This window comes from Cyanistes caeruleus, chromosome 14, assembly GCF_971803275.1.
Source record: "Cyanistes caeruleus chromosome 14, bCyaCae1.hap1.1, whole genome shotgun sequence".
In the NCBI taxonomy this organism is placed as follows: Eukaryota; Metazoa; Chordata; class Aves; order Passeriformes; family Paridae; genus Cyanistes; species Cyanistes caeruleus.
This window is the reverse complement of record NC_141714.1, coordinates 15520253-15585464: the sequence shown is the minus strand read 5'-3', so window position 1 is coordinate 15585464 and position 65212 is coordinate 15520253. Positions and strand designations below refer to the sequence as shown.

At 49.0% G+C, this 65212-nt stretch overlaps 4 protein-coding genes across 8 annotated transcripts; 1 reads left to right on the top strand and 3 right to left on the bottom strand.

The window, feature by feature from the left end:
- Window positions 1–13771: 13771 nt before the first annotated feature.
- ITM2A (integral membrane protein 2A) lies at window positions 13772–25937 on the top strand. Its single transcript, XM_086850412.1, has 6 exons — window positions 13772–16359; window positions 19880–20011; window positions 20226–20414; window positions 21462–21572; window positions 22658–22808; window positions 24860–25937. The coding sequence occupies exons 1-6, from the start codon at window positions 15643–15645 to the stop codon at window positions 24946–24948; spliced, it is 1389 nt and encodes a 462-aa protein (XP_086706538.1). The 5' UTR covers window positions 13772–15642; the 3' UTR covers window positions 24949–25937.
- An 8639-nt stretch (window positions 25938–34576) lies between these two features.
- Window positions 34577–41940, bottom strand: GPR174 (G protein-coupled receptor 174). 3 transcript variants are annotated; one of them, XM_086850430.1, is made up of 4 exons: window positions 41312–41388; window positions 39874–39949; window positions 37192–37276; window positions 34577–37043 (listed from the first exon to the last, which is right to left on the bottom strand). In XM_086850430.1, exon 4 carries the CDS (start codon window positions 36901–36903, stop codon window positions 35926–35928), a length of 978 nt encoding a protein of 325 aa, XP_086706556.1. In that variant the 5' UTR covers window positions 36904–37043; window positions 37192–37276; window positions 39874–39949; window positions 41312–41388; the 3' UTR covers window positions 34577–35925. The 3 variants fall into 3 exon arrangements, with proteins under 3 accessions (XP_086706556.1, XP_086706555.1, XP_023781708.2); XM_086850429.1 differs by lacking the exon at window positions 41312–41388 and adding an exon at window positions 41700–41940 and having other exon boundaries at window positions 34577–37276; XM_023925940.2 differs by having other exon boundaries at window positions 34577–37276; window positions 41312–41384.
- Window positions 41941–45977: 4037 nt separating this feature from the next.
- LOC147650587 (putative P2Y purinoceptor 10) lies at window positions 45978–51982 on the bottom strand. The gene is made up of 2 exons (XM_086850413.1): window positions 51268–51982; window positions 45978–48160 (listed from the first exon to the last, which is right to left on the bottom strand). The coding sequence occupies exon 2, from the start codon at window positions 48108–48110 to the stop codon at window positions 46995–46997; it is 1116 nt and encodes a 371-aa protein (XP_086706539.1). The 5' UTR covers window positions 48111–48160; window positions 51268–51982; the 3' UTR covers window positions 45978–46994.
- A 3193-nt stretch (window positions 51983–55175) lies between these two features.
- P2RY10 (P2Y receptor family member 10) lies at window positions 55176–63883 on the bottom strand. 3 transcript variants are annotated; one of them, XM_086850428.1, is made up of 3 exons: window positions 63694–63851; window positions 63209–63626; window positions 55176–58137 (listed from the first exon to the last, which is right to left on the bottom strand). In XM_086850428.1, exon 3 carries the CDS (start codon window positions 58133–58135, stop codon window positions 57113–57115), a length of 1023 nt encoding a protein of 340 aa, XP_086706554.1. In that variant the 5' UTR covers window positions 58136–58137; window positions 63209–63626; window positions 63694–63851; the 3' UTR covers window positions 55176–57112. The 3 variants fall into 3 exon arrangements, with proteins under 3 accessions (XP_086706554.1, XP_023781912.2, XP_086706553.1); XM_023926144.2 differs by having other exon boundaries at window positions 63209–63883; XM_086850427.1 differs by lacking the exons at window positions 63209–63626; window positions 63694–63851 and adding an exon at window positions 59962–60299.
- Window positions 63884–65212: the final 1329 nt, after the last annotated feature.

Below are 65212 nucleotides of genomic sequence, written 5' to 3'. Positions count from 1 at the left end.
GTGGGGGAGATGAAATAAACCGGGGAAATGGGGACTGTCCCCTGCCCGAGCAGCCCTGGCCCCCCTGGCAGAGGGGATGGGATTAACAACACACGGATGCATCCAGAGAAAACCCTCCGACCCGGCTCTGGGGTCAGCCGAAACAAAATATTCCATGTTCAGGCAGAGGCAGTCGGAGGAGCCGGGCTTTTCAAAGCACACATTTGAGAGGGATTTGGTTCCTGCTGTGTCCTCCGAGCTGTGTCAGAGCTGCTCCAGCCTCACATCTCCTGGCACGGGATGCAGGAGGAGCTGCTCCGGCCGGGATGCAGCAGCTGGAAAGGAGATGAAAAGGAGGGGAATTGCTGTGACGTGGCCACGGAGAGAGGCTTAGGAACCAAGGGGGAGGGCAAAGAGCAGGAAAAACGCAGCTTCCAAGGACATATATTTGAGGGAAAAGCTCCGCAGCATCTGCTTGGGACATCGGGCATTTCCCTCAGAAAGCCGCTCCTAAATAATCGCCCTCCTCTTTTAATGCAAATTGCATTGTGAATGATTTAAAACTCCAGAAAAGAGAGGCACCTGTGGACACGGCTCCAGCCCCAATCCCAGCCCTGGAAAGGCATCATTCCTGCCCGGCATCTCCTGGGATTGGGTTACCGGGAATAATTCACTTACAGCTCACAAACGATAAATCCTCGCGCAGTTGGTTGAGGAATCCGGGCTAAGGAGAGATGGAAGTGATTGAATCCAAATGGCTCCACAGCCCGGGCCTGCCGCACTCACTAAACACCAAAATTAACAATATTTCAGGGCATGATGAACTGCAGCCCTGGAAAACTGCTCCCCAAGTGCACCTTAAACACAGCAAGAGCTTTTTCAGGGAGGTTTTTAGATAAATGTTGGAAGAAAAGAGAAGTTTTCATCATTTTCCTTCCATTTGGTGGAATTCCTCTAAGTCCTGTCCTTTTCTGCTGAGGTGGCTGGGGCAGGATGGTGGCACCAGAGTGAGCCTGGGGCTGCTCTGGGCACAAATCAGTTTGGCAGAGAAATACAGAGAGGGAGTCTGATCCAAAAAAATCCCCTAAAAGGTGAATTCAGACGCAGCACTAACTCTGAGATACTCTCAGCAGGCACCAGGCAGGACCACGAGTCCCTGACAATCCTTGGATGATCCAAGGTGTCTCCTCCACATCTCCTGGCCAGCAGGAAAGGTGGGAGCTGTCCCATGGCTGGGCTCCTCTCAGCCAGGGTCACACTCCATGAGCTGCTGCTGTCAGGGATTTATGACAGAGCAGAAAGGAGCCAATAAATGCCAATATCTGCCCCTTATCATCAGACATTTGGGCTGGATTTGGAATTTCTGTTTGTCTCCCAGCTGTGCCATTGGGCAGGCACATCCATCCTCTGTTCAGCCTTCCCAGAAATAATCCGGGTTCAGGTCAGCACCAAGACAAGGGGATTTGGGGCTTTGCCTCAGAGGGAGATGAAGATTCAAGGATGAAAACTCAGTGACTGTGGCTCTGCCTTGCAGGAGAATCCATATTTGTCTGACTCATTCATCCATGTCTATGCCCACATTTCAGTCATTCCAGGAGAATCTGTTCCCTCTGCCTGAATAATTTCTTTGGGGACTGATGGAGCTCAGTGAAGCCCCCAAAGGGCCACCAAACCAGATTGCTCCAAATTCTCCAACCTGGCCTTGGTCACTTCCAGGGCTGGGGCAGCCACAGCTTCTCTGGGCACCCTGCCCAACCTCCCAGAGAGAAAATCCTCCCCAGTATCCCATCTCACCCTGCCCTCTGGCAGTGGGAAGCCATTCCCTGTGTCCTGTCCCTGTTTCTGGGTATCAGGTTCAATCCTGGTGTCCTGACACTCGTACTGACAGTCACAGAATGGCTGATGCCACTCTGGGATATTTTCCCTATAAATAATCCACACTAGGGCTCGATGCCAACACGAGGGATTTTCTCTCTGTAAGTCTCTGCCTTGTTCAGCTCCATTCCATCAGCCCCTGGCTCACACCTGGCCAAGCCCCTGAGCACATGGGTGGCTTGAAACATCTGGGAAAAAACCCATCTACTGCAGCAAAATTATAATTTTTAGTTTAAATTCACAGGGCTGCATCTTAAATCAGTGGGACAATCAATCAATGGGATTTTTCCCTTTGTAAAGACTCTGGGGCCAGAATTTAATATACAAAGTCAAGGGGGTTTCTCCTGAAGATGGAGTTTCTAAAAATGAATATTACAGCATTGTTTTCACCCTTATTGACTGTGTCATGCTGTTATTGCCTCCAGTCATTTTTTTTAGGAAACAAATAAACAGCCAGGATTTGTCAGTCTAAGCAAAAACCTATAGTGGCAGCAAACTTAATCTGGTGTTAATTAGGCTTGTGGAAAACTAAATCAAGCATCAGAAACCACAGATTATTTTAGGCTTCCTCTAGCATAAACAGAAAGGCTTGAGGATCCATAACATATTATTTTTGTTGACAGTTTTCCACTTTTCCCCCAATTTATTTCATGGATCTGATAGGCTGCTCCTTGATTGCTTTTAGCTCTGTCTTCTTTTGGCCTCTGCGTGGCAGTTTGTTAATCCTTCCTATTTTTGTGTGTTTAAGCAGGATTACAAACTTCAAATGCATTGTAAAAGGAACCTGTATACAATCTTTCAAAACCACTTAAGTGGGCCAATGACAGAAGTCCCAGCCCTGCAAGGAAATACAGAACATTTCGGAAATCATCCCCGTTGTTTATTTAGGAGCCATTTTTAATTACTCAGCAGGAATGAATGAAAGAACTGGAAAATGGAGAGAGACAGAGGGGTTTGCATTGAGTTACAGCTCGTGGAGAACAAGGGAGGGACGGTCAGGCTTTCAAGTCTGGGGAATTTGGGGGTGTAATTATGTCCTGTGGGTTTATTGACAATTTAAACCGCAAATATATTGCAAAGAGCAGAGGCATCTCTTGCAAGGCTCAATGCAGCATCTTCTGAAACATCAGGAGGAATTTCTCCATGGAAAGGGTGGCCAGGCATTGCAAGGGGCTGCCCATGGGGGTGGTGGAGGTGTCCAAGGAAGGACTGGACGTGGCAGTCTCCTGGTCAGGAGCCACTGGGCTGCTGATTTCTCCAAACATCTTCCCAAACTTCAGCTCCAGAGCGATCCTGGCAGCCCTGGCTGGGATTTCTCACAGGGGCCACTCACAGAAGGCCTATCCTGCCAATGAGTGCTCATTCTTCCCGGAGTTTCTCTTCCCTTAAAAGCCAATATTAGCCTGCCTGAGAAAGAATGGAGTGTTCATTTATTGGGACAAGATGATTTTCAAGCTGATTTGCATTAATTTTGGAAGTAGGAATTTTTTTTGTTCCCGTTTCTTTCCAGGAAAAACTGAAGTCATAGGAGAGTAAGCCATGCCTTGCCTGGTTTTGATCACTTGAAGGACTTAGAAGCAAACCCCTCAAAGTAAATATTTCCTAGGAAGATCATTAAGGGTGCGACCAACATGTAGGGAACAGCAACAGGAAAATGCTGCTTTAAACCTAATCCCAACCCATGCTGCATTCATTAGTGAATGACATTGTAGCTGGAACAGGAAAAAATAAAAAGCCACGGAGCAGAATGATATTCCAATTGTTAAATGGTTTTGGATCACTCCAATTATCCCCCCTCAAACCCTCAAATGGCAATTGTTCTCCAGTGTTTAGCAGAGGGAGAAGTTCTCACACCAGTTCAGGTGGGCACAGGAATGTTGGTGCTCTGCTGATAAGCATCCTGGGAGCTGTTATCAGTGAGATACCCAGCATGGGGATATTACCTGGGAGATGATGCCTTGCTCCCTGTGACACTGAGGAGAAATAATTGTTTTTGTAAAATCATGGAATCGTAGGAGGGTTTGGGTTGGAAGTGACTTCAAAGATCATCTCATTCCACACCTTCCACTATCCCAGGCTGCTCCAAGCCCCGTCCAACCTGGCCCTGGACACTTCCAGAAACAGCCACAGCTTCTCTGGGCCCCCTGTGCCAGGGCTTCCCCACCCCCACAGGGAAGGGATCCTTCCCAATATCCCATCTAACCCTGAGCCTTGTCAGTGTGAGGCTGTTCCCCCTGTCCTGTCATTCCTTGCCCTTGTAGAAAACGTACCAGGATAAAGCTCCCGGCTGGAACAGCCCAACCCAGGAGCTGCTCCCTCTGCCCGGAGCTCCCGGAGAACCCTGGACCCTGGAGCACCCATGGGTGCTATCTCTCCCAACCAGGACACCCTCCTGGAAGCCTGACAGCTCCTGCTTGCTAAAACCAACTTTATTATTAGCAGAAGAAGAAAAAAAAAGCAAAGTTGACGCGCTGGGGGAGCTGCAGGAAGGGAGATAAGGAGCAGCTGCTCCCCTTCCTGCCCGGCCCCCCCAGGACTTTATCTGGCCAGGCCACGCTGCCTGTCCCCTCCAGGGCGAGGGACACGCTCTGGGGACAGAGGATATCAAGGGCTGGAGCGTGTCCAGGGAAGGGAATGGAGCTGGGAAGGGGCTGGAGCACCAGGAGGGGCTGAGGGAGCTGGAAAAGGGGCTGAGCCTGGAGAAAAGGAGGCTCAGGAGGGACCTTGTGGCTCTGCACAAGTCCCTGACAGGAGGGGACAGCCGGGGGGGATCGAACTCTGCTCCCAGGGAACAGGGACAGGAGAGGGAACGGCCTCAGGCTGTGCCAGGAGAGGTTCAAGTTGGACATCAGGGAGAACTTCTTCCCTGGAAGAATGATCAGGCCCTTCCAGAGAGGTGGTGGGGTCAAAAATCAAGTTCAAAAACCAAGCAGATGTGGCCCTTGGTGGGTTTAGTGGTGGGATTTGATCGAAGGTTGGGCTTGATGATCTTGGAGGTCTTTTCCCACCTTAATGAATCTATGATTTTTTAATTACCTTGCTCCTTGTAAACCATCTTTTTAATCAGAATTTCTAACCAGTAAAAAATCACTCTTGGTAGCTTTTTCTCTGCTTTGCACCATTGGTACAATTCAAAATGAAGGAGTTCAAGAAACTCCACGAGAGATTCCAGCCAAAAATTAACACCAAATCCTACAGTTTTACAAGATTTTTTTTAAATACAATTACACCCAAGCACAATCATATTGGACATGGACACTTAGAAATTCAGGAAATTTAGAATATTTCAGAATTACCACAGCTCTGAGTACTGCTCTAGGTTTTCAAGGGTGTTATATTAAACTTCCCCTGTAAATAAGCAAACACATCCATAAGCTTATTAAAAAAGAAGCAGGGAAAATTAAGGAAGTAAAAATATTAAGGAAAAACAAATATTAAGGAAGAACAAATACTAATTTCTCAATCAGTGACTTTGCTTTACTTTGCCACAAGATGGAGCCTTGAGATTAAATCATTTGAGGTTTGATGGGTATTTAAGAACATTCAGATCCATTTGAAGATGGAGGTTGGATTTGCTCAGATGATTATCTGTGTTTTTTTAATGAATCATGACTTTCATCATCTCTAATTAGTCAGATATGAGGAAACTATGAAGACTCTGTCAAAATAGTTGCCACTGGCATAACTCAAAGGAGGAAGATATTGAACAATGCAGCTTTTCTTCTGTAATAAGAATTCATGCTCCCAACCAGGTGATATTACCTGGGAGGGAGGAGATGGAGAAGAAAGGGCACTTTGTGGGGAAGCTGAGGCATGAATGGGGACAAAAGAAGGGTATTTGGGAAGCCATAGCCTTTTTTTCTCCTTTTTCACCTCCTGGTTCACGTTTTCTTCTGCAAAATCCCCCATTTATGTATCCCACAGTTATTTCTGAAGTGCAGTGGATAATGATCCATGTAAACGTTGTGCTGAGTTCCAGGGTTTGATACCAGCAGCTGAATTTGAATCTCCCAGCAAGATCCTCCTCCCTGCCCCTTGCCAACAAGCACTTCCCCAAAATATAAAGCCTGAGTGCACAAATTTCGTCTCTCTTTTGATTTCACTTCCCTTTGGCCTTTTTGTTTCACACAGTACTTTCCTGGTGGGCTGTTTTCATTTTTTTAGTTGAAATTATTCTGGGAAAATTGAGAAAATTAGTAAGGTTTGGATTTTTTGATGAGGGCATTTGAGCTCTAGAGAATTCTCCTCTCGAGAATTCTATGGAAGGGGGTTTACAAGAAAAGAAAAATGCAAATGTGTGTATTTAGGCTTTCCTGCAAGAAGATTTTTTGGCATCCCCATCCCTCTGGCCTTCTGTCTCCTCTGGGTCATGGATCCCAAACAAGCGGTCCTGCTCATGGATCAAGAGTGTCCCTGCTAAATTTCACCCTTGGCATCACATTAAATTAAATATTAGGAGGAAATTCTTCCCTGTGAGTGTGGGGAAGTCCTGGCACGGGCTGCCCAGAGAAGCTGTGGCTGCCCCTGGATCCCTGGAAGTGTCCAAGGCCAGGTTGGACAGGGCTTGGAGCAACCTGGAATAGGGGAAAGTGTCCCTGCCCAGATGGGATAACATGCTCTGTAAGGTCCCCTTGAATCCCAACCAGTCTGGGATTATTTCCAGCTCAGAGGGGAGCAGCGTGAGCAGAGGGAATGAGACTTGGATCAGCACATCCATTGCCAGGGTCAGCCTGACCGTGGATGTCAGCACTCTGGAGCTTCCCACATCCTTCCAGCAGCTGGACTGCTGCTGTCTTTCTGGCCAGAATTTTGTGTGGAATATTCCCCAGTCCCTGCCCATCCCTAGCCAAGAGCACAAGTCCAGGAGCCTGCAGAGGCTGGGAAGGACATGGACAGGCAGGATCGGGCAAGCTTCCTGCAGCCTCTCCAGCCCTCGGCAGCTCCAGGGCTGAGCAATCCCTCTCTTGGGAACCCCACCCTTGGAGAGGTCTTTGCCTTTTCCAGATAAAAGGCCAACACCCTTTCGTGTGTTTTCTTGCACCAGTTCTTTTTTTTAAAAAAACAATAAAATAAAAAAAGTTGTCAATTGTGACTGCTGTGCCCAAACCTTCACTTCCAGGCACGGAAAATGATTTTTCTCCTTCTAATTGAAAATGCCAGTGTTCCTCAGAGAGACAGGAATTCAAGGAGACAGGGATGTGCTCAGTTTAAGGATACAATTCTTGAGAATAAAGAGAGCTGTGGAATTGCCCTCAGACCAGGGCTCCCACATGGCTGCAGTGACTTGCCCAGAATGGATCTCTGAGTCATGGAATTGTGGAATGGTTGCTCAAAACCCCACCCAACCTGGCCTTGGACATTTCCAGGGATGGGGCAGACAGAGCTCTTCTGGCACCCTATGCCAGGGCCTCACCACCCTCACAGGGAAGAATTCTTTCCCAATATCCCATCCAAGGGAGTATCCCTTGTCCCAAGTTCCTCTCCAGCTCTCCCAGAGCTGCTTTAGGCACTGGAAGGGGCTCTGAGCTCTCAGAGGACTCTTAGGAGTAGAATACTTTTAAGGAACACTGGATTTTAAATGATGGCAATACTTCCTTCTGTCTTTAACCAGCACTGCCCTGCATCACTTTCCTTCTCATGCCACTTGTTTCCCTTGTCTCCTCAGCTCATCCCCTGCCTTCCAACTCTTCCTGTCTCGCTGTCCAGACTAATTAAAACCCAGGGAGCCACTTCATTAGGAAAGAACAGAGTAGTGGAAAGACGGATTCCAACATCTCCACGATGGAAACCAGGACTGGGGATGCACCTTGGCCTCTAATGCAGGACTTGAACAGTAACCACCTTAGCTGAGATTAATTTTCAATAAGTCTTGAAAGGAATCAGATCCAGCTGTGCTAATTAAGGTGAAAAAGCAGCTCATCCAAGAAACTGAAGCAGGCAATTCCAAGAATATATCTTCTACACTGTGTACTTGTTATTCCCTGCTGGAATACAGGATATGAATGGAAGAATTTCTAATGCTGCATCAATTTCAGCGGCATCTTTTCCTATCAGAAAACACCACCCAACTCTGCTGAATTCAAGCAGGTGAATTTTAGGAGAACAGTTAAATTTGGATTCAAGGTGGCATCCTCTCCAGGCCTCCAGTGTGACACCGAGTAAGGGGGACACAGGAGGGGAGGTCACATCCTTCACTAATGGGAATATCCACTTGGGAAGAAGGAGGAGAAAATAACCCAGAAATAAGGTCATTGTTCCCCTGGCAGCCCTGGGGGACACTCAAGCAGTGCTGAGACTGAACTCATTTTCCTGCTGAGCCTGACAAGGATGAGGATCCCACTTCTCACGGCCCCAAAGGCAGCAGTGGAAGCAGCTCTAATTTCTTTGGAAATATCAGAAATCCCAAGAAGAGAGTCTGTAAAGTGTCTTTAGGGAAAATGATCCTGTGGGAATTCCCAGCACAAGATTATTGTCACATGGGCCATTCAAGGTTATCAAAGCTGATCTGTAATTCGGTTTTGGTTTATCCAAGCATTACCAGGACATGAAACATTGTGCCAGAACTGCCCAGAACTGTATTTCTGTGGGATGCAATCCTTGGAGAAGTGGAAGTAAACACTTCTTCCTGCCTCTTGGCAAGGCTCTTCCTTTGGGCTGAAGAAACAGCTCCAAGCATGGAAACAACGGACACTTAGATGGCGATTTTAAAGAAATTTCTAAACTGCAGAAAACAGGGATTTGTTTACTTGGCCAAATTGCTTGGAACCCTTCATCCTGTACCCTCAGCTGAGTGGTAGGAGAGCAGCCTGAGGTTAGAAATGGGGCAGTGGGAATGTGATTTCCTCCATTACATTGGAGATTGGAAGGTTCTTAGGGAAGGGAAATGGTGTCAGAGAGCAGTGCCTCCACTGTCCCTCTTCAGGGCTGGCACTGGAGCTGCCATCCTGCTTCTGTGTCCCAAAACTGTTCCCACTCATCCCCAGAGCTGTTGCCAGGAGCTGCAGCATCCCAGCATCCCAGCACAGGGCTGTGGGTGTGAATATTCCCACCAGTCCATGATTTTTACATACAGTTGATTTTTAATTTTTAAATATTAATTATATGAACCAGGGACTCAGAACATTTTATTTAACCACTGTTCCCCAAAGAAGTGGAGGCCAAAGGGTGAATATGGCCTCAGACTATGGCTTGGGAGACAGATTGGACCTCAGGGGGAAATAAAAAACAGTAGGAGGGGAGTGTAGTGCTGATGTAGGTTATCCAGGGAGGTTGGGGACTCTCCATCCCTGGTGTTTTCCAAGATTCAGCTGCACAAAACCAAATCTAACATTGGTGATAGTTCTGCTTTGAGTGGGAGGTTGGGCTGAAAAACAAAAGAATTCTCTTCCAACAAACATTCCCGTGTTTCTGTGATCTTAAATTCAGGCCAATGCATGTCTTTAATGTTAACTTGGGGAGATTTCAATATGCCCCAAATTGCTTTCCTTAAACATTCTTTTGAACTGGGAGCTTTCATACTAAAATACAATAGAAGAAAACCACTGATTTTTGGGGGATTTCTTCATTCCAGTCCTTCAAAACAGAAATGTTGTTCTCTCTGCTGTCTGCTGGAGAGTCAACACATTCAAATACAGCAGCACAGGTCCCATCAAAGCCTTGTAACATCACCAGGTGTCTCCTCACTATGAAGAGATTTTTTTGGAACAGGAAAAGAAAGAACCACAAGTTATTTCCCGTATCATGCTGTGATATCTGTGCTACAAACACAAACAACCTCCTGCACTGAAAGCTGCGCTCTGTAAAAATGGTGTGGGCAGTAGATTTGCTTTTCCTTCAAATCAAGAGGCACCTTCTCCAAAGTAGGACATAAAAATGGGTTTCTTGAGGTCTGTTTCAACACAACATTTCATACATGGATTAAACGTGGTTTTTTAGGGCTGTGCATGTGCGTGTGTGTGTGACCACGTTTGTTCCTGCCTGTGCTGCACAGAGGAAACTCGTGGCTCGGATCAGAGGCTTCCTGCTCTCTGTGTTGAGAAGAGGAAGCACGGGCCAGGCTTGGCAGTGTCACCCCCCCAGCTGGCACCGTCCCCAGCAGCAGACACCACACGCTGCTGAGGCTTTGCCTCCCAGAGCTGGCAGACCTTGGCTCACAGATAAACATCAGCACAGGAGACCACTGCCACCTCTGCTGCTCAACAGAAAACCTGCACAACTTCACAAAAAGCCCCATAAATCTCTTTAACTGACAAGATTTGTACTCTGGCTCTGTTAGCACAGGTGTTTCTGCATGATTGCTATTTTTGACAGGCTTTGCACAGATGAAAAGGGACACCTGTATTTTAAAAAGGAGCAGATGAGGGTGAAGGCAGATTCATTCTCCATCAGTAATTTTTATTTTTAAAGTTTGTACTATTTCTTCAGGTAAATCTGGCTACAAAAACTGTTAACGTGTTCTTACTCACCATCCAAGGCTGATTTCTGTTAGTGTTAATGAAGTTTGAAGAAAAGAAGTCTCTGTAATTGAATTATGTCTTTTTTGCTCACTGGATATTCCCAGTTCCAGTTAGGATGCAGCTCTGGATGATGCCCAGAGCTCTGCTAAAGCCCTTGAAAGATTCACCTGTGACTTTTCACCCTTACTTCAAAACCTATAGTCTCTTAGTGACGCCTATTTACAGCACCTTGTTCATAAGAAAATTCTCCAGCTGGAATGTGGTGTGGCCATAAATCCTTCATTAATGTTATATTAACAGATGGAGCTGCTCCATGTGCAGGTGGTATGCATGGAACACACACGGATGTAAACAGACCAAGGCAGGGCTCTCGTTTCCTTGGCTGTTTCCAGAGCTGCATCTTAGGGTGACAGAGCTGGGGCAGGAGCTGGAGCTCCAGGAATGGTTAAAGGAGCTGAGAAAGGGGCTCAGCCTGGAGAAAAGGAGGCTCAGGGGGGACCTTCTGGCTCTGCACAACTCCCTGACAGGAGGGGACAGCCAGGTGAAAGTTGTGCTCTTCTCCCAGGGAACAAGGGGCAGGACAAGAGGAAACAGCCTCAAGCTGTGTCAGGTTGGACATCAGGAGGAATTTCTCCAAGGAAAGGGTGGTGAGGCATTGGAAGGGGCTGCCCAGAGAGATGGTGGAGTGCCCCTCCCTGGAGGTCTTCAAAGAAACGACTGCACGTAGCACTCAGTGCTATTGTTTATTTGACATGATGGTGTTCGGTCAAAGGTTGATGATCTTGGAGGTCTTTCCAACCTTAACGATCTGTGACTCACTGGAAGACTTAATGGATGTTAAATTGATGATGTGAGCTCCCAGAAATCCTTCCTGAGTCCAGGAGCACCAGCTCTATGGGTACTGCTTCCATTAAGGCAGGAAAGAGCTGTCCCTGTGTGCACGGCCCTATCGACAGGCACAGAGCAAACCCACAGGGAACAAGTCAGACGAGCTTCACCAGCCACTGCAGAGCTCTGCCAGGGCACTGGGGGCCTCTGCCAGCACAGCCCTGTGCATCTGGGAACATCCTCACCTGGCCCAGGGCAGGGATACCATGGAGGTTTGGGCAGGACAGCCAAAAGAGACATTTCCATGTCCGCCCTTATCGTTAAACTGAGCTCAAACACGACCTGGTCACAGCAGGATCAAGCCTGCACTGTTTGAGAAAAGGCTGCCCCTTGCAGCAACATCTGCATGTGTAGGTGTGGGCTCTCCTGATGTGCAGCATTCCAGCAGGACGGCAGAGCCACTGAAGTTCCTGCTCAAGCAGGGATCTGCACACAGGGAGAATGCCGAGGATGAATGGGTGGGTTTTCTTCAGCACTTTCCCATTTAGGGTGTCCAGAAACAAAAAACCCGTTCAAACAAAAGCAAACCCAGTCTGGGGGTCCTCCCCTACAGCAGCCCCTGGAGGAGCTGAGCCTCTGCCAGCCCACCTGGCCAGAGGGAGAACTCCTGGAGTGGGTTTGAGGGAAAGGGTGCCCGAAAGGAAAGAGGGGGAATCCCGGATGCCACCCCTCAGTGCCAAGGCAAACACAAACCTCTGTCCAAAAACGTCTATTTGGCCTGTTCAGTAGAGGACACTCTGAGCTCTGAGTGATTGTTGGGTTTCCTCCAGCAGCAGAGCGTGGCAATGCTGTTACAGACCTGCCAGGACTCTGGGTTCCTGACAGATCTCTGCTTGCCTCACGGCAGTTACACCACACTCGCATTTGGCCCTTCCACCCTTTGGGGCTGCTGATCACCCTGGGCGTGCTGCTCGCTTGGCAGATGTTCCACAAGACTGGAATTTCTTGTGGAATTCTGCTCTGTGAGGCAATGGCTGTGTGGGCAGTGAGGTCTCTTCAACGCTGACCTGACCACATCAACAGGATCTCTGTGTCCTTCAGGCTCCCTCTTCTCATTCCTCCCACAGCTGGACACCGCAGAGAAAAGGGACTCCCGGCTTCTCCCTGCATGGAAATAGGCAACTTTCCATGTAACCAACGTTCCTGTTGTAGTGTTTTGTAACAAGGCATCAGTAGAAGTGAGTAATGTGTGTTTTCCTTGCCACAGATCCTAATCTGACACTGCTGCAGCGGAGAGAAGCCTGCCAGGCAGTAGGGGGAAGACAGCAGAGCAAACAACATTTCCTCTCCAGACACAGATCCTCACTCAAGGGCCCAAATTTAGTGGGAAAAACTTTCCTCCACAAAAGTTTAAACTGGAAGCTTTCAGTTTTGCAGTTTTGTGGTCTGAAATCCAGATGGCTTCAGTATCAGCCTTAGGAACAGGTAGAAAAGTAAAAAAGGTCCCAGGTCACTGATTAGGGAAGGAATTGAGATGGAATACCAGAGATGGAGAGTAAGGGAAAAACAGGAGGAGGTGGTGTGGGAGGAATGCTTTGCAAGAGATTTGGGAAAGGACTGGAGGCAAAAAGCAGAATTTCAGACATCTGGATAAATATAAAATGTCACACTGGGAGAAGGTCTTTTGGAAAGGAGAGAGTTTGTAGATTCTCTTTAATTTTTAACAGCCCTGCATGACATATTTGTTTACTTTAATGGCACTTCTGTCAGTAATTGCACTGCTCATAAAAAACCCAACTGCTGGATATAGTGTATATTTAAAACTGTTAATTATTACTTCTTTAATTACTGTTTCTTTACACCTCAAGTCCAGGTTGGGGCTCTGAGAGTCATCCCTGTGAGCTCTGCAGTACCAGTGAGGGTGGTGAGGCTCAGCTGAGTGAATTTACACTTCAGTGCTGAACTCTGTGCATGGATTTAGGTCTAACAAAACATTACTCAGGTTCAAGGAGCTGTGAGTGACCACTGAAATGCAGAACATGTGCTCACATGTCCTGCCAGCCTGCAGCCTCCTCCTCCCAGCTCTGAGCCAGGACAAGACACATGAGCCAGGATTTTGCACATACACAGCACCCTCTGCTTCAACGTGGGAGAAGACTTCAAAAACTAGGAAAAATAGACCATCCCATTGTTCCCAGAAAGTAAGGAAGGGCTCTCCTGGCATAAAAAAAACCAGAGGAGATAGAATAAATGTGAACACATCTTATGGCTGGAGCTTTAAAAAAGTCTATTAGAAGAGTTAAAAAATTCCTACACGTTAAAAATTAATTCAGGATTGCTCAAAAAGGAGCTTCCAGTGGGATTATCTGCTGAGTCACTGCCTGGTGCAATACAAGGTACAACCTCACCTTCCAAAGCCTGGTATTTAATATTCTTAGACTGTCTGGGCTCCTTATGTCATCACTGCTGCTAAAAGGAAGGCATTGGGGTTTAGTGGCACTTCTAAGAAATACAGTTCTCTGTGAGTAAAGGTAACAGCATCACAGCCACCACAGCATTCCAATTCTCCCTTTCTTTGGACTAATTTCTCCAGTCTCTAAAATAACTTGCTCCATGTATTTGTTTGGTTTTTTTTAACCAGTGTTGCTTTAACTTTACAGACACCAGAAGGATTGAAAAGATAATTAAGCATCAGGGGATAATCTCTTCCCTGCCAAGGTGATAAAGACAATCTCAGAATAAATAGCAGGAAATAAACCCCAGGGTATTTTAATAGTAAAGAAAAGCAGAAATATTGCAGAATTCAAAAGAAGAAGTGAAATGACTTCTTTAGATGACTTGGGATTTCCAGGCCTACCTGCAATCAGTGTATGGCAAAAGTCTGAAAGAAAACTGGGCCAAGAGTAAGGTGAAAAAGCATTTTAGGAGTGAAGTGGGGGAGTTACCCATGGGGTTCTGTGATCTTTATTCAGTCAAACAGCCTGATGATTTCTAGAAGGGGGAAAAAAGTAAATCTGAGTTTTCTTATGTCTTTGCAACCTGGTATTCTACAAAACACCCTCAGATTATTGTAGGAGGAGATGTGTTCGGAAGGAGTTGGTGCTGACTGAACTGAGAATATCAGCTGTGTAAAACTGTATGATGATGCTGGAATTACTTTCTTCCAGACACTGCAGATGTTTTAATAAGTTTTGAACATATTAAGATAAATTATTGTCACATGCACTACAGAAATGCACTTTACAAAAAAAAAAAATCCACAACAAATCTTATGAAAGTTTCAGTTTTGCAAATTTGAGTGCAGACAAATGTAAAACAAAAAACCCACTTCTCTTCTCTAACTTTTTTTGTTTTTTCTCTGAGCACAATATTTCCAGGAGTGTCCATTTCTTGCAACAGAACATGGACAGTGAGGCAGCTGGATGTACAGACACTGGCCTTGATAAAAAGCAGGGGTCTATTTTGTTATATTCTAGCTTGATGTCTGTCTTCTTTTTCAAATAAAGGTTTTGGGTAATTAGAAGAAAAGTCAATTTGTTTAAGCATGAAGTAATTACATTAGATTAAGATACCAAAAATTATTCACAGCATTTATCAACCGCCAGTTTGGAGAGTAGAAATATTGCTTTGACCGTACAGGAAACTTCTTAATCTGCCCTAAATCTGTGTTCCAGGGACTCTTAGAGCAGAGCTTGACTTATTCCCAACATGCTAAAGCTAGGAAATATGAAAATTGATTTTTCACTGGTTTCTTGGTAAAATGAGGTTAAAGTGTTTTCTGGTACTAGACCAAGTCAGGCTAAATAGGCATAAAACAGTTTGTTCTTCTCTTACTGAAGTCAAAGTCAAAATTCTTACAGACATAAAAGGCAGCAATATCAAACCTATGATCTTGAAAGGAAACACAGTGTATTCCATCTGTGGAATAACAGGAACATGCTTTGAATTCTGGAATACACACTGCATGTTGTTTACACTTAGAAGAATTACTTATTGCAATATTTGCATAAGTGCTCAGCTCTGTTTAATTACAGCTGTCTGTGAGGGAGGGTTCCATGGTGTGGGCACCAGATTCAAACCAGATTTCTTTGTAGAGCTGTAAAGTCAAATTCTAGAGAGACGGACACAGATTTCCATCCATATGAAGGAGCAGATTGTTTCAGACAGTCTAATGCACGAAGTGTTTCATTCTCCCTCCTGAGGCACATCCAGAGGGCTGTGCCCAGGTCTGGGTTTCTTGAGGACAAAAAAGCCAAAGAGCTGCTGGAGAGGGTCCAGCAGAGGCCATGAGGATGATGAGGGGTCTGGAGCATCTCTCTGATGAGGAGAGACTGGGGGAGCTGGTCTTGGTTAGTCTGGAGAAGGGAAGACTGCGAGGGGATCTCATCAATCCACACCAATATCCCCAAGGGGTGCCGGAGGATGGTGCCAGGCTCTGTTCGGTGGTGACAGCGACAGAACGAGCAATGGCCATTAACTAAACCACAAGAAGTTCCACCTCAACATGAGGAAGAACTTCTTTCCATGGCGGGGGCAGAGCACTGGGACAGGTGCCCAGGGAGCCCCAGGAGGGGCTGAGGGAGCTGGGAAAGGGGCTCCGCCTGGAGAAAAGGAGGCTCAGGGGGCCCTTCTGGCTCTGCACAAGTCCCTGACAGGAGGGGACAGCCTGAGGTCGGGTTCTTCTCCCAGGGAACAGGGACAGGAGAGGGAACAGCCTCAAGCTGTGCCAGGGTGGGCACAGGTTGGACATCAGCAGGAATTTCTCCACGGAAAGGGGAGTCAGGCCTTGGCTGCCCAGGGAGGAGGTGGACTCCCCATCCCTAGGGGTGTCCAGAGAAGGACTGGAGCTGGCACTCATTGTTCTGGGCTGGTGACAAGGTGGGGATCGGTCACAGGCTGGACTCGAGGGTCTCAGCGGCCTTTTCCATCCTCTCTAATCCCGTCACTCCATGTCGGGACCCGCTTCCTGCGCCTGAGGCGAGCTGCGGGGGGATGGAGCCGTGTGAGGGCGCAGCCGGCAGGGGGAGCTCCCAGCCGGGCCAGGGGGCGGGGCTGGGGGCGTGATCACCGCAGACCCCGCCCCGCCCTCCTCGCTGTCCCCGCTGCCGCTCCGGGACGCGGCAGCAGCGCTGGCGCCATGGTGAAGATCGCCTTCAACTCGCCCTTCGCCCTCAAGGATGAGCCCAAAAAGGAGGCGGCCGAGGCGCTGGTGGCCGATAAGGTGCGGGTGCAGGGGTGTCCCGGCCGGCGGCAGCGGGAGGAGCGGGGCGGTGTGAGGGGGGGCGCGAGGAGACGGAGCCGCCGCCATTTTCTCGCGGCCGGGGGAGGCGGCGGCGGCGGCCGCGGGGCTCTCGCTCGTGTGGCGGCCGCCCCGCCGCGCCCTGCCCGGGGCTGAGGGAACGACTCCCCTCGGCCGTGATGGACCACGGGGCCCCGGTGCCGCGGTGCTGTCTCTCTCCGCTGTCCTGTCGCGGTGCGATGTCCCGTGACACCCCCGGGCCAGCGCCGGCACCGGCTGTTTATGTCGAGCTGGGCCCGTGCCAGCGCCGCGTTTCCTGACGGCGCTTTAAAGCTCGCAGCTCGGCCCTGGGCCGGCCGGGGAAGCGCAGGGAGAGCCCCCCCCGGCGCTGGCAGCGCTCGGCCGGCGCCTCCCAGGCAAACAAAGCGGGCTGAGGCTCGTCCTCCGCTCCCGGCGGCGCTCGGAGCCTCCCGGCAGCTGCGGTGAGGCGTCGGTGTCGCTCTTAAATTAAGAAACCTGCCATAAAGGGTTTTAAATAGAAACCCAGGCGAGCACCCTGTGGTTGGCTTTTCCTTCCCAGCGAGCTGCGCGTCGCTGGTTTGAGTGGAACTTTACCAGTTTGTGGGAAATTTGTTTTGAAGGTGTCTTGCGTTTTAGGCAGATGGAGAAGCTCAGCTTGTAGGTAAATACATCAGCAGCTCTAGACTGGGAAGATGGCATATGCTGAGTTTATTTGCAGTCGGAGAATAAGAAAATTTTAGAAACAACAAAACTTGTGGACTTGGACTCTAGTTCTTTTTTTTTTTTTTCCTTCCCTTCTAAGCTGTAATCAGGAAAGCAGCTTCCCTACCAGCCTACACAGCCTCACCTGAAATAGCCTTCCTTTGGAAGGAGAAGGGATGCAGAGTGATTTTCTTGCTCAGTGCACACTTCTGAGCTGTCAGTTTGATGTGTGCACATTTAATACAGTAGCATTCAATTACAGGATCAAAAGGAGAGAAAGCAGGAAAACAAGGTAGATAAAGGATTTAAAATTTGAAGATGTCATTAGCCTTGCCAATTTCTTGTAGGACAAACTCCTCAGCTACTCCTGGGACAACTGGTTATACATATATTTACTGGCCCTGTACTGTGAAAGCTTTGACTGGAATAGTTCTAATAAACACACCCCTTTTTCTGTTCTCATGAGAGCTGCTTCTCTCAATTTGGAATATTCTGTGTGTTTGCACACACGTATGTGGGATTTTAACAACTTCACTCTGACTTCAGGGCTTGGAGTTGCGTGTAAACATCAAGTTCATAATTTTACTCCAAGACAAACTTGTTGGAGTGGTTGTTAATGTCTTCTTTAGCTGGAATATTTGTGCACCGCAAACAAGCTTAAAGGTTAATGTTGGCTGAAACAGCACAATAAAAGTCCCCTGGAGTATCTGCACAAAACCCTTGAGCTTGCAGAATATTTCCCCTGCAGGTTCTTTGGGGCTGTCAGCAGTGTTAAAACAAGTGATTTTTTCTTGTCTCTTATCCCTCTTTTGCTTTGCTTGTTACAGCTTAGAACTGCATTTTCTTTGTTGTTTTTTGACGACTTTTACCTGTTCCTTTTGTGCAGAGGTTTTGTAACTTGCTCGAGCAAAATCTTGCTATTGTGTTCTCTTAGCAGCTCTGTCAACTCTTCCCTCTCAGGTTCAGCTGCCCACATTGCTGTTTAATATGCTCAAGTACCTTTGCTTTGTTTGAAATAGGTGTAGTGCAAGTGTAGCTAATTAGATGTCGACATCACCCCTGCACTGGGATGGCTGCAGTGCCAAAACTGCTGCAGACTGGTGTGTTCAAGTAGGGACAGGCTGGATGAGTAAGGTGCTCCAAGGTGGAGGTGAAGGTGGGAGAACGTGGAGAGAACAGGATTAATCTCCCTCTTACGGCTGCTAAACCCAGAAAGGTGATTTTCACACAGTGCCATAGAAATGTGGCATCATTCTGACTTGAAACCAGGGTTTGGCTTTGTTTTTGTAGTTTGTTACTTTTTTAACAAATGCTTCACATGCCAATTGTAGCAGCTTGTGTCCTGCTGAACCAACATTTTTGTGTTTGGAGGATGCATGAGTGGAATGTGGGAGTATTGACTTTCACAAAACAGCTTGGGGTTTGTTTCAGCACTTGCATAACTGATGGCTTTGACTTTTATGCTGCTGCATCTTGCTGAGTAGGGAAATATTGCAGCCCTGGTGATAATGCTGCCGCTTGTTGGGAGCACAGGTCACTAAATGTGTTGTGTTCTGCAGGACCCAAATAAAGAAAGGCCTTGGAAGCTGCTGTGCCCAGCCCAGCCACTGATTCTGGGAATACCTCAAAGGAAAAGATCTTTTACTGTGAAATCTCATTTTCTTCCTTCCTGACTGGGACAAAGAGCAGATCTTGAAAGCAAGCTATTAATTCGTGGAGTCAGGAATCATTAAAGGCACATTCTTGACCAAATAGAGGGTTTATCTAAACATTCTGGGTTTGGTGGTTGTTTTTGTGTTTTGTTTTTTCCTTTTAAAGACTCAAGCCCAGCATGTGAGTCCAGGAGAGAATGTCTCTTCTGACTGTTTGGTATTTGACAGCACTTTTGCTGTTCTCTTCACTTGTCTTGCCGCTGGAAGTCTGAGAAGGTGCTGCAGGAACTCTGGAAAGTTAAACTTTTGTTTCAGACACCACCTCTGCCTTTGCATTGAGGATTGCACAACTCACCACCACCTAAGACTAGTTTCCTTTAGGTGCAGTCCTCTTTGTTTGAGAGAACATTGGGTGGGGGAAAACAAGCTGCTGAGCTAAAGAGAGAAGTTTCAGGCTGTTAGAAACAAATCTTCCAGGCATTTGGGTAGGAGAAAAATTATTTTGAGGCTCCAGGGTAGGATGTGCCACAGGGATTTGTTTTTATTTGGCATAATTGGAAGCTGTGTTTAAGCTGACGAGTCATTTTCTTTCATAATGGACTTTGCTTGTGCATATTAAAAGTTCCAAAACCTGGTGACTTGTGTCAGTTGTCTGTTCCCCAGCCAAGAGACAAAGTTGCATCTTGGCTTCTTCTGTTAATCCAGCTTTGGGAGGAAAAGTGATGTTAATGCCTGTGATAACGAGAGGAGGAGGGGAAGAGGCCTGAAGACACTGTGTACCTCTAATGACCTTGATCTACAAATCCTGCTTTTTGTACTACAGTATGGCTGCAGCACAGGCTCTTTTGTTACAGTTACTTAAGTTTCATACATTCAAATAGTTTCTTCACAAAGGTTTATCTAGAAAACATCCTCTAACTCAGTAAATGCTCTCAGTACTGTTTGAAAACTGGTCTTAATCTGATGCAGTAACATTTCATGTGAGCATTTTATTTTATGATGCTGAATTGTAATTCCCACACCTTGAAGAAATAGGAGATGTTGGATCAAGGTGAAACGGTTGGTAACAGTTCACTTTAAATTCAGAGCAGCTGCCCTTTCTCAGTTCTCCCCTTCTTTATTTAAAGGACCCAGAAGTTGCCACACACAGGGGTGAAAACTCATCTGGAAGATGTCTCTTGACTCTGCTAGGCCTGGCGTTCATCTTGGCAGGGGTTGTTGTGGGTGGAGCCTGCATCTACAAGTACTTCATGCCAAAGGTAATCTGAGAGTTCTTTTTTATTGAAACAGCATTAGTTTAAAATAAGTGTAAATGGATTATCACTAGACTGGAAAGATGAAGGGGAAAGAAGGATGATGAGGACGTGACAACCGTGTGTCCTTTGCGTGTGACAGACCTGTGCTCAGTCTCAGCAGACAGAAGTGCAGTGTTAAAGCTGATTTGTGCATTACCTGCCCTTGCTCATGTCCCAGCACAAGGTGTACCGTGGGGAGATGTGCTACTTCGAGAACGAGGGCCGGGAGCGCGCGGTGGAGCCGTACTTCCTGCCCATCGCCGAGGAGGCCGACATCCGTGAGGACGACAACATCGCCATCATCGACGTGCCCGTCCCCAAGTTCTCCGACAGCGACCCCGCCGCCATCGTGCACGACTTCGACAGGGTCAGTGGTGGGGACAGGCACAGCTCCGGGATTGGCTCCGGGGCTCTAAAGCTCGCTGTCAGCGCAGGCTGCTCCTCGGGTTTAAGCGTGGCAGAGCTGACCCTGTGAACTCTGGAACAGTGGGATTAACTCTGTGCTGCTGGTACAGTCACTGTGGGTAGGAACTCTTGAGTTGTTTCCCACAAAAATGCAGCTCAGTGCTGTGTGACTTTATTGTTGCTCATGGGATAGCTGCAAGTGCCACTTGCTGTTGGATCGAGAATCCCATGTAAGTGGAGAACATTATAAATGTGAGTTGAGGGACTGAGGACTCAGCACAATGTCACAGCAAAATGTAGAATTGCAGACAGGTGTGGGCCTCGGAGAATGGCATTGAAAATCACTTGAAGCAGCTGAAACCTAGAGCCTGACACTGCTGTGGTACTTGCATGGAGTTTCTGTGAGGCAAAGAGGAGAGGGTGGCTTTCATTTGACTTTTTTATCAAAGCTGTGTTGATAGTGCTAACATTTATCCTCAGTCAGCTGTAAAAGCTCTTGGAGGTTGGTTGTAAATCCAGCTTTGGCAATGCAGATAGAATAAACAGATAATTCTAGTTGCTGCAGTTCTTGTGCTCAGTGGCAATGCTGATGAGATTTTTCTAGGGACTAACACTTTTCCTGAAGAACTATTTAAAGGGAATCATTGTTTATCAGCAGCTGGATACCTTTTGTTTGCACTGTGCTTAATTAGACCTTTTCAATTATGAGATCATACTCCCAAATACTTCCTCTATGTTAGTACAAACTGTACTCCTTTACAATTATGGCAGGAGCTGCTTTTATATTCAGCTTTCTCTAATCTAGGAAAGTTTTTTAAACTATTGCTGTAACCACTTGGTTTGCCACAGTGGTAACGGTTCAGTTCTTACACTGGGCAGTTCCTGAATGCATCACTTTTGTAGTAGCTGTGAGTGATGACCAGCTTTTTTAGCTTGCCTTGCTCCTGGTGGAATTGTGTTCTCCTAATGAAAGGCCCCCTGACTAATTGAAAACTTGTTTTTAAAACAGCTTTTGACGGCGTATCTCGACCTGCAGCTGGGGAACTGCTACGTGATCCCACTGAACACTTCCATAGTCATGCCTCCAAGGAATCTGATGGATCTCTTCGCTAAGCTGGCGGTATGTGGGAGCTTTGCCTCTGGGTTCTGCTGACAGACTGCCTTTTGCTAAGAGTGCTGGGTGCTGCTTCTGAACTCCAGGCCCTTGCTAGAACAGTCCTCCCTCCATCAAAGTCCGTAATCCCCCGGCTCAGTCACTGCACTGAAGTTAAGGCCAGCTGTCAGTGTATATTATGTTGAGTAGATTCATGCCTAATGCTCTTATTAATACCTGGCTTTATGAGAGCTGAAAGCAACCAGCAGATAAGGTTAAATTTAGCTGTTGGAAAGGAATTTGATAAAGCTCCAAACATCATTGAAAGCCTAAACCTGAGAGTTACTCCCGGCAAGCTCGCTCGCCCCGTGAGGGTTTTGCTGAAAAGAACAATGTGAACTTGTTCCCCAGCTATTGGCACTGCAGTTATGAGATCACCACAAGCATTTGACTCTTCAGTGACTAAAACTGGTGTTTTTCCAAAATGATTTATGGGTCAAGTTGATAGAGCTTGCTGCTGCTTCCAAGCTAAATGCAATACTTGGCTATCACGCATCAAATGGACTTCTAAAAAAAATCATTGGCTCTCTTACACCTGGTTCTACAGGCCACTGGTTAGTTTAGCTTCTTGCATTCTGTTTTTTTAGCTCCATGAAGACAAGCTCTAAGTGTATGTCCCTGCCCCTGTTTTTAGGAGTTGGGGGTAGGGAGCTGTTTCAATAGTGCTGGGAGCATCTGGTGAAGCCTTTTGTAGGTTGCCTTGCCTTTTTTATATTCAAAATACATTACCTCAAACCTGGAGTCTTTCACAATATTTTGTTTCTCTTTTAGCTCCAAACTTTGTGTACAGATAAACCTGACCAGGTTGTATTTACATTTGCTTCATGTGAGGCTTGCAGAGTTGAGGTTAATTGTGCTTTGTTTGGATGTAACTGCAGCTGTTTGAAATGGCCTGTGCCAGTTTTTAACTTCCCTGGTATGTGAGTGGTTGAGCTCAGTGTATCTTGGTATTAAAAATCAGAAAAGCTGAACTCTGCTGCTTGAGAAAGAGTGAAATGTAGTGGTTTGTCATTCGTTTGCAGCAGTCTGTACCCTTGATGTGTCTCTTCCAGACTGGCTCTTACCTGCCCCAGACGTACCTGGTGCGTGAAGAGATGGTGGTTACAGAGGAGATCGATAACGTGTCTGATCTGGGCATCTTCATCTACCAGCTCTGTGTGGGAAAAGAGACCTTCAGGCTGCAGCGCAGAGACCAAATCTTGGGTAAGTTCCCCTCAGGAGAAAGCAATTGTATTGTTTAGATGGGGAAAGGGTAAATACTTAAAACTGGGGAGTTTTTAATCTGGGGAATCTGAGTATTCAGCAGAAGCTGAGGCTACTCTTGGCCCTGCTGGGTATTTCCCCTCCCTTCACGTCTGAATGTGAGCTGTCATTTGAACATGCTGAGAAAGTTTCAGTTACACAGTTACAGGTTACACGCCTAAACCAATTTTAAGTCTGTTTCTGTTCCAATTTTGGATTGAAGTTAGAAGTTAGTTTGACCCCAAAATTCATATAATCCATCAGATAATGCGAGTCTCTGTAGGCGCAGCTTATTCTGTCCTTGTCCTAGCTAAAACTGGGTTACAGGAGCACCAAATAAAAACATTTCCTTCTGCTTTACTTGCTCTGGAAAAAAATTAATTGAACAGTGAGCTCCGGACATCCCAGACTTCCTCTCTGAAAGAGGAAGAACACTTCAGAGGAACTGCTGCTGAGCTGTGGTTCTTTATTGCCTGAGTTCTCCTGCCACCCCCTGACAAAGGACTAAGCTGAGGTGTCTGTGCTCTGACCTACTGGAGCAAGGCCTGGGGGGCAGAAATCTGAGGCTATGGATTTTGTTTCTCTGTAGCTCAAAGCATTTCATATTTGCTGCTCCCACCAAGCACAGTGAGCTAGCCCTTTGTCAGTTAGAGCCTTTCAGAATGCAAATGTTTGGTTTGTCAGGACTCTGTGCTCTGGTTTGGCTGCCAAGCTCTTAGGCAAGAGTTTCTTCAGCCCAGTTGCAGCATCAGGAACCACATCTGCTGCTTGCTGCACACAACATCCTGTTGTGGATAGAAGCAAGGCTCCTCTGGGAGCAGCAGAGGGGTTCTGTGTAGGGCACATGAAGGAACACTAACTGCTGCCCTCATGAGAGGCAGAGGCGTGTGACAGAGCTATTGTGAGCATGATTTTGGGAACAAGGCTAAATTGACAGCTGCTGTGTCTATAGACAGCCCTGTGAAGTGTTTATGATGTTCCCTGAAATCATCCTGCTCTAACATGTTGACATCCTTGCTGAAGAGTAAAAGATTCCTGCAGAGAACTTGCACAAAAGGATTCTGGTAAATGGAAAGTGTTCCCTGGTACAGCTGCTGTGCTGTAACTCTCCTTGTTCGCCTGTGGAGGAGAGAGGGTGGGAAATGTGATCAAACTGAGGAGAAAATTGTTCAGAGACAAGTCTTGCCTTGCCTTCCCCATCTCATTTCTAGCACACAGTGTACGAGCCATGTCACAGAAATGAGACTGCAAGGGATAAACTCATGGAACTTCTCTGGGAAAATATTTTTATTTATTCTCATTTAGCTAGTACTGCCTTGGCTCTCAGCTTTATGTATTTTATGTGTTCATCAGTTAGATCAAGCTGACCTCAGGTGCTGCATCAATTCCCTGGAGCTGTAACTTGGAGGCGTGGGAGAAAGCCAGGTCATGCTGTTAGGTGGGGTCTGGAAACTTCACCTCCATCCTGATGACTTGGAATTGAAGGACAGCCTGGATTTTAGGTGTTTATAAACCAAAGCAGTGCCCTGCTGGGGTTGGGTTAAGAGCTGGTGCTTCTCTTGCTTGATCTGAACAATTCTCTGCTTATTAAACAAACTAAATCCTTCTGAATTATTGCAAATGGAAGTAATTGAGGAAAGCAGTTCTTTGATGGTAGGACTGCTGTGTCCTGTATCTTTCCTGAGCTACAGCTGATACAGGTAAACTGCCTGGGTCAGACCCAGTGCTGGCATGTCCCAAAATAGAGAAAATCACTTTAATAGTGTTAGGAAGAACCAGAGTGAGGTAAATCCTGCCGAGGTGAAGTGCTCTGCAAAGCACACCCTGTGCAAATGCACACTGGGTGAGGGATTTGGGATGCCAAACAACCCCAGAGCAGGTTCTGGTGGCAATTCCTGGCTGGAGAAACACCATGCACTGAATGATTGTGTCTTGCAGTGATGGCAGGCTGGCAGTGCTTGTGCTGGGCTGTGGATCCCTTCACTCAGCCTCTTGTCCTCTCTCATCCCCAGGTGTGCAGAAACGGGCAGCGGAGAACTGTCACTCAATCAGACACTTTGAAAACTCTTTCGTGGTTGAGACAAAGATCTGTCAGCAGTGAGAGGTGACAGATGGGAGGTGACCAGGTCACACCTTCTTGGAGAAGTCAGCATTAGACATCGACTTCTGCAATTAAACAGTGCAGTGATAATCAAAAGCCTTATGCATTTTCTGTGTATTGCTTGTATTTCAGAAAACAAAGTCACCATTTCAGCTTTTGTTGATCCTTGGTATAACTTTTTAGTTGTCTCATGTAAAACTTAAATTTGAGTAAGATTTTTTTAGAAGGCTAATATCAGTTTATCTGTTGAATGTGTTTGATTTAGTGTAATCTGGGAATGGCAGAAAAATATATATATATAAAAATGTTAACCAGTTCCTTGGCTGGAACCAGTTATGTTCACCTTAACTTTCACAGAATGATTAATATTAATAATCTGTGGTTTGCACATCTTGTGTAGTTCTGTAGAATAGCTCTGCACTCCGTATCCTGGCTCAAAAACCTTCCTGATCTGGCTCATTAAAGGTTTATTTTAACGACCATGTGTGCAGCATGTAAAATCTAAGCTCAGTGATCAGAAACCTTTAACACTACCCTGTTTCTTTTTGTGCAATTACTGTATTGAATTCGTATGTATATTTGGAACCTTCCCTGAGCTTATGTTGAGTTCTTCTCCCTTAGTTCAGTTTTGTGGCATTTAGTTGTTAGATTCTGATAGAGTTGCTCTTAAAGCTTGTCAGTATTTTTGGTTATGACTTGGTTTATCCTGTAACTTCCTATTTCCAGGGTCTGTTCTGGTATAGCTCACTTGTGAACGTGACTGTAGTTGTAAACTTAAACTACTTGGGCTTATATAAAACTTTTTAGATCAACTTTTTATGAGCAAGTAGCATTACTGCTGCAGTCAGAGCATTGTTCCCTTTTTTGGAAAGCTGCAGTCTACAGAGAATGAAGAGTTAGTGTCCTGCAGTTGATAAACTTGAGAGTTTTATTAAGGGACTTTATATTGGCATAAATTCTGCAACCCTATAATAAATGTTTCTCTAAAACTTTGGTGTTTGTGTTGTGTTTGGTGCTCAGAGGTGATGGGGGCGATGCTGTGGGCCTGGGGCAGTGTGCATTGCTCTTCTCTTACCCCTCTTACTTCTTTTTGAGCTTGTGAAGCTGAATTCCTCTTCCTGCTGCTGTGGAAATGCTTTGTGGTGCCAGACAAGCTCGAGGAACAGAGGGAAGAACAGAAGCTCCCTCCAAACAGGATCCCCAGGGACAGCTCAGGGGCTGTTCACTGCAAGGGCAGGATGTATTTACAATTCATTTGAATATTGTTGGTGATGAGGCTGGGATTGAAGGTTTGCCTGTCTCAGAGTGTTCGTGGGTGTTAATGAGGGGCTGTACAGAGGTTAATGAGCCCTCAGCTCTGACCCTGAGCTTTGCTGGAAGCTCAGACAGGAGAGTCCTGTCCTCAAAGTGCTGGGGCTCAGAGCTGAAGTGTTGCTGAACCCTTGTGGCTTTCCTGGAAAGTGCCTGGGATTGTGCAGCTGGAAGGAAAAGCAGGATTTCTGCACAGAGAACAGTGGGGAGGGAGAGGTGCCCTCATAGGAGCTGCTCATTGTTCAGGAAACTGCAGGAGAAAGGAGAGCACAGGAATTTTAGCATAAACTAACACAGCTCTTCCCCCAAGGATGTGTCCCACAACCAGAGCTCTGTCTCTAAAATAGGGTGTGTAGGAGAGTATTTCAGTAAATTGAAGTCTATAGTGAAATAAAATGCTGTAGGAAGCTCTAATCCTGTCACTGTGAGCCAGGATCCCTTCACTCACACCTCTTACTGGGAGAAGCAGCTGCACTGGCAGGTTTTTCCTCCAGACTTTGTGTCCTTGGACAAGGGGTGATCTGCTCCTCTGGACTGGCTGGGGAATAACCAGAATGGGTTCTTTTGGAAGCCTTGACCACAAAGACTTGGAGATGTGTTGGTTGTAGAGAGCAAGAAGCACCTGCTTGTAGAATTGAGGTCTGATTTCATGGAAAATAAAACCCAGGAATTGTTTTTTTCCAGCTCCATGTCTAGGCAGTGGATGCTGGACCTGCTTCCACACGGGCTGGAACACTTTCTGTACCTTTGGAATGAAGTGAAGTAATTTCTTTAAGATGTTATTGGATATTCCAGGCAGGGAGCCAGGGACAGGAGGAACAGATTGTTCTCACCTGCTCTGAGGTGAGCAGGGAGCTGGGTTTGGTCCCACGTGTGCTCTTCTGGCCTTGAGGTCTATCCATAAGTATTTTAGGCTGGGGCTGGGTGTCCAAGCCAAAATATTGGTATTTTAAAGTATTCCTGGGATCTTCTAATGTTCTGTTTGGCTTTGAGCAGCTCCTGTGTTCAGCTGGGGTATAGAAACAGGGAGGAACATGAGTTGGAGGCGTCCTTTGGACCAGTAGATGGCACAGGCAGCAAACACTTGGGTGTAAATGGTGTGTAACTGGTAGAAACTTGGTGTATTCACCCAACAGACAGTTTTTCAGCTATTTTACCAAAATGAAACCTAAAAACGGTTTGATCAAAGCTTTATCTAGCTGGTGCTCAGTGTCTTTGCTTAGTTTTTATCTATGGTAAGGAACATTTTTATAATAGAACTCACCTGTGTAAAACCCTGTCAATATCTGAGTAGAACTGTACTGCAGACATGGGTGTGGTGTCCGAGGGGGTGACACTGCCGGGATGCAAATGCAAACTCAATTATTGTAAGAGCTTCATTTACATCTGTGTTTACTGCAAAAGCATCCTGTGGGCACGGGACAATCAGCAGGATCTCTGCAGGGATTTGGGGCAGCTGGCAGGTTCATTTTCTGACCCTAAAAGTTCAAAATTAGATGTAAATTTTAAATGCCTTTATCAATGTGAAGCTGGCAATGCAGTGCTTTGGATATTTCCTCTTCCAGTATTACATGTGAGTTCATTTGGGTTTTTTTTTTTAATCAGAAAAACACATGAGAAAAAAATTATTAAGAACACAGTTGATTTTGGTTCTCAGAGGAGATGATGTTGCCCTTTGCAGAACCTGCTGCTCTGTGTGACTGCTGAGGTGTGGGTGGCTGTGGTGGCAGACTCTTCCATTAGAGTATGTAATGATCTAAATTAGAACTTCAGTCTCCTCCAAGCTTACTGTTCATAAAAATCTATAAAAATTGAATTTCTTTGCATATATAAGTATCTTGAGAGGAAGATCTGGAGAATTAAAAATAGGGATAGTGTGGAGACCTTTGGAAGACACCCACCCTGCGGCCTTAGGGTGGTATGAAAAAGAGCTTTAGCACCTCAGACTTGATAAACTGCTTGTCTAAAGCATGCTTTTCTGGCAATAAGCTCAGCTCTGTGCAGGGCCTGGTGCAGAACAGCTGTGCTTGATGTGGCAGTGAGAGATTGTCACCTCCCACTCCCAGCAGCACTCCCAGGGTTTGTGCTGGGGGACAAAGAGCCTGCTGCAACTCCAGCAAGACTGGGCTGGAGTCCTGTGGGCTTTGTTGGTTCTTGGAAAATCCCCAAAATCCAGCTGTGCTCAGCAGAGTCTGGGGTGAGCGAGGGCTGAAGTCTCAGCACTCAGCACCCTGGACCTGTAGAGAACCCATGTCCCAAAATCTCAGGATATTTGGGTTGGAAGGGACCTTAAAACTCATCCTCTCCCACAGGCTGGGACACCTTCCACTACTCCAGGCTGCTCCAAGCCCCATCCAGCCTGGCCTTGGGCACTTCCAGGAATCCAGGGGCAGCCACAGCTTCTCTGGGCAACCTGTGCCAGGGCAGAATTTCTCCTGTATATCCAAATTTCCCATCTTTCAGTGTGAACCCAATCCCCCTTGTCCTGGTGAGCATTCCCTCTCCAGCTTCCTTGTAGCCCCTTCAGATGCTGGAAGGTCTCTTCTTCCAGAACCTTCTCCGGGCAGAACAGCCCCAGCTCTCACAGCCTGTCTCCACAGGGGAGGTGCTGCAGCCCCTTTACAACTCGGCCTCCTCTGGCCTCATTCCAACATCTCCATGTCCTTCTGATGCTGGGGACACCAGCCCTGGACACAGCAGTGCAGCTGGGGTCACAGCAGAGCTGTGTAGCACCAGATAAATGGGGTGCAGCCCCCAAAACCTCCTCTTTGTGGCTGAATTACACTCCTGGGAGGGCTGAGCTCCAGGTCAGGCTTGGAAGGATTAAAGCTGCTTTGCCTGTCCTAATTCCAGGCCGGGTGGGGGATGGCCCTGCTGCCAGCTGTGGCACAGAGCCCAAATGCCAACACTGATTGAAGCTTCCAGGCTGCCACCAAAATAATTACAATATGGATAATTACAGTAACATTATTGCATTAACATTATTTCTTCATTATGAGTATATATTTGTGATATTACCTAGGCAATAGGATGGGTGTATTTCCTGTCTTGAGAGTAATTAGAGGCTCTCCACCTACCACACCAACTCCCAGGGAAATTATTTCTTACAGTTCAACTATTCTGTTTACTTGAATGTGTTTTCTCTCTTTTTGTGCTGTGACAGCCTTGAGTTCCACCTTAACAGATATAAGAGTGAATTTCCTGTCTGCAGACTCATTCTCGCTGTGGATGGTGGTTTGTGTCTTGCAGAAATGTTTTAAGTTCTCCTGAGCTGTTCATTTTAGGGCTTGTTGATGTTTGGAGCTGTTGTGGGTTAAATCCATGGGTGGACACCTGATTTTGGAATAAGGAACTTCCTTCCCACAGACCTAATCCCTTGTTGGTGTGGAACCCAGTGCTTTTATTCTGGAATGAGAGTGTCAGCATGTGGGATTCATCAGGAATGGATCCATGGATGGAGGAGGTTAAGACGGGATATTAGGAAGAAATCCTTCCCTGTGAGGGTGGGGAGGCCCTGGCACAGGGAGCCCAGGGAAGCTGTGGCTGCCCCTGGATCCCTGGAAATGTCCAAGGCCAGGCTGGATGGAGCTTGGATCACCCTGGGCTAGTGGAAGGTCTCCCTGCCCATGGCAGGGGATGGAATGAGATCCCCTTAAAGATCCCTTCCCACCCAAGCCATGCCATGGTTCTGTGGATAATCCTGTACCTTCCACCTGATGCCCCAAAATCCCCTGGGAGGGAAGGGCTGTGGAGGGTGTGTGGTTCTGTGGGGTGATGATCTCAGTGGTCACTTGGTGATAAGTAATTCACTCCTTCAGATTCTCTGCCCTTGGTGGTCATAGCTGTTGTCATCTCATTTTCTCAGCCCTTTGCACTAATTAATCCTTAATTTTTTTAAAAGAGTGATGTTGAAGCTCCACTTCACCCCACCCTTCCCTTACCAGTGTGCCTTCTCACCCAGCCTGAAGCTGGAAGCAGTCACAGCTTTGCCTCCTCATCTCATGACCAAAAAAACCCCAAACAAGGCGGGAGGCTCAGACTTTCACACACCCCAAGGCCGACAATTCCGTGGTGAGCGGGGCTGCTGCTGCTCCGTGCCCATGAGCAGCCCCGGGGAGGGGGTGCACAGGAAGGGCTCTGTGCTTATCAGATCTGTCTGTGCCTCACCTTGAGCTGCCTCCCTGTGGGGAGGAGCCCTCCTGCTCCCCTTACCTCTCCTGTGCTGTGGCAGGGCACTGCTGGATCCCTGCAGGATGCTCCAAAGCCACAGCTTCTCTTCCCTCCCATCTCCAAGGGATTGCCATGGGGAGGCTGCTCTGGTGCAGGTGGCTGAGCACAGCTCACCCCAGGATTGCTGCCTGCTGGGGCCTTTCTCAGGCCCTGTTCTCCCCGTGGATCGAGACCCTTGATTGAGGGAAAATCAAACCTGTGGCTGGCTGAGGGAAAAGTGAGCTCCAGATCTTCACAGCCTTTAGAATCCCCGAATGGTTTGGGTTGGAAGGAACCTTAAAGCCCAAGTTCCAGACCCCTGCCAGTTCACCTCCCACTAGACCAGGCTCCTAGACCAGAAACACTTTATGTTTCACCAATAAATATCCCATTTGCAGATATACTGGATAACACCTTTATCCTTTTGCAGACCCCTATATCCCAAATATTTGTTGTTTCTCAGTGGAGCTGATGGTTTCCTTCCACAAAACCCTTCATTCTGCTTTCAGTATAATTTGATTTTCTTGGGTTTTTTTGTGTTTTCATTTATATTTTCTTTTTAAAAACCAACCAAAACCCTCTGGTGCTTGAAGGCAAGATGTGTCCTCGCTGCAGAGCTGGGATTACAGCAGAGCATAGTGATGATCTGAACCAGATCTCACCAGGGATTTGAAGTCCCATTAGAGACTCTTGGGCTGGGGCAGACGAGCCCAGAGGGAGAAATTTTGGGTGAAGGAACTCAAGGAGCAGCATGACATCAATGTGGGCAGTGCTGCTGTTCTTTTTGGCTTTGGGATGGTGCTGTTTTAGGATTTTTAGGCTGTTGAGCAGCAGGAACAGGCTGGGCTTTGATGGTTTGTGTTGATTCACTTAAATAAGAAATCTCTCATTCAAACAGAACCTCACAGCTCTCTGAGTTTCAGCTTCTGTTTCACTCAGGTCTCCTGGGAATTTTCTCTGGAGCTGTGCAGATGTTTGCATGACCACAGGAAGTACCCTGTCCTTAAATATCCAGTGTGCTGTGACTGTGGATGGGTCCCAGATAATGGCACTGCTCACAGGACTGGTGATCTGACAGCACATGAGGGAAACGAGTCAGCCAAAACAAGAGCTTGGGTGGGTTAAATTCTTTAAAATACATTTTTTCCCTTGGGACTTGTGGGAATCCAAGTGGGGAGGCAAAGCTGGACATTGTGGGTGGTAAAAGCCATGACCTTCCATGAGCTGGAGCCTCACCAAGATATTCCCTTTTCACAGCCCTGTTGGGCCCCTGGGAAAACGGGAGATGAGTTAAGAGAGTGGTTCCTTCTCACAATTCCTTATGGCACTCAGTCACATCACTGTGTTCATCCTGCCTTTGCTGGTTGCTTGGACTTTTCATTTTCTTCCCTGAATTTGTGGGGGAAAAAAGTAAACTTGAGCAAAAACGGTGTTGAAAATTATTACCTTGATGACTGTAGCTCAACCTCATGGTGAGCATGGAGGTGGACCATAGTGACCTGACCTCCAAGGAACTTCCTTCTCTTCCTCCCTTTAACCTCATGGTGGCTCCTCTGGGTAGCCCAGAGCAAACACTGGCCCTGATGGGGTCAGTGTGACCTGAGAGACAGGAACAGAGCTGGAAGCAGGAACCAGAACCAGGTCTTCACCTCTGAGGCAATGACATTACTACATTTTATCTCTATTATTTTGTGCTCATGGCTTTACATAACCAAACCTTTTTTCTAAATCAGATTTTTTGGCCACAGCTGTAGATCATGTAGATCAAATTCTCAGAGTTTATCACCCCAAAGGCTGCAGCTCCTCTGCCCTGACTTAACTGCCAGCATGAAGCAGGCACTGCCCTGATGGATCTAGCTTATTTTTGGTCATGGTGTTTATCAAAACATCTCTGACAAGATCTTAGCTTTTTATTTTTGTGTTGAATGGGATGGGATCATATTTGGGTCACTCTCTGGAGGTTGTTTTTAGTTATTGAGGTCTGAGGAGCAGAGTCCAGCAGTGCCAGGGGTGCTCTGTGTGTGCATTTACACCCCACGAGCTGGGCCGAGGCTCGTTTTTAACAGCAAAGTGAAAAAGGAAGTAAAAAGTGCAGTAAAATGTGTCAAAGCTGCCTTAACCCCAGCAGGAAAATCTAATGAGTTACAGAGAAATGGGGACTCTGCTCAGGATGTTGAGCAACTGTGTGACAAAACAGCAAATAAAACAGTGCTGGTAAAAGAAAAGATGTGTGAGAGGACAAAAATTCTGCTTAGGTAAGAGAAGCTGTAAATCAGCCCTTTTCATGGCCAGAAGAGATCTCTGGGATTCCATGGATGGCTTGTGGTGATGGCAGAGGATGAGGAGGGCACTGGAAGTGGTGGAGGAGACGTGGCCTGGGGCAGGGGTGGCTGGGGGTGTCACCTGCCCCGAGGCTGGGGCACAAATCCTGCAGGAGGGAGGGACAGCCAAGGGTGTCCTCACGGGAAATGACGTGGAACTAAAGCAGGGAATTCATCAGGGATATTGGGGTGCAGGATGGGATATGGGATGGGATTGGGGATGGGATGGGATGGGATGGGAAGGGAAGGGAAGGGAAGGGAAGGGAAGGGAAGGGAAGGGAAGGGAAGGGAAGGGAAGGGAAGGGAAGGGAAGGGAAGGGAAGGGAAGGGAAGGGAAGGGAAGGGAAGGGAAGGGAAGGGAAGGGAAGGGAAGGGAAGGGAAGGGAAGGGAAGGGAAGGGAAGGGAAGGGAAGGGAAGGGAAGGGAAGGGAGCTGTGCTCCCACTGCTGTGCCAGCTGTCACATGCCAGGGCAGCTCTGACATGCACAAATCCCCAAGGAAGCTGCTGGGTCTCGTGCCCGAGGGGGATGAGAGGCTGTGCAGCTGGGCTGGGAGCACGGGGAATGTGATGGGAGCGGGGCAAGGTGGGAGCAGACCCAGAACTCTGCTTCTCCCTGACCCCACCACCCTCACCCACCTTGTGCCATGTGTGAGTAAGACTCCCAAAACACTCTGTGCTCATTCTGAGCAGCTCAAGCTCCCCAAGCACCCCTCAAACCACCCCTGAGGCTGCACTCTTGCCACAGTGGCTCTCCTTTGGCCCAGCAGGAATTAAAACTGATTCTTTGCCTAAAAGCCACTTCTCATTTCAGCACAGAGCCAGCCTGGTGAGGGCACTGGCAGAGACCTCAGTGCTTGCTGCTCAGTGATAACAATGCCCTGGGGAGGGCAAACAGAGGAAACCCTTCCTGCAAAATAAAGGGGATATTTTGGGGGTTTTTGTTCTCGGTTACATTCTCATTCAGATTCCCATTCCAGTGCTGCACACCAGATTATTCAGATTATTTTAGAGACTCAGAGAATATGCTGAGTTAGAAGGGACTCCTTCCTAAAGATCATTGAGTCCAGCTCATGAATCCTGAGATGCTAAAAATACAGGGGCATGGCAGAAATACCCACAGCATGAAAATCCAACTCCTGGAAATCTAAGGAACATCCTGACTCTGCACTTGTTGGTGGCAGCATCCCCAGGGGCCTGTGAGACCTCAGGGTGTCCCCAGCAGATGCCACCTGGAGCAGAGGTGCCCTGGGGGAGGGCAGGGAGGTGTCCCCTGAATTCATCTTGTGTCACCAACCCTGACCATTGCACCAACCTCCTGCAGAAAAGATAATTAACACTCATTTGAATAAGCCCCGTTGCCGTGGCAGGGGGGAAGATGCTGCTGCACCCACGGGATTTTCTGGGTGGAAAATTTTCAGCTGCTTGAGGTTTCTGTCACTGAACAATTTCTGAACTTCTGACACCGTTTTATGTAACAACCTTTTCTCCCTCAGGAGCTGAAAGTGACTCTGGGGGGGTTGGACAGGGCCACCCTGGTCCCCTCCCATGGTGGCCAGAAAGGACAGGGATGGATTGGATTCCTGCAGCTGGAGGAATTCCCGTTATCCTGGGAAATCTGTCCCTTTGACTTCTGTCCCCAGTGCAAGAAGAAGAGTAAAATAATTTCAGAGAAGCATGTAAAATGTTCTAAAGGCCCTCAAGAAGCATCAAATCCAGGTGCTGCCACATGTTTATGTGTATTGGTGATGCAGGGGGGAGAAAGGGCCAAGAATCAGATTTTAAAACATTTTTAGAAATGATTGTTTTATTATATACAACAGGAAGTATAAAAATAAATATTTTTTTTTGGGTCACTGTGAATGTGCTTTGTGGTTTCCATGAATTATCAGTGCTTGCTCAGCCATCAGGCACTGGCTCAGATTCCTGTAGGGAAGAGGTGGTGGAGTTTTCTTTATTATATGAAAAAGTTTTTGAAAAAAACCCAAACCTCTTGTGTTCTGGCACTCTCTGGGCTTCACGTCATTTTCCTACAATGTGTATGTCCCTTATATAAATTATAAAACAACATTTGCATAAATAAGAAATGATACTGGCACAGTATTTTACATTTCCAATGTTCACAGAAAAGTAACATTTTACAAGAAGGTGCAAATGAAATACCAAAGTCAGGCCCAAAATCTCTGTGGTTTGAATTTAAAGCAAATATTATCAACAAAGCATCCACCTTTGAGCCTTTCTTAAAAATCTCTTGTGGCACCTTTGATTTTGTTTCAGGGAGTTCGCATTACAGAGAACTTTGGGAAGGTTTGGATCCTCTGTTTGAATCCTGCTGCTGTTTGTGGGGAGTGGATGTGATGGCCCTGGGTCAGTTATCAGTGGAAAGGAAATAATTTGCCCCATTTTTGGTGAAAAGAGGATCTGAAAGGCTCGATGGACACCTGGCTTGAATAAATACCCTCCAAGCACAACCACATGGTTCAAAACCCAGGGCATGGCTCTAACCCTTGTCTTTGCATCCAGAAGTGGGAACTGATGGCAGAAAAATAGTGTGTGGGATCTTCACTGGCTGTGATTTGGGGTGATGGCATTTGCTACACCCCCAAATGAGGCTTCATTAATTATTTAAATGGGAAGTCCTTTGGGGCCACCTTCTGCTCCTCACTCCGTGCTCAGCGTGGCTGGAGCAGGCTCTGGGCACTCTGGAGAATCAGTCTCTGCTGAATTGTCTCGTGCTTCAGAAACAGAGAATTTTGTGCCATCCAGTACTTTTTAGGATCAAATTCTTTCTGCACAGCAAGACTCCAGAATCTTTGCTGTTTCTTGTTGACCAGGACATGGTGCCATGTTGTGACAGTGGGGCTGGTGTCACCTCTCCCATGGGTCTGTGACCTCCTGCTGTCCAGCTGAGGAATAGAAATTCTCCTATTTATATTCAGTGAAAATTTGCACCTTAAGTATTAAATCAACACATTCCTGGTCAGGTTTGGGGGGAGGCAGGAGGTTTTGTTTATTCCAAGCCTCACCAAAAGCAGAAGTTTGAATTGTTGTTCTCAGTGTCCTGAGGGAAAAAATTGTGTCAAAGGCCAAAATGTAATGAGTGTTGGAAGTGCTGGCAGCAGTTTGGGAAGGGCAGCTCTAGTATTCCGTGGTGTCCTCACTGAGCACATCCCTGGAGTGCTTCCTGCCGTAGCTGAGGTGCTGGAGCTGGATGCTGTCCTGCAGATCCTGCCTGGAGAGGCGTCTCCTGAACTCATCCGTGGTGAAGTAGTAGATGATGGGATCCACGCAGGAGTTGAGGCTGGCGAGGCACAAAGCCACGGCGTGGAACACCGAGATCTGCATGCAGCCCTCCCGGATCTGCCTGGTTTTCACAAAGAAATCCAGCGGGAAGCTGATGTGATAAGGTGCAAAGCAAATCAGGAACACCAGGGCGCAGGTGAGGATCATCTTTAAAGCCTTTTTCTTCTCGCCCAGGTCCCGGGAAGCAGAGTGCCTCTCTTTTAGTGATAAGATTGTCTTCCAGGAGCAGTACAGGACGATGAGCAGGGGGGTCACGAACCCCACCAACTCCGCTATGGTCATCAGCGTGATGGAGGTGGGGAGGTCGAGTTTCTTGATGGGAAGATCCACAAAACAGGTGTTTTTGTCATCCTGGTGCTGCATCCTGAGGAGTGGGAAAGGCAGGCAGCCCACACAGACCACAACCCAGCCCACGATGCTGATGTAGACATCACAGACACGCCTGCAGTCGCTGAATTTGAAGGGGTGCATGAGGAACAGGTACCTCCTCACGCTGATGCACACCAAGAAGTAGATGCTGGCGTACATGTTGACGTACTTCAGGTAGAAGCAGAGCATGCAGAGACCTCCTCCAAACTCCCAGGTGCCCGTCAGGTAGTAAAAAATCCTCAGGGGCAAGGACAGCACTTGTGATAAGTCAGCAATGGCTAAATTGATCATAAATATCACGGCCCTTTTAGTCTCTTTCATGTAGCCATAGAAGACCCACAAGGCCAGGGTGTTGCCGATGAGCCCGGGGATCAGGATCACCGTGTAGGTGACGGCGTAGTAGGGCTTGAGGTCTGGCTCGCTGCAGTTGGAGCTGTTGCTCATGGTTGTGCTCCGGCTCCGTGCTCAGCCCCGGCATCATAACCCGTCCATCCCGCCTGTCCTGCAGCCAGGGTGGCCTCGGGATCCAAAGGGAACAGCCCAGCCCTGGAATCCGTGTGCGAGGCTCCGGTCACCGGCTCATCCTGGGGAGTTTTGGGGTGGGGGGAGTTAATTCCAGTCCTGCCCTGCTCATGCTCCTGGTCAGAGCTCGCTGGGGTCAGCTGCAGGATGGGCAGGAGGGATCCACACCGGGAAAAGCATTGCCATGTGCCCAGGTGGACAATTCCTCACCAGAGCTGTGTCACTGTCACCTTTTGGGTGGCATTTCAGCCTCTTCTCTCAACGCAGGGGTTCAACACCTGACGGGGCCCCGCAGCTGGAAGACAGAAAGGTTCACTCACTATTTTACTATCTTATTTTATATTTACTATTTTGCACTATTTTATACAATTTCTTACTTACTCGAGACATATCCTTACTTATAACTATAGGAACATAAGTTTATAACTTTTCTATTTAATGTCTGTGTACCTTTATCATTACATTGACCCAATCTCAGGCTGCGTTGTTGGGAGATGGGAGGGAATGGAGCAAGAGTTATGGGAGAGCTGGAAAGAGCTGGAGCATCTCTCCAGCAGAAATCCCTGTGGCTTTGGTGGTGATCAGCTCTTCTGCTGCCCTGTCCAGTGGAGGTGCAGAACCACCAAGGAATAAATAGAAACCATGTTCATTTTCTGCGGCAAACCTGGGGGTGTTGCTCTTCCTGTGTGCCAGGAAACAGTGCTGGGATGCTCTGGTAACCTGCCTCACCTCCCAAAAACTCCTGAGGGAAACACTCCCCTGGCTTCCCAGGAAAGCCCTCAGAGCATTCCCACCCTCCCCAGCTGCAGGTGACAGAAGGAAATCTGCTCCTCGTGTAACCCATGTGCACACAAACCACACAAAATGGGGTGGAAGTACCAGGTCAGTGGTTTTCACCAAACCAGGGTCAACTTTTTAATTTCACCTTAAAAAATAGGGCATGAACCGTCCTTTGCACAACTACCTGCTTTTCATCCAATTTGACTTCCTCACAGCTGCTTTTTCTAAGCCTGTCCTTACCCACCGTGCACATCTGGGGCTGTTGGTAATACCAGAACTGGTTCTAAGGAGGCTGGAGGAGGATTTTATGTAAAACTGCAGGCCAAACAGGTGATGTTATCTGAATGTGTCAGACAAAAACCTCAGCCAGATCTGATAAATCTAGAGGAAATTCAGATCTCTGCCCAAGCCCTCTCAGGTTTGCCTTCAGCTTCCACATGAAGAATTATCCTGCAGGTCTAAGTGGGAGAAGTCTGTAGGTACCAACCCAGATGCCAAAGGCACATTTACTTAATCTAAAATGTTTTAATTCTTTTCATTTAACTTTTTTAAATTTTAAAGGTAAAATTACATCTGCTGCAGTCCCTGCTGTTTTTTTTTCCAGTGCTTAGGTACAAAAGGTACAAAAAACATTTATTAATGATGTTCAACACTTTTTGGTGTAATGGCACCAAAACTTTGAAGTAGATTTGGGTGGAAACAGAAAATCTGTCACAAAAGGAAACGTATTTACTTTTGTATTTTCTCTTGGCAAGGAGACTGAGATGTCTTCCTTCCTTCCTTTTAAAGAGAGAGCATCTAACTCAAGCAGTGGAGTAAAATGACTTGTGAAATGATCCTGTTATGCTTCAGGAGTGAAAATTAATAATACTTTTATTTTAACAGTTTTTCTTATCTATTTAAACTAGCTTGTCTCTCCTCTCCTGTTGGCAGGGGGTCCTGACACCCACACTTGATCATGCTCCTTTTCCTCTGGCTGCATTCCCAGGTGGGAAAACCATCCTTAACTCCACCTCTGGGCCATGGGACACACAGAGGGAAGGACAAACTGCTCCCCCAGCCCTTCCACACATCCATATCTTATTTTTCCTGCTGCCCCCCAGCTCCTGCCCTTCCCCATCACACAGCAACTTTCCAGCCTGGCCCTGGGGCAGGGAGGCACTTGCAGCACTTTCTGCCTCTCCCTGTGGCATGAAGGGGCTCAGCCAGGGCACCCAGGGGCACCCTCGGAGCTGGGGATGGGGTGTAAAAACTCAGCAATGTGAGAAATGGCGTTTTGGAAATCCCAAGCAGCAAAATCACAGAGTTCAGCCCCATGTGCTGTGTAAAAAACCAGCAGGATGCTAAAAAAAATCTCCAGAAAGAGGAAATTTGGGGTTGCATGCTCTGTGCTTGCTTCCCCCTCACTGCAAGGGGGTGGGTGACAGACTCTCCACAGACACAGCCTCCTTCTCCCCTGAACAGCTTTTCCCCCTGATTTTTCCATGGGTACCCCCCAAATCAGCTATGCTGGGGCACTGGATGAAGATTTGTGCCCAATGAAACAGAGCAGCAGGTAAGAGTTGCACATGGCAACTCTTAAATCAGCTTTCGGAGCTGTTAGAGCCCAAAATCAGCTGGTTAGAGCTGGGTACATCCTGGGTAAAGCATTTCCCATGTGCTGGAGGACCCTAACCCTAACCCAGAACCCCTGCAGGGGCTGGGGGTGTGGAGCAGCACCTTGCCCTGCTCACAGGTGGGCTCTGCCCCAAAGCCTCAGCAGAGCTCAGCAGTGTCCAGGCTCCTACCTGAGGCTGCTTAGAGGTGCCCAGTGTGGATCCTCATTAGGAAATCCGGGGGGTTTTAACTCCTAAACCCCTCTGGGTGTGGGGGAGGCTTTGAGAGCAGCTCCTGTGGCTGCTGTTCTTGCTGCTCCCTCTCGGAGCTGGGATCTGCCAGCACCTCCTGCTCCTCCCTGGAGCCAGGTGGATCAGCCTGGATGGATCCTCCACCTGGCCCAGGTGAGCTGGGGGTGCTCAGTCCCTCGTGTTCAGTGTGGGATGTGTTTTAAGAACACCCAAAATCGGTGTCAGGGGCACAGCAGCAGCACCCTGGTGCTCCCTGCTCACTTACCCTCCTGGGGGAGCTGGGCTGGGCTGGGCTGTGCCTGGCACCTCTCGTGTTGTTTTTCCTTCTTCTCCTCCAAAACCTAAAATGAAAGCAGAACATGCACAGGGGAAACATCAAATGGAAATTCAGTTTCCTGTGCGAGTGAAGGCGGGGTGAGGGTGGCTCAGTCCCTCCAGAGGGGTTCTGTGGGGAGGGGAGAGCTGGCCCAGGCTGGCCTGGGCTTCTCCCGGTGCCCACTTGGTTCTCTGGCTCACCTGAAATGCTGCTCTCCTGCTTTGGCAGGGAGTAGAATTTACAAGGTATTAACTGAAAATAGGGATGCTAAAACCAGAAACTGAATGTTATATTGGGTTGGTTTTTTGTTCTTTTAACGAATGACAGAAGAAGAGGCTCCTCTGCCTTGAAGTCGTTTCCTGGTAGATATTTGGGATTTATCTCTGTCAAAGTGATGTTGCCCCTTGCTGTGCTAACTAAATTCCAAGAATATGAAGGGAAAAAAAATAAATTCTCTGGTTTAATGCCATGTGAAATACTCTGCTTTTGCCTTTTAATCCTTTCAAAAGCTCTTGTCCTCCTTTGTTAATATTTATCCTGGTTAAGAAGGGAAAATAACCCAGAGCAGCAGTGCTGTGTGTCAGCCTAATCCCCCACCCTCCTTCTCCCTTCCTGGCACACCCAGATGTCCCTGGGAGATGTTTCTGGCACCAAAGTTGGGAGTTATCCCCCCAAACCATCAGCACACAGCGCCCAGGGATGCACAGCCACGTCCCTGTGCTGTGATGACCCTGTCCTCTTCCTCCCTGGTTCTCGCAGTCAAATGGAAATTGCCCCATGGAAAATCGGTGTGAGGAACAGACCACTTGGGAAAATTCATGGGACAAATAGAGGGAGACAAACCCACGGGAAAACGTGGAGCAGTGGGAATTGGGTCAGTTATCCCCGTGTGGGGAGGATGGGGCTGTGTGACCTCAAAGGCTCCTGACAGACGAGTCCCATCCCAGGTGGTGCTGGGTTTGCAGAGGCTGGAGTTGGGGTTAATCCTTAAATTCAGCTGCTCAGTTAATGACAGCAGAAAACACAGCTTGAAACTTCAAGGCTGGGTGTTCTAACCTCAGCCATCCCCTCCTCTCACTCGGATGCTCAGAGCATCCCATGGGCACACACAGGAGCTCTTCCATAAATTATTATCTCCTTACCCATAGCTGGGCTTCCTCTGATTCTCCCCCCTTCTCCCTGCTCACTTTGGGAGTTCCAGCAGGTCTGTGGTGGAGCCAGGACCCCCCTGGCTGTCCCTGGGCTGTCCCATCCCCTGTCAGCACTCCCGGCAGAGCCGCACTAAATCTATGGCACAACAACCAAAAACACCCAAAAAACCCCAACTGAACCCCCCCTCAGCCTACCCCGAAGGAAAAACCGGCACAGAGAGGAATTCCAGCCCTACCTTTGCTGGCCCTGAGGCTGTCCCGGAGTGTCCCCACGGCGGGTCCCTCCCTCGCTGTGCAAAGCAAAAGCGCAAGTGGCGGGGAGCGGCTGCGCCGTGGGGAGCGGAACGGGCACGGTGGGGTCCCTGCCCCTCATCCTGCCTGCAATCACCCGCTTTCCTTCCCTCGCCCTGCTTCACACCGTGTTTGTTCGGCTGCTGATGGTGTCGGGGTGTTTTGGGAGCAGCCAGCGGTGGGGGTAGGACCCCGCAGCTCCTGGGGACAGGGACGCGCTGGCAGGTGCCACCCGTGTGCCACCTCTGGGACAGGTGTAGAGCTGAGGGAATGAGAGGATTCATGGATTATTTTCCCTCCCCAGCTCGCTGGGAAAGGTTCCTTCCCTCTCACCTGGATGTTCGCGCCCCTGTGCTGCAGTCCCGGTGCTTTGGGGGGGATTCGGGGTCCCCCCGAAGCTGATCGTGGGCAGACTCGGGCTCCCCAAAAGCAGCGAGCTCCATTATTATCCCCTCCAGGGGATTCCCGCAGCTCTCATGGAGCTGACCGGGGTGAGAGCCAAGAGCTCTTCTTTTCCAAAAGTGCCACAAAGTGGTGTCACCTACGGCCACCTCCCTGGGCCATCGTGGTCCCCGGCCATCGGCAGAGGGCAGAGCTGGCTGCGCTTGGAGTTTGAAAAGCAGCACTTCCCTTCTTATCCAGAGGAGGACTCCAGCTCCAGGAACATCAACAAGAATTCTTGTTAAGGGAGCAATGGTTCAGTTGGTTATTTTGAAAAAGTCACTTTGCTAACCATTTTCAGAGAAGTTCTGCAGAGATTTGCAGCTTTTCAATTTGTATTTATTCATTTTTCTTACACATCTTCCCAGGAGAACAGCATACATACATACATACATACATACATACATATATATATATATTATATTATATTACACCTGCTCCCTTAAGGCATCATTGATTTTCTCATATCACCATTCCAGCTTAGGGTTTGTAGCTCTCTCCACACCTTTTTATGGTGGTTTATTAATGGTTATTAATGGTCCTTACAGCCTCGAAGGGCACAGGGTTTGTCACCCCATGCTGGTCAGCCCCTCTCTAAGGCTCTGTGGATCACATCTCCCAAAAATGCAGCTGTGTGCCTGCTCCAGCAGCTGCTCCTGCTGGTCAAAGCTTCCAGCTTTATTCTGGAGCTGTTGATGACTTGATGGGCCTTGATTAAAGTGGGAGCCAGAGCTTTTCAGCAGTGTGGGATCTTCTCTGCAGAGTTGTTCCTGTGGGGCAGGGCTGGGTTTTGGACTGGTGTTTTTGGGCTGGCAGCTGTGGGGGTTTAGTGCTGAAAGGAGGTTCCTTGGTGCTGTGGTCTCACTGAACTCAGCTCATGTCAGTCCTGGGCTGTTTCCCTAATTTCAGCAGGATCTGGGATGTGAAACTTTCCCAGCACCTCCCACCAGTTACCTCTGCCGTGCTCTCATTTATTTCCTCTCCCCAAAACTGTGTGATGTGACATGCAGGGGTCCCCAGGCTCTGCCCCTGCTCCACCAGCGCTTCCCTGTGTGACCCTGGCACCTCCCTGTCCCCCACGAGGGTTGAGGGGGGTGGTTTGGAGGTGATTTTAATAGACAATAAAACAAAGGCCAGTCCCAGGAATCACCAACCCCTGGGTTTGGGGGTGGGCTCCTCTGCTTTCCCCACTCCAGCACGTGATGGGTTCTCTGTTTCACTTCCATTTCCACAGCAGCCAGCCTGGTATGGGAGGGCAGAGCCTGAGCTCGGGGCAGGGAGTGGATGTAGGGTACTGAGGGAGATTTTATTTGAAAACCATCCTGCAGAGCAGCCCCAAATCCTGTTTTGCTGGTGCCTTGCTCTGTGTGTATTGCCACCAGCATCCATCCCATTTCCCATCACTCCAGGAGCATTCCTGGGGTGTGGGGTGGGAACTGAAGGTGCCTTTACCAGCAGCCAAGTGCCAGTCCCAGAGTTCTGCTGTCCCCTGGGAAAATCCTTTCTGGACCCTCCAATCCTGCTGTAGATGAGGCCAACAAAAATCAGGAGGCCTTGGAGCTGGGCATCAAATTGCAAAGCAATTATTTTACAGCATAAAGTCAAATTTTAAAATTGTGTTTTTCTCTTGTATTGATTATATGTATTTCTTTCTTTACTTACATTTGTATCTTAGAAGGATTGGAAGTTCTCAGTTTATCTAAGCTTGTGCTTCATGACCTTGTAGGTTCTCCTCAGAGAGAACCAGCTGAGGTCTTTCTGATCAGCACTGCCTGTCTTTAATAGAAATAATCCCTGGGAAGAGGTTTTCTGTCTGTTCTCCACCGGGCTGGGGCTGTCCCAGGGGAAAGGAGCGTGTCTGAAAGGGGGAGCAGGCGCAGGTCCATGGATGCAGGGCTCGTGTGGAGCCAGGGGTGCAGCCACGCTGCTGACACCAAGCTGGGGGCTAAAAACTGCTGGATTTCCCTCCCCTGTGTGCCTGGAGCAGGGAATTCTCTTCAAAAATCAAAAAAACCCTGCAAAGGGAGCAGGGCTGGGCGATGGCGTGGCAGAGTCTGCCGGGAAGGATGTGCTGGCTGTGCAGGGATGAGGCTTTGGCTGTTCCTTGGAATGCTGAGCACCCTCCCAGTGCTGAACGCTGCCATGGCATCCACACAGAATTCCCAAATCCTCTCCCCTGAGCCCTGAACAGGACCCTGGGGCATGGGAAGGGTGATGGACACACCTGGGGCTGTCACACGGTGCTGTCCCACCACATCCCTTGGGCTTTGCAGGGTGTTGCTGGCTGAGCACATGAATCAGAAAATTGGACTGGGGTCTGATGAAATCATGGCTGTCTGGAAAACTGCTCCCTGGCTTGGAAAACTGCTCCCTGGCCTGGAAAACAGCTCCCTGGCTCGGCTGGGTTTGAAGCAGCAAAATTTGCTTTCAGTGTGTTTGATTTGTGCTGGGGATTGGAGCTGTTGGTGTTTGTTCCTTTGCCAGGGACAGCGCTTCCCCTCTCCAGCACGAGGTGGGTGGGTGGAGAAGCTGCCCCTTGCCAGCAGTGGTGCCAAAAATCAGGAGAGGCTCGATTGTGAGGGCTCCACAGAGGTTTTCCAGAGGCAAAGTCACTTTGGGGCTGGACTGGGAGCATGTGGTCATGGAGGGAGGGTAAAGGTATTTTTAGCAAGGAGAAAAGCAGTTCCCCTCTCCCTCCCTGTGGGGCCCTAAAAAGTGTCGTGCAAGGGACAGCTTGGATACTCCCAAGGAGTGCATAATTTCAGGGATATGTAAGTGAAGGTTTAGATGGGATCTTGGGAAAAAATTGTTCCCTGTGAGGGTGGGGAGGCCCTGGCACAGGTTACCCAGGGAAGCTGTGGCTGCCCCTGGATCCCTGGAATTGTCCAAGGCCAGGTTGGACAGGGCTTGGAGCAGCCTGGGATAGTGGGAGGTGTCCCTGCTCATGGCAGGGGGTGGGATGAGCTTTAAGGTCCCTCCCAACCCAAACCATTCCATGATGATCCTAGGACAGATCAAACAGGAGGCTGGCAGGCATTGGAAGAGCAGGAAGCAGCATTTTGTACTGGAAAAGGATGTTTCTTCAGAGACTGATTTACAGAAAACCCAGCAAAATCCTTGCTAGCCAGGGTGTCCAACCCAGCAAGGGATTTTTCAGCTTTATTTCCCCTGCCTGAGGCAGGCACAGCCTGAGGGAGGGTTGGCTGCTGAGTCTCCATGTGACATTACTGAGAGCTTTACGTTCGCTCTTTCCTGTTCTTTCTTTGGAAGGGGCAAGCTGTGTTGCAGAAATGTCAAGAAAACAAGCTGAAAACAAAGTGGCAAAGTCCCGGTGGGAACTGGAGCTCCTGGGAAACCTGGAGCTGCTGCTGCCGGTGGAGTAAAATTGGAGCCACAATCCAGGGTTTGCTGTTGCTCAGGGGGGCTTATAAATGACCTGTCTGTGGTCATTCAGGGCCACCTGGAGGTCCAGCCCAGCTCCTCGGGGTTGTGCCATTCCCAAAAAGGAACAGGCACAGTCCTGGTGGAGATCCTGCTGGTGTGGTTTTACCTGTCTGTGGAAGCTGCCCGGAGCCAGTCCTGGCATTGGTGAGGTTTCCTTGGGTTTCCTGTTTTGCCTCCACACTCTGCTGGGTTTGGGCCATCTGAAACAGCATTTTTCCAGCACTGAAAGCTCTTTTTTTCTTCCCCCCCCAAGCAAACAAAGAAAACATGGCCTTTTGTTATTTATAATTTTTGCGAGAGGAGGAGGAGATCTGGGACAGAATGAGCCCCAGGGCAGCAGCTTTTCTGCCTGCTCCTGGGATTTTCTGCCTGTCTCTGGCACACTTTAAGTACCAAAGCAAATTCCTCCAGTTTGTCTGGATCTCCTGTCTGGTCTCCCCCATCCAGCCTCAGTACCCATTCCGTGCTTCCCAGAAACGCTGCATGAGGCGGAAATGTGCATCAAATCATGGCAAAAGCTGTTTTCTATCAATCCCTCTCTGCCTAGGTTTACTTAAAAAATTCCCTGAGGGATTTTTGGGAGAAGGAGACCTCAGAATGGCCACTCTTTGAGGCTTCTCTGAGCCCCAGACTGGGGTGCCCTCCCCAAAATGTGTCACTGCTCTGAGAGCAGATGTGGGGCATAATGAGAATATTTCCAAGCATTTAAAATAATACTTCTGAAGCTCAAACACACACTGGGATCATTTTATTTCCTCGGAGTTTGAAGCTTTCAGGGTGTACTTGAGTCAGTTTTGTAAATTCTTTCAGTACCCGGTGAGGGTTGGGATGGTTTGTGGTGTCCAAAGCAAAACTGAAGGTTTGGATGAGATCTTCAAGTGCAACCACACGTGTCAGGAACATGACAAATAACACAAGACTCCCAATGACAACACAAGAGACACCAAAGACAAGTCCCTGTTTCTGCAGCTCACACCAGAGCTCTGTGAGTTAATGTGCCCTGGGAGGTGTCACATCTCCCTCTTTGCTTGTGGCATATCTGTCATAATTTGTCTTCCAAATATTGATCCCCCCAAATCAGCTGAGCGCCTGTGGCTCCCAGGAGCCAGGTGGATCCTTCTGCTCAGCTCTGGGGGCCTTTTCCAGCAGAGTGAGCTGAGCCCAGTTTGATTGAACCCTCCTTTATAACACTGATGTGATATTGGTTAATACTCTTTGCTTGGTTATAGTCTTGCAGTCCAGCTTAGGCTGGATTGGACCCGAGTGATGGATTTTTGTAGTGGAAAAAGTTCAGTTTATGTGGAGATAATGAAGGGATCCTGACCCAGAGCCCTGTGGGTGTGGTGGATGCTCCAGGTGATGGTGGCTGAAGCTGCCCAGGATCAGGGCTGAAAACCCCAGAGCTGGGCCAAGGCTGAGCCTCTCACTCACAGCTTGGGGTTCAGAAGGATCCCCCAAAACAGCAAACATGCAGAAGCACTGAAACACCCGAAAGGAGGCACCTGAACACCCGGTTCAGCACGGGGAACCTCGGCATCAACAACGGCTTTCGAGGGGACGGAAAACGAGAGTCCCCAGCAGCAACAACACAACCAGCAAACCTTCCGGCATCACAACGTCCTGATGGGTCAGGTCCTGGCATCTGCAGCACACAAGGACAATTCCAGAGGGATTTGGAGAGTAGAGCAGGCCTTCCTCACTGCAGCTCTGGGAATCCCCTGCACGGACAGGACTCGCTGGCGCTCAGGAGATGGACTCCAGGAGCAGCTCGTCGGGCGGCACGGGGGGGATGTCCATGCTGTTTATTTGGCCAAAGAACTTGGGAAGAGACCAGAACTTGAGGCGAGGGAGATTCCTCTTCCTGACACGGATGTCGTGGGCGCTGTCGGTGCTGGAGGCGCTGCTCCGGCGGGGCGGGAGCCGAGCCCTCAGGGCCACGCAGCCGTGGCGCAGCAGCTGCGCCTGGAACTCGGAGGTCATGAAGTAGTAGAGGACAGGGTCCAGGCAGCAGTTGAGGCTGGCCAGGCACAGGGAGATGGGGTGGAAGCGCAGCGTGCTCCGGTGCACGGCGCAGTCCCGGATGACGTTCTCGATCACCATCATGAAGAAGGGGAAGTTGATGTGGTAGGGGGTGAAGCAGATGAAGAAGACGGCGGCGCACATGAGGACCATCCTCAGGGCCTTGCGCTTCTCGCCGGCGTCCTGCAGCGCCGTGGGGCCCTCCCGCAGGGAATGCCACATCCTCCACGTGCAGCAGGCGATGGTGCCAAAGGGGATGACGAAGCCGAACAGCTCCGCCACCGTCACCAGCGCGATGGCGGCCCCCGGGCTGAGCTGCTTCACACCCAGGTCCGAGAAGCAGCTGTTGATGGAGTTGGACAGGGCTGGGCTCCTGACGATGATGAGGGGCAGGCAGGCAGCCCCCACCAAGAGCCAGACCAGAGCGCTGATGGCCACGTCGTAGCGGCGCTTCCAGCCCTTGGCTCGGAAGGGGTGCAGCAGGAACAGGTACCGCTGGATGCTGATGCAGCTGAGGAAGCAGATGCTGGCGTACATGTTGAGGTACTTCAGGTAGAAGCACACCTGGCACAGGAAGCTCCCGAAGGGCCAGCTGTGGTTGATGTAGTAGTAAGTCCGCAGGGGCAGGGACAGGACGTGGGCCAGGTCGGCCACGGCCAGGTTGATCATGAAGATGACGGCTTTGCTCTTCCTGCTGAGGAAGCGGCACAGGACCCACAGGGCAGCGCTGTTGGCCAGCAGCCCCGGGATGAAGATGAGGGTGTAGGTGGTGGCGTAGAGGGTGGACTGGAAGGACATCTGGGGGTAGGAACAGTTCCCAGAGGACGTGTTGCTCTCCATCCTCGCCGGGTCTCTCTGCTCATGGGGCAGTCACGGCAGGGGAAGGGGTTCTGGAGTGAGTAAAAAGATGCTGTAAAGCCAAAATCTCTGCATGGAGCAAGCGTGCTTTAGGACAGAAGAGTCAGTTGTGTGTTGGTGTGTGTGCAAGCCAATGTGCGTGGTGGGAAGGGTGACCCCACTCCCAGGGAGTGATTCCAGGCATCCTCCACCCTCCCCTTGCAGAGGTGCTCTGTGGGATCTCGTGAGATTCCCCAATTACAGCAAATACCCTGAGCTCTGTAACATCCATCTCTTGATTGCCAGAGAGCTTCTGCAGCTCCCCGGGTTTTCCAGGACCACTTTTATTTCATCAAGTTTTCCATCACACTCTGTCAAATTGGTGCTCTACATCTACAAGCAGTTGCAGCTGGACTGTAAATAAATAGGGATTTGAAATGGATTTAGGCATTGTCTTTGCAGATCCGTGCAGGGATCTGATGTGAATCGGCAGCAAATGCAATAATTAACATCCCCAGGCAGCTGAGGCCAGGGGAGAGCTGCAGACAGATCCATCAGCTCTGGCTCCAGAGTTAAGGCTGCATTTATAAGTTAATAACTGGCCAAACACACGCCAGTTGCTCTGCTGGTCCTGCTAACTCAATTCCAGCACTCCCAGCACATTGTGCAGGCATCGTGCTGGAGCAGCAGGAATTATCCCCCAGCAGCAGGAATTATCCTTCAGCAACTGCTCAGGACATGCAGGGAGATAAATACAACTCCTCTCTAGTTGAAGTATGAATTCTTCTCCTCCATTTACCCATCCCAGCTCACCCAGTGCTCAGGGGATTTATTAGAGGGTCATGGGGAGTTCAGGTGCTCCTGCTGCTCTCTGGAGAGGTGATGGATTTTGCCATTCATGAGCAGATCCCATGGGAAAGGATCTGTTCTTTTGGGAAGAGAGGATTTGGCGGCAGCAGGATAAAAACCATGGGACTGCAGCATCGTCAGTAATGAGCAGTGGGATTTTCCCCTTGGAAATGGAGCCTTCCCTGCCCTTCCCTGCTTGGAGCTGGGGCTAGCAGAGCCCTCAGCACCTCCTGTCACTGTCACCCAGCCCCTCATCAGCAGTAATTAATTAAGAAGCAGCCACAGTGCTGTTTCCCAGAGCCTGGTCCTTGTCACAGGGATGGAATTCCAGGAGCAAATCCATCCCAATGCTTCAAAGTACAGGATGAAGTCTCCTCCATCCTGCTCCCCCTCACCTGGGCAGCTCCTTGGTGGGGTTACCACATTTTCAGGTTCAGGAGGAAGCCCTCATTTTAGATATTTTATATTTTTATGCACAGACAAATATCTGAAATACATCCCCAGCCTCACCTCTGATGTGAGCAGGGTCAGTGCTCACACCCTGCTTTCCAAACCGAGCCTTTCCCAATCTGCCTTCTTGCTTTTCCTTGTTTTTCCAGTGGAACTGGGGCTGCTGAGTGAGGGCATCTCTCGGCTGCCGACTGTGCCAGAGGTTTGTGATTGCTCCATTGTTTGTGAGTTGGGAAAGGCAGGGGAGAGGGAACATCTGTGCTGAAGGAATACTGGCAAAAAGCTCCTCTGTGCTCCTCACCTGCCCAAAAACCCACGAGGGACTTGTGCACTCAGTCTGTATAACCCAGGGAAAGGGGTGGCAGGACTTGTCTTCACATCCCTGCAGAAAATAGAGAGGGAAAACTGCCAGGGAGGGCTGGGGAATGCAGCTGTTCCCACCTCCTGTCACAGCTGTCCCGTCACAGAGGTGGCACTTGGGGTGGGCTCATGGAAAAGGTCACAGAGCCCCTGCTGTCCCTGCCACACAGCTCAGCCCAAATCCTACACCTCTTCCTTCCATGGGGAGCCTCCCTGCTGCTTTCCTCCGTGTTTTTGACTTTCCCTGGAGCACAGCAGTGCCTGTTCCTGGCGGGAGGGCTGGGTGACACTCCTGGTACCCATAGCTTTGGGTGGCAGCGCTCTGCAGGCCACTGGCAGGAAAGCACCAGAGATCCCCACCCTGGGCTGGGGTCAGGCCAGGCTTGTTCTTTACAACAATTCCTGGGAAGGTGGAGCTGTACATTTTTTATTGTTTTCCAGTTTTCCCTTTGCCCCATGTCCCTCCAGCTTCCCCCTGCTTTGCTGGTGGTGTCAGGACAGAGATGCTCCTGCAGGCTCTGTCTCAAGTTTTGTTCAGTGCCTTTATAAATCTTCTATAGAATATTCCTGACATTCTTTGATTATTTTCCCATTTCATCCACACATTTAAACACGGAGCAGGAGCACGGAGTGTGGTTATGGTTTTTTTTGGCAAAGCTGAGTTTTAATCAGCTGAAATTCCAGAAGGGAGCCCAATATCAGTGCCCGAGGAGTCAGAGCACCGACTGTAGCTCCGCCATTCATTAAACATCAAAAAACTCTGCAATTAATTGGAGGCCGAGGCAGCTCTTGGAGCTCCAGGGGTTGATTTTTGGAGTGTTCCTGGAGGCGAATGTGACTGTCAGCGCTGGAAACCGCCCGGCTCCTGTGAATCAGCCCGTGCCCCACCCAGCCCCACACCACCGGGGTGTTCCTGCATTTACAGCTCCCCATCCATGGGCAAACTCGCCCTCATCTTTTCCATGGGCTGCTGGGACAGCCCAGGCTGAAGCTGAGCTCCAGGCATGGCTGGGGAGAGCCCTCTGAGCTGGGGCGTGGGGGCAGAGCTGCCTCCCTGCAGGCTTGGGGGAAAAAAAAATTAAAAAAAAATAATAATAAATCCATTTATGGCTTGAAATGAGGTCTTGGTTTAAGTAGTGGAGTTTACTGGAGGCTGGGGTTGCAAGAAACAATTTTGTTTCTTTAATCAAACAAACAAACAGTAATAGGAAATGCGAAAATAGAGCCGGTGGCTTATGGCAGCCTCTGTCAGTAAGGACAAAATTGAGGTTTTTTGGCTAAAACAGCCTCCCCCCACGTCCTCCTCAACACCACAGCCTGTCCCAAGCACCGGCCCCTCTCACCCACCCTCGGAGACAAACTTGCGGGCACAGCAGAAGCGGCTGAGGATGTTGCACCAGCTCCTGCCCGATACCATCTCTTGAACCACAAAGAAGCGATAAAGTCGCTAAAACTGCGCCGGTTTCAGCGTCCTGAAGAAAAAAGCAGAAATTCCACTCACCTTCCTGCGCTTCCCATGCTCCGGGGGGGTCATAGCCGCGCTAGGGAGCAGCAGCAGCAGCCGGAGCCCTGCTTTTATCGCCCGCTGGATTTCTCAGCAGCCCCAGCGCCTCCTCCTTCGACTTCCACATGTTTTCGGAATCCTGCCGGCATCTGCAGCCCGGTCCGGTGGCTGCAGAGCAGGAAATCCTGTATTTTGTTTCTCTTTTCCACACCAAAGGGGTGCAGCGATGACGCCCTTTGGTGCCGGTGCCCCGGGATGGAGAGCGCGGATTTCGGTCCCCTCTGGGCAGCGGGGATGTGGGAGGGGATGCTGCCCTTCCCTCCGGCTGCTCCTGCTCCTCTCCGCCGTCACTTTGCCTGGGATGAGCTGTAAAATACAGAAGCAACCTCCCAATAAGTTCTCGCTGGAGGAAAACCGAGCGCTCTGCCAGTGTCAGTTACTGGAAGGGAGTAATTTTCCCTCATTTTCTTGGAAGCTTGGTTAGCCTCAGACTATCAAGGCTGCAGGCTAAAGCTGGAGGGTTTGGACTTTATTCCTGAAATAATGTGATGGTTTAAGGTGGAGATTTTCACAAAGTATTGTTGTTTAAAAATCCCGTAATGTGCGTCATTCCCAATCTTTTTCTTTAATTCCTTTAATTCCCTTCCTATATAATTGCACATATAGAGAGCTTTCATCTGGTTTTCTGCCTGCTGAGCATGATCTCCTTTCTGCACTGCTGAAGAAGTGGTGTGATTTCATGGTGTGACTTCTTCTGAGCTGCCTCTTTTCCAGCTGAGCAGTTTTACCTGATATCCAGGGTCACTGCTCACAGCACAGGGCTTGTACAGATAATTTGGCTGTTGGCAACTCTCCCCTCCTGTAAAAACAGAAATATTCTTACCCTATTTTTTGTAAAAGGTTCTCATAAAATTAACGGGAACAGAACTATGGAAGAGAAATGAAAGGAGGAAGATCTTATCAACTTTAGTTACGAGCTCAGGGGCTGGGATCAGGAGTTCTGCCACTCACTCAGCTGCCAGGTCTCCTTGTGCCAAGAAATCATGGAACCTGACAGTGATTTGGACTGGGGACCTTAAAGACTCTGATTCCAGCACCCCTGCCATGGGCAGGGACACCTCCCACTATCCCAGGTAGTTCCAAGCCCTGTCCAGCCTTGGACACTTTCAGGAATGTGGCAGCCTCAGCTTTTCTGGGCACCCTAAATCCCCATGGTTCTCATCTGCAAGGATTTGGGAGATGCAAGAGCTGTTTGTCGCTCCCAGTTTTTCCTTCTCTTCCAGCAGCTGGTGCAGATCCTGGGAAGAAGGAGCAGCACTCGTGTGTTTGTGGAGCGTTCAGGGACCACAGAAGGGAGGCTGGCACTGTGCCCTGTCCCTCTCCAGAGGGCAGAGGTTAATCCCAAAGTGAAGGGGCTGTTTTATCAGGATATCCTGCCTGGAACATCCTATTTCTGTGTCTGCAGCAGTGTATCCAGCCATCCCTGAGCCCTATTTTTAGGTGTTTGTTTCCAGCTGTGCTGCTGGGGAAGGAGATCAGTGGATGTCAGACCCAAGAGAGGGCTTTGTAACCAAACTGAGCCCTTCCTCTGCTCCTTGGCTTTTTGGAGAACTTTAGCAGAAGATCCCAACATTCCTGGCCATGAAAAGCTGAGGGATTGACAAACCTCAGGCATCATCCTTCAATGCACACGGATCAACCTCTCCATTCCTCTTCCAACTTGAGCATGTTTTTGTTCAGCATTTCTGTTTCTCTGGCTCATCCCCAATGCTTTTCACACTTGGCAATGCTCCACTTTCAAAGGCAGAAGACACAAAGGAACTTATTTAATAACTTTTTAAAAAACTGTGAGACTTTATCTAAGGCCTCCAGATAAAGTTCTCTTCTCCTACAGCCTGGTATCCTGTGGGCAGGGGGCCAAATGCAGATGATCAGCATCTCTCAAGCACTCAGCATTGAGAATATCTGACAGGATGCACCTGAAGGATGTATGAAAAGCAGGGGGAGGAGGAGGTTTGTTCACACAAAGCAGCTTCACCCTTGTGCAGGGAGCTGAGCAGGGCTGGGTGAGCCCCCAGCTCATTGTCCCTCTCGCTGCCACACAGAGCTCTGTGCAGCAACAGCATTTTGGGAAGCTCTGATTTATTTTACAGCAAATAATTTTCAATGCCTCCCTTACTTTTTGGGCCAAGCCTTTGTCTAATCCACAAACCCAGCGTTTTTGGTTTAAACACACCAGTCGTCCCCAAAATCTTTTAAGTGCAATGAAGTGGTTTCATATTTTTGAACCGTGGAGTTGTTATCCTGCATTTCCAGCATATTTTGTTTTTCCTCTGGGCAGAGAGATGGTAATTTCATTTAAGAGAAGCAAGAGATACTGCAAGATTCTGCAGCTCAGAACGTGAAGCTGCAGAAAGGCTTTAAATTGGAGATTTTTCCAAATATGTTTGTTCTCATGGATGGGAGGGCCCTTTCAAGCTGCAGAGGAGGTAGCAGACATCTGCTCCTGGTTAGGATGGGGTAGCACTGCAGAGAAACACCTTTCCTTTTGCTAAAAGGTGAATGGCTCATGTTGTAGAGGAAAAGAAATGTGTTTGCCCAGGGCTGTGCCTCGGGGTCGGGCACAGTGCCAGTGCAGGTGGCTTGGAGACCTCACCACGTCTCCATCCTGAGCAGTTCCCTTCAGGGTGAGATGCTCCAGCCCCAGGAGCCCTTCAGATCCATCTTTCACACCCCTGTGGAGCTGCACCAAACCTCTTGATTTGGTTCAATTCTGCCTTTCTGTGGCATGTCTGTTAAAACAGTTTCTTTGTGTCTGCCCAAAAAGGAGGAAAAGTATTTTTTCCACTTGTGAGTCTGAGCAGCAGGACAAGCACAAGAGATAATCCAGGAGCAACATCATGAAATTATATTTCCTCTTGTCAAAATAATAAACATGTTTTTTGGTCACAGGAAATGGGGTGAATTACAGGAACCTGAGCCAGCTTTGTTGTGCCTCTGCCTGTGTGAGGCAAAGCAGCCCCTGCAGCCCAGGTCCTGGGTCAGATCCAGCACCAGCCAGCTGGGAAGGCAGCTGGAATGCTCTCCTCCTCCTCCTCCTCACTGGAATGCCTGTTTCCTTCTCTGGAGATGCACACTGAGGTTCTGGAAGGCCTGAACTGAAGAGTCTGGATTTCAGGTGTGGGTTTGTGGAGGCCGATTGGATCATCTTGGACTCCCAGAAAACTTCAGGTTTTCCCTGATCTCTCTCTGAGCTCTTGCTCTCTAGGCTGGCCCATCCTGACTGACTTTCCCTGCAGGTTTAACCTCACCTGGCAGCTGAGCCCCACGGAGCTGGTTTATCTCTTCCCCAGCCAAAAGCAGGGCCCTTTCCCCCACAGCAGAAGAGGCTTTCAGACAGAGTTATCTGATCCCCTGCACACCACAGGATTGAAAGGGTTGAGTGGGTGACTTTTCCTCACAGGCTGGGGCTGCAGTATGGAAAAGGAGCACTTTGGAGAACCTAAAGGAGTTCAGAGGATGAGTGAGGCAGGAAAATGTGAAGAGTTGCTTGAGGATGTCATCATGGAGATGGGGAATGGTATCCCTGATGGAGACACCAAATCCGTGCTAAGGTTTGGCCAGAAGAGCTGCTGTCACTCCTGGACACTCAGCAGCTGCAGCAGGTATTCCCATGCCATCTTCCACTACCTAGGACACCTTCCCATCCTCAAAATACTTCTAAATCTAATAGAAGTGTGGTAGAATCAAAAATTAAATAAATGGCCTCTACTCAGAGTGAAAACAAGCAACAAATCTGTTTAAGAATAATAAAAGTTGCGCTCCTTCGCTTGAACCCTGATCCCAGGAGGGGCTGATCCCACGCGGTTTTCCAGGTACCAGTGATAACTACAAAACTCAGCTGATGTTTGCAAAACAGCCTTTATTTTTCTTTTTTTGAGCATCAGTTCTTGGGAAGTAAAACCCGCAGAATGAGCTACAGAGTTCCCGTAAGTGCCCTCAGCTTGTTTTCACCTGACCGAGGGAGAAGGGTGCGAAAGTGAAGGGACGGGAAACAGCTCCCAGTCACTTGGAGGCTTAGAAAGGTCTATAAAAATTCACAAAACAAGCACTGAAACTGAAGTCTCCTTCCCTGACAACTTTAAACAGAGTGTAGCTTATGAGAGACTGCTGAACTGACAACAATTGAATTGTGTGAGGTCAGCTCTGCCTTTGGAAGGGGACTCCTTGCAGCGTGTAAACATTTCTTGTGTCAGTGACATCAGAGAGAACATTTCCATCGACTCCAGTGCATCCTACTCAGCCCAAAATCATCTTCTTACACCTGGGAGGAGAACCAGGAGAGCTTATTGTGTTTGTGTCAGTGTCGTTGCCTTTTAGAGGGGAATTGTTGTTTAAATCCCGGTCCTTGGTTTTTCCCTTTGTTTTTTGTAAAGCAGAGAAGTGGGAAAACACAATATACAGGAAATATTTGTCTGTGTTACATTTTAACTCAGTGGAATTGAGTGGTTGGAGTTAAAATACACATAGCAAGTGTTTCTGGTATTTCTTTTGGTTTTGTAGCAACTGTTGCAAGACCTTACAAATTTTTCGCATTCTTTTGAAAATATACTGATTTCCAAAGGCAATAAATTGGTGATGGTTCAGCCAAATCCATCCCCAGGTATCACGAGATACCCTTGAAGTTACAGAGTGGGTGGACTTGGCTGAAGAGCAGTAACTAATTAAAAATGAGGGGTAAATGAATCCTTCCTTGTTGCTGCTTTGCATAGCTACCTAAAAATGTAAACATTAGGATCATGACAGGACCTGGTGGAAAAAAAATCACAATAATTTATGAATTTAACTTCTGGTCTATCAGTAAAATCACCTTGGCAAGGGCTCCTCTCTTTTTTAAAAGATTCATCAACTGAACAGGTTGAGCTGAGCTTTTCTGGGACAGATTCATCTCAGGTACCTCTGGACCACGCATGGAAGGGAGTGAGGACCTGAGTGGTACCATCAGCACCTTCAAACCCACCTGCACTGACCCCATGACCACCATGGTCCTGCCCCAAGGGGTCCAAAGGCAAAAGCCAGCTGCCCATGTCCCCCTTGCCAGCTTGGAGGGGAGGAAAGTCACCTGGAGCAAGGGAAGGTGCCAACTTCTGGATGTTTGAGGAGAATCTGTCTTGCAGAGGGTCTTACACCATTTGCAGGTGCAAGTTCTGGGATGTGTCAGCAATTAGGGAGCAAACAGAGCTGGGAGGAGGGAAAGGAGGAGCAGAGCAGGAGGATGAGTGAGGAAAGGGGGAGCAGAGGTCACTGGTGACCAGTGGGGTGCACCAAACCCAGGAGCACATGGAAACCACCTGCACACCTTCACCTGTCCACAGCCCCCACTCCACAAACCACAAGGTCCTTTGGTTGCTCCTGGCCAGCTTTAGGTTCTTGTGTGGTTTTCCCAGAGGAGATCCTTCAGCAGAAGTCAGTGTATGAATGTGCGATTGTCTCTGGCTTGATCACAGAGCCTGCAACTGCGAGAATAAAAAAAAGCCTGGGACTTTTCCACCACTTCCCAGTCAAAGTTTTTTCACTCCTTCCTGTGTATTGTCTAGTCCAGTGAGGTCAGCTGGGGGTGGCACAGGGAGGGGACAGCCTCATCGATTGGGTCACTCACCAGATTCCAACACACCAGTCTTAGACAAGGTTTTATCTTCTATAAACTTTAAAAATTCCACTGCCACAAAACACCCTTGGATAAACCTGCAGGATCTTCCACAACGGAGTCGGTAATGGAGTATCCCAGACCAGTCTCAGATTTCATATGAAATACTTTTGTTTCTTCCAAGTGGCCTTCTTCTCATTCCTTCATCGACGAGGCGCTCTCTTTGCTCATGAGCCGGCTCCGGATGACCATGCTGCTGTGTCTGGAAATCTGTTCCTGGAACTCGGAAGTCATGAAGAAATAGATGATGGGGTCCAAGCAGCAGTCAAAGCTGGCGAGGCTCAGGCAGAAGGGCTGGGTGTAGAGCGTGATGGTGCTTACGAAGCAGTCGGTGATGACGTTCTCCTTCACCAACATGTAGAAGAAGAAGTTGATGTGGTAGGGAGCAAAACACACGCAGAACACAATGGCACACATGGAAACCATCCTGAGGGCCTTCCTCCTCTCCCCGCTGTTTTCCTGTGGGATATGGAAGCCCCGGATGGAGTCTCTTGTTTTCCACGTGCAGACTAAGATGATGATGAGCGGGCCCACGAAGCCCAGGAGCTCGGCGGTGCCGGTCATCAGCACCGTGCCCACCTTGCTGTCGATCGGCTTCACCTGCAGGTCGGCAAAGCAGCTGGTGGTGTTGGCACCCAGCCCGTGGCTCCTCATGATGGGGAAGGGCACGCAGGCGGCCCCCACCACGAGCCAGACCAGGGCGCTGATGGCCACGTCGTAGCGGCGCTTCCAGCCCTTGGCTCGGAAGGGGTGGTACAGGAAGAAGTAGCGCTGGACGCTGATGCAGGTGAGGAAGCAGATGCTGGCGTACATGTTGAGGTACTTCAGGTAGAAGCACAGCAAGCACAGGACATCCCCAAAGGGCCAGCTGTGGTTGATGTAGTAGTAGATGCGCAGGGGCAGGGACAGGACGTGGGCCAGGTCGGCCACGGCCAGGTTGATCATGAAGATGACGGCTTTGCTCTTCCTGCTGAGGAAGCGGCACAGGACCCACAGGGCAGCGCTGTTGGCCAGCAGCCCCGGGATGAAGATGAGGGTGTAGGTGGTGGCGTAGAGGCTGCTCTTGAAGGTGATGTCCTGACGGGAGCAGCTCTGGTTGCTCTGGGTCATGACTGGGTTGCTGGAAGAGGCTGTGGTGGTGTAGGGTGGGTGGGTCATTCCTGTGGGGAGAAAAACGGGACGTGAAGGCAAAGACACTGCAAGAGTTGTCAGTGCTCACTTCTGCATTTCCCATGTGGCTTTTCAGCACGAAGCAGAGGGTTGGGAATGTTGAAACATGAAACATCCTGGAATCGTGTTCAGAGCTGCCCTGTCAGAGATCCCACTGTTCCCACAGGGAACACCACACCATTCCTGGTGTGTCAGTCCCAGGAGCACAAGTGAAGCTGTGCCACACTGATCACAGGGCAGCAGGAGAAGCTGCCCATCCTTTGCCATCTCCTCAAGATCTCCTGTGGTTTGGTCTCTGGGAGCAAGGCAGGAATACACGGATGAAAGGTGGGCATGTCCCAGCCCCCATCATGGGCACGGCCCAACGCTCAGAGCGTGGGTGTCAAGCACTGAATCACAGAATGATCTGGGTTAGAAAGGACCTTAAAACCCATCCAGTGCCACCCCCTGCCATGGGCAGGGACACCTTCCACTGTGTCACTGTGTCACTTCCAGGCTGCTCCAAGCCCTGTCCAACCAGGCCTTGGACACTTCCAAGGATATCTGGGGCTGTGTTGGGCATTATGTGGGTGGAAGGCCTTCTGAGCCCCTCAGAGGACCTCCTGGACCCGCTTCCTCTGGTATTACAGGCACAGAGCACATGCAAAAGGGTAGCAGAGAGTGGGCTTGGAAAATGTGACTGCTGTGAACACAGCCAGTGCTCCTGAAGTGTTCTGTTAATGTATTTAAGCAGCTGGAACACACAGAGACCTGGTCACGCCACCAGCTTCTATTTCTCATCACCATGGCAGCCCCAGTCTGACTCTTTTTTCCGCCAGATAATTTTACTTTTTAGGTACTGCCAATTTCTGCCTCTTGGCCATCAGCAAAATGCCACGTGTTGAAGTGTTGGGCCACCTTTCTCTTGCCAGCTTTTGTAACCAGGACCAGTAAATTTGGTAACTCGTCCTCCACAAGGCAACACAGGCAGGAGGAGTTGGGTTTTATCGGGGCTTTCCTCTCAGGGTTATAATTTTCATTACAGTGATTCCTTCCCATGTTGAATATAATGGTTAGAGCTGAAAATCATCTTCATGTGGCACTGCAGACTGATTCACTCCTCTGACTCATTTCCTGCAAGGAGCATTTGCCAGAAAAACTGTCTCTGTAGGTAGAAATTAGTAACTCCTACTCTGTTACTAAAGCTTTTCCCTTCGTTTTACCAAAGGAGTTGAGTTTAGAGCTCTCAGTGACACTGAGCACAAATAGTTCTGTTTTCAGCCTCTTAATCGTTGTGGTGCTGACATTTGGCAGCTCATCCAGACTCTGCTCCAGGCTGCCATGGAAAGGTTGGGATTCAGCCCCCAAAACGCCTGGATGCAGTCAAGTCCCACATGGGACACGGGCAACAAGCAGGGCCTTGTAACTCTGCTCCTGCAGGCTCCCCAGACAGATGATTTTCTTTCTCAGCTTCTCTTTCACGTTCCCACAAACTCCAAAAAGCAAGGTCTGCATGTTTATCTCCTGCAGCAGCCTCAGCTTTAGCAGCTCCAGCTGCTCTGAGCATCAGGGAAGTGCTGCCTTTGGGAAGATCTCTGGCTCATCCCCTTCCTTCACCAAGATGCTGGACCTCAGAGCTGCTTTTGTCCCTCCAGGTCCCTCCCAATCCCCTCAGCACACACAGGATGGGACAGGATGCTCTGCTCCGTGTTCCCCATCCCAGCAGCCCCATCCAGGACACCACAGCCCTGCCATGAGGCCAAAGCAGGCCCATGAGGAGGGAGAGGCTCAGACTGTGATGGAAACACAGAAGAAAGATTCCTTCACGGGTTTACCTGCCCTGAGAAGCAGCAGTGGAGGCCTCCTGCTCTCCACCCTGGAGTTGTCAGGACAGGGAGTGAAGAGGGGCTGGAGCTGAGCATGGGGGTGTTCCTCCCCTCAGAGAGGTGGGTGTGGGATACAGCCCTTTTCCTGGGAGAGCTGGGAATTTCTGCTGCTCGGGAATTCATCCTTTTCCAGCTGGCCATGGCCTTGTCTCTGGTAAAAGCACAGCCCACTGCCCCTTCTGTCCCTTCAGGTCACCTCTCCCTTTGCCAAGAAACCATTTTTCAAGTCCTCATCTGCCTGGTTTTCCTTGGAAGTCAAAGCTGGAAGGTCTGCCTGCTGCTCCTTCAGACACAGCTGCTGGATGGCCTTTAAAACCACACAGGATTAAGTACATCTGCAAAATGTTAGATTTTAAAGACACTTTTATAGTTAATTACCTAATTAAATGCTGGCCAGTACATGCATTCTCTTCAGTCCAATGAGTGACAGCAGCCAATTTGCTTATCAAGGTTCTTAAATACAGCCAGGCCTAATTTAATCCCTTCCAACCCCGACTATTCTGTGACTCATGTGGCACTAAGGACAGCTGGGGTGATGGGATGAGGTCTGCTGGCTCAAACTGGGCTCTGAACAGAGGTTTTAGGGCAAAATGCTGTGTCCAGGATGTGTCCCTGGAGCACGGGGGTGATGCTGAGGGCACACCCTCCATCCCAGAGCTCAGCTTGGCTCTCTGGTGCCACAAACCCTGCCCAAGGCCTTGGGGGAGCCCAGAGCATGGAGAGCTCCCCCCTCCTCCATCATCTTCATCTGCTAATTGTCCACAAGGGGTCAGAGTTCATCCGAATTTCATTTCTTGGCTCTCTTTCAGCTGTTTTTCTCACCCCCAGGCATTGTGTGAGTGACAGCAGTGGGAGCTCTCCTGAGTCCACTGTGCCATCATTTAGGAAGATCCCAAACTGAAAACATCCAGTGTTGCTGAATAACTGATATTAGGGGGGAAAAAATGCTCCCAGGAGTGAGCCTGGTTGCTGGTATCTTTTCTGATGATCTTTAAAGGTCTTTTCCAGCCCAAGTGATCCTATGATTCAGTTTGCAGGTAGAGGAGTCCTGAAATGCTGCACTTTGATGGAGATCATGGAGCTTTGGTGAACCTTGGGGCCAGGAGATTATAAAACCCATCCTGCAGGTGATGTCCCAGCCCCACCACCCCAGCAGATCTAACTCAGAGACTGGGAACAGGAGGTGGATGCCCTGGAGTCAGAAAATCCCTCTCTGCATTCAGGGAACTCAGGGTCTGAGCAGGGTGACCTGGCTGGCAGTGCACACAATTAATACATTACCATAATTAATATGCATGGGGTGGTGTCTGCTGGCTCATCAGCAGGGCCCTTTCTGAGGATGAAGGATTTCATTACAAAGCCATAAAAACATAATGAGATTAAACCATCTCCTTAATCAAAATGCACCCAGACATGCACAGGGCACCACAAGATTTCTGCATTTCTGCCTTTCCTGTCACTTTGGCTCAGATTGAGGCTTAATCCCACACCAACCCCTTCTCTTCCCACTTGTGCACAAAAGCAGACACTTGAGATACCACTGAGGGTGCTAAAATTCCATCTCCAAAGTCCTTCACTGCCTGGTGGGTGCGCAGCACAGACTGCAGAAGACTGAAATCTCCAGCAGATTTTATTAGTGCTCACTTACATCTTGCAGAGAGGTGGCTCCCACTGCAACATTGCTTCCAGAATATGAATCTTTTTTTAAAAAAAACAGTATCAAATAAACACACCAAGATCCAACCACTATTTTCTATATTTCTGTGAGATTCTGTATCCCTGATGCTGTTGCAATAAGGACACGAGAAGTGAGCATGTTATTACTGGAGCTTTGGAAACTCAGCATAGCATTCCTTGGCAAAAGATGTTCCTCTGGATAGGCTGAGAAGCACAGAGATGTCATTCCAGAGTCCTGGTTCTGTCTGAGGTGCCCACCAGAGCCAGGTTAATTGATTTGATTGGGGCACAAACATTTCCATGCTCTGCTCTCAGTGCATGGCCGTGACACCGGAGTGAAACCTCTGCACTCGGAGTGGAACATTCTACAGTTAAAGGTGCTTTTTTTGGCTCTCTTTCACAGAAAAAGAGCGGGTCTGGGCTCTCTGCTGTATTTTCGTTTTGCAGCACTGGTGGAAGTCCTTCCTGCAGCTCCAGCAGAGACACCAACAGCCTCCTCAGGGCGCTGGCTGCAGGCTGGGAAAGGGCTGTCCCACACATGCACTCCCCTCACGGATGGAATTCCCATGGCTGATGATGTTAGCACCTGGGCCAAAGTCTTTTACTTTTCACAAAGTCTTTTCACTTTTACTTGACACCAAAAATATGCCCTTGAAAAGAGTCCCCATTGTCCCTGCACAGCTCCTGCTCCAGCCTGCTGAGGAATGCCCTCCTGCAGATCCTGACTCGCCTGCTGTGAGATTCCCTCTGGATCCACTTGCAGAAATCTCAGATTCAGGGGCCACCCACTCTAAATCCTGGCTGTGACCACCCCACAGGATGCTTGCTGGGCTCCCAGCACAGCTGAGCTGCTGCTGCACGTGAAAGCAAAGCCAGCAGAAATGCACCTTTTACAAAGTACAGCACAAAGTCCAGTTTAAAACCTTCAGCCCATGAAGTCAAGTTTTAATCCACAGCAGTGACTGTGGTCTGGATTAAGATTTTGAACCACCTCAGGATTTTCATTAGCAAAAGCAAGTCCAAGCAATCCTGCTATTTTTTGTCATTTTATGTCCCCTCACTCTTGCCAATTTCCTCTTGTTGCTGCTCATTCATAGAGCCTTAGATGGCACAAAGATGGGCAGCACATGGATTTTATGTTATGGCAATAAAAATCCCCTTTGGAAAAACCAGATTTGCATGTTGCCCTTACTGTCAAGTATGACTTTAAAATAAAATATATTCCCAGAGGAATCAGGCAAGAGACAGGAATTATCCCTGTTAATGACACTGGTGGAGCATCGCTAATTGCCCACGCCTGACGTTTATTTTTGCAGGCACAGCAGCTGCTGTTCGAGCTCCTCCAAGCATTGAACACCCAGAGCATTGGCACACGAGGAGTGTGCAGGGCTCCAAGTGCCACAAATCTCCTGCTGGCAAGAGCCACCCCCAAGGAAAAGCCGGAGGAAAGGGACATTTCTGCAGGAAGCAGCAGGGGCGCGGTTCTGGACGGCAAGGAGAGGGTTTGAAGCAGCCTTACCTTGGCAGGCAGAGCCGTGCTCAGCGCAGCCGAGTGCTCAGGAGGAAGTGGAATGTCCCCTGCACCACTGTTGACACCAGCGAGGGGACCTGGGTGACATCACGAGGTGCCACAAAAGGTGCTGCCTCTGCCAGTGCTGGGCTGTGGCTCCAGCCCTGCTCCCAGCCCTGCCAGCCCAGTCCTGGTCAGGTGTCCCCACAGTGACCCCAAAATGGGGTTACGTGCCTTTGTCCCAGGTGGTTTCTGTCCTGTGGCTCTGCCGGCTTGCCTTGGCACCCAGTGGGAAGATCCCAAGGGAGTTTGGTGCAGGATAACCCTTCCTCCTCTCCAACCCTTCCTCCTCTCCAACTCTTCCTCCTCTCCAACTCTTCCTCCTCTCCAACCCTTCCTCCTCTCCAACTCTTCCTCCTCTCCAATCCTTCCTCCTCTCCAACTCTTCCTCCTCTCCAACTCTTCCTCCTCTCCAATCCTTCCTCCTCTCCAACTCTTCCTCCTCTCCAGCTCTTCCTCCTCTCCAGCTCTTCCTCCTCTCCAAGCAGAGCAGACGATGGGAACGCTCCCGAGGTTTCTGCCCGCTCCTGCCTGGCAGCTCAGCCCTGCTGTCCCCTCCTGCCCCTGGGGGTGAGGACCTGCTGGGTGCTCTGCTCCAGCTCGATCCTCCTGCACATGAGGTCTGACTTCCCAATGGCTTTTTTTAGCACAGTGTGAGCCTTGCCTGACATTTCTCCTGAACTAAATAAATCCCCGACTCGATTTACACTCACTCACCCTGCCAGCAATGCCCAAGGGTGGCACTTCTGACATTGCTTCAAGGAACGGGCACGGATCCAGCCTCACCTTATCCCAGGGGATAAATACACAGCAGGGGCTGCAGCTTTACCCCAGTTTGGATTTTCAGAAAGCCACCAGGAATCTGCCCTGCTTTGCCTCTCTGGGATCTGGCTCTCAGCACTCGACTGTCCCTGTCCTCACCAGCTCTGCTCTGTCATGGTTTGAGAGTGTGAAGTCAAATGTCACAGCAGCTCCTACCTGACATGGGAACCATGTGAGTATTGATGTCTGACAGCTCAGAAACCTCAGAAACCCAAAACTGTTGGCTCTCATTCAGATAATTCCACATGAGCATCCCCTTAAATGCAGTGCCGTGCTTTCCAGATGGTCTCGTTTCCATCGGTTGTCAAAGGAGGTTGGTAGAATTTGGGAGTTTGCCAGGTGTTTGTTTTAAAATTATTTATGTGGACCTTTTGAAAAGCAATAGTGAGGTTTTGGCTGGTGCTGCAGTGTTTATCAGCACATCCTGTTTAGCTGTTTATATTTCTCCTCAGCAATGGAAACATATTTGCTGGAATTCATCCAATCACAAAATTGTCTTTCACATAAAATCACTGCACTCTGCAGCCTGGCAAGCTGAGAATTTGGGAACAGCAGTCCCCTAACTGACCCCGCTAGCATCTGTGGAAATCAAACATTCGTAGAATCACAGAATCATGGCATGGTTTGGAATTGAAAGGAATTAAAAGCTTCTCTTCTTCCATCCCCTGCCATGGGCAGGGACACCTTCCCCTATCCCAGGTTGTTCCAAGCCCCATCCAGCCTGGCCTTGGACACTTCCAGGGAACCAGGGGCAGCCACAGCTGCTCTGGGCACCCTGTGGCCACCCTCATTATCAGCTCTTGTGCAGATGCTCTTCTCTGCATGAACCTCCATCCAGGACAGGCTTGACCGATCTGAGCAAAAGCCACAATCCTTGTAAAGAAAAAGGAGAGGGAGAAGATGCAGCTGCTGTTGCTGCCTTTCCCCAGGGCCATGAATTGCTCTGGTTTGGGGCAGGTTGTCACATGAGGGGTTTAGGACCAGGTAGGAAATTTAAAAGCGTAACTCCTTGCACCTGCAGAATATCCCGCTGAATTTCTTTATCCTTAAGTGCAGTTGCAGAGGATCTGAGCCCTGGTTATTGGGTGGTTTATCAGTTATCCTGCAGACAAAGGCTCAGGAAGTGGCTTT

Coding starts and splice junctions, on each gene's coding strand:
- LOC147650587 (XM_086850413.1), bottom strand. CDS start 48,110: ATGGAGAGCAACACGTCCTCTGGGAACTGTTCCTACCCCCAGATGTCC.
- GPR174 (XM_086850429.1), bottom strand. CDS start 36,903: ATGAGCAACAGCTCCAACTGCAGCGAGCCAGACCTCAAGCCCTACTAC.
- P2RY10 (XM_023926144.2), bottom strand. CDS start 58,135: ATGACCCACCCACCCTACACCACCACAGCCTCTTCCAGCAACCCAGTC.
- ITM2A (XM_086850412.1), top strand. CDS start 15,643: ATGAGGAAGAACTTCTTTCCATGGCGGGGGCAGAGCACTGGGACAGGT. Junction 16,360..19,879: donor AGGCGCTGGTGGCCGATAAG/GTGCGGGTGCAG, acceptor CTTTATTTAAAG/GACCCAGAAGTTGCCACACA. Junction 22,809..24,859: donor GCGCAGAGACCAAATCTTGG/GTAAGTTCCCCT, acceptor TCTCATCCCCAG/GTGTGCAGAAACGGGCAGCG.